The 62,162-nt window shown below is 41.2% G+C and overlaps 4 protein-coding genes and 5 non-coding genes across 9 annotated transcripts; 2 read left to right on the top strand and 7 right to left on the bottom strand.

The window, feature by feature from the left end:
* Positions 1 to 3,998: 3,998 nt before the first annotated feature.
* Trnat-ugu (transfer RNA threonine (anticodon UGU)) lies at positions 3,999 to 4,071 on the bottom strand. Its single transcript has one exon. It is a non-coding gene; the product is annotated as a tRNA-Thr (tRNA).
* Positions 4,072 to 4,459: 388 nt separating this feature from the next.
* On the bottom strand, positions 4,460 to 4,532 carry Trnat-ugu (transfer RNA threonine (anticodon UGU)). The gene has a single exon. It is a non-coding gene; the product is annotated as a tRNA-Thr (tRNA).
* A 3,835-nt stretch (positions 4,533 to 8,367) lies between these two features.
* Positions 8,368 to 8,440, bottom strand: Trnat-ugu (transfer RNA threonine (anticodon UGU)). The gene has a single exon. It is a non-coding gene; the product is annotated as a tRNA-Thr (tRNA).
* Positions 8,441 to 21,029: 12,589 nt separating this feature from the next.
* Positions 21,030 to 21,102, bottom strand: Trnat-ugu (transfer RNA threonine (anticodon UGU)). Its single transcript has one exon. It is a non-coding gene; the product is annotated as a tRNA-Thr (tRNA).
* A 533-nt stretch (positions 21,103 to 21,635) lies between these two features.
* On the bottom strand, positions 21,636 to 21,708 carry Trnat-ugu (transfer RNA threonine (anticodon UGU)). The gene has a single exon. It is a non-coding gene; the product is annotated as a tRNA-Thr (tRNA).
* A 9,896-nt stretch (positions 21,709 to 31,604) lies between these two features.
* Positions 31,605 to 47,800, top strand: LOC140929291 (ATP-dependent translocase ABCB1-like). The gene is made up of 9 exons (XM_073379096.1): positions 31,605 to 31,676; positions 32,427 to 32,615; positions 32,717 to 32,817; positions 33,420 to 33,560; positions 33,667 to 33,811; positions 34,461 to 34,658; positions 45,541 to 45,753; positions 46,269 to 46,400; positions 47,593 to 47,800. The coding sequence occupies exons 1-9, from the start codon at positions 31,635 to 31,637 to the stop codon at positions 47,794 to 47,796; spliced, it is 1,365 nt and encodes a 454-aa protein (XP_073235197.1). The 5' UTR covers positions 31,605 to 31,634; the 3' UTR covers positions 47,797 to 47,800.
* On the bottom strand, positions 37,357 to 38,580 carry LOC140929902 (melanocortin receptor 4-like). The gene has a single exon (XM_073379596.1). It carries the CDS (start codon positions 38,578 to 38,580, stop codon positions 37,645 to 37,647), a length of 936 nt encoding a protein of 311 aa, XP_073235697.1. The 3' UTR covers positions 37,357 to 37,644.
* Positions 47,801 to 47,948: 148 nt separating the features above from the next.
* Positions 47,949 to 51,886, bottom strand: LOC140929290 (protein canopy 4-like). The gene is made up of 6 exons (XM_073379094.1): positions 51,542 to 51,886; positions 50,622 to 50,721; positions 49,920 to 50,014; positions 48,846 to 48,973; positions 48,382 to 48,499; positions 47,949 to 48,082 (listed from the first exon to the last, which is right to left on the bottom strand). Exons 1-6 carry the CDS (start codon positions 51,840 to 51,842, stop codon positions 47,982 to 47,984), a joined length of 843 nt encoding a protein of 280 aa, XP_073235195.1. The 5' UTR covers positions 51,843 to 51,886; the 3' UTR covers positions 47,949 to 47,981.
* A 1,261-nt stretch (positions 51,887 to 53,147) lies between these two features.
* On the top strand, positions 53,148 to 57,475 carry LOC140929289 (protein canopy 4-like). The gene is made up of 6 exons (XM_073379093.1): positions 53,148 to 53,354; positions 53,793 to 53,919; positions 54,438 to 54,532; positions 54,960 to 55,084; positions 56,588 to 56,705; positions 57,118 to 57,475. Exons 1-6 carry the CDS (start codon positions 53,180 to 53,182, stop codon positions 57,237 to 57,239), a joined length of 762 nt encoding a protein of 253 aa, XP_073235194.1. The 5' UTR covers positions 53,148 to 53,179; the 3' UTR covers positions 57,240 to 57,475.
* Positions 57,476 to 62,162: the final 4,687 nt, after the last annotated feature.

Genomic DNA, 62,162 nt, shown 5'->3' with positions numbered 1-62,162 from the left:
AGCTGAATCTTCTTTTATAACAAAAAAAAAAACTTTTTAGATGAGATTCTATTCTTCCCCGTTAAAATGCTCCGGTGAACGATTAGCTTGTCAAGTGCCTTATGAAAGAAAAAAGAAAGACATTTCCAGTCGTTTGGTGAAAGTCACCACCGGTAAAAAATTCTGGTATGGGATGGAAAACTATAGCAGGGGGTAAAAGAAAAAATAATTATCCGCTTTTGTAAGGCAATGTGATTTAAATTTTATTACCTTTAAATTGAATATTATCTATAAAAATGTTATTTTCGACACACCTTTTTTTCAAGTGGCCGTAAGAAGGGAAAGACTCAAAGTTGTGGCTATGACGGTCTTGCGTTGTTGTGGTTAGAGGTCATAATATTTCGGTCTTTTTTAAAAATTCTTTTTGGTAATTGCTTGTTTCTTCTATTGTCTGAGATGAATAGTGATACGAACGGAGAGTTAGAGTCACTTGCGCGGGTAAGTTAAAATGCCCGCTTTTATTACGTTAAAATAAGTATGATATTTCGTTTTGATCTTGTTATTTTTCAGCTATCCAATCAATGAATAATAAGGTGTGGATAAAAGAAATATTTTCTTTCGGTAATGTATTTGTTTTTAAGTTCGAGGCGAGAAAAACCTGTCAAATGATTGACTTACAACTAGTAAACATTTAAACAATTATTTCGGTTACCGAAAAGTACATTTGTGTTAATTTCGTGTGGAAATTGACAAATTCAAAAAGGTCACGCACAGCATGTGTCGGTTTTTGATTGAACTAGAAGGTTTCGGGGATCCTTTGGACGAGAGAAAAATGCCGTGGATATTTTTACGTTGGGCGATGGTTTAACGAAACTTTGTTTAGATTATGACGCTTGAAGAGAACAAAAATGGAAGGGAAACGGTAAGCAAAGCGATTTTATATTTTAAGTTTTGACTGTTATAAGATTCAAAATCAGTTTGGCCTTCATCTGTTGTAAGTTTTAAATATTCTAAAAATACCAGTACTCGTTACCGATGTTTGTTTGGCGCTGCGGATATGAACAAAACTAGCAAGGCAAAACTTCTCCAGAGTACAGTTGAAAAGGAAACGCGTTCCAGGCTTGGCGTAGCCTGCGAAGCGCAGACGTATTTCCGGTCGTCGCTTCTCTCCCTCCGAAAATTAACGTCTGCAACCCGAGCAGCAACGATTTCCGTGACGTAGGAGCTTTTTAGCCAATCACTATTTTCGGAGAGAGAGAAGCGGCGACCGAAAATGCGTCTGTGCCTCGAAGGCTAGGCTTGGCTGTAAATAAGAAAATTGTGATGTCACGTGCCCCTACCTGGTGCCAAAAAGGAAAAAAGCATTCCGCAAGGTGCCACATCGTGATCACCTGGAAACATATTTTCAAACCAAAAGAATTACTGACTTACTCCTGGCGACCTCGTGTCAAGTTACCACTACGAGTCGTATAGAAACCAGTGGTTACGACGCATGTCAAGTACGAACCAAGAAAAATTGCCCGACACTGTGTCTCTCCGCGGATTAGTTAAGATCTTCTCATCGTTCCCGGGAAATTTATTGTGATTGATACGAATCTAACGACTGATTTATGTGGATTCTGAATCCTTTGTTCTTGACTTCCTGAAAGATGCACGTACGTATCTGAATCCGATTCAGGCTACTATATCTTTTAACGCTTATTCAACACTTACTAGCTGTCGTTATTAAATCATAAATTTAAAGAGGTGCACAACGGAATCTGAATTTTAAATCCTTTGGTCTTGACTTCCTGAAATAAACTTTAAATTTAACACTTACGAGCTGTCGATTATGAAATCATAAGTTTCATGAGGTGCAAAACGGAATTCGAATTTGTCACGTTCTTTTCAGTCGATTAAGATGTGACGATATAGTGCTGTTAACTGTGGAATAATAGTGTATGAGAATCCATAACAGGGCGTGTGGTTCGTAAAGAAGGAAATATGAAAGTAGATTAGGGTGTGTGACAATAGGCAACAATTAACGCATCATTCTTAACTAGAGAAAGGGGAACATCATGTTAGTAATTGCCTTGTGCGTAATGTTGCCTATGAAGTCGATAAACAAAATTAGCTCAGTCGGTAGAGCGATTGACTGCAGAGCAGGAGGTCGCGGATTCGATTCCCAAGGCCGGACCAATACTCAGGGTCGTAAAAAAAACCTGAGAAATAAAGATAGTGCCTTTGCCGTGCAAACGGTTAGACCTTCGCGTGGATCGGATGACCACGTAAAATGGCAGCCCCGTCTCCAGTAGGACACGTAAAAATAGTGTCTCCACTTAGAGCACTTTCGTGCTAACTACACTGGCACTCAAAGCGAATTTTTTAGTCGTGAGATGGTTAAGTGATTGCAACTTCATTTCCTTTTTTTCTATACTCAGTTTGTTTCAGACGTGATCTCCCGTGTTCTTATGATATGTGGCTCATTAATGGCAGTGGTAAATGGACTAATCCCCTCACTGGGAGCCATGATATACGGAAACCTGACTGACGAGCTTGTTATCCGGAAAAACTGTAACTGCACTTTGAACGAGAGTGTTGCGACAATCATGTTAACACACCTGATTAATCTGGAAATGATTGAACCCAAGGTAGGAGAAATTGATGTCATGAATGCCAAATCGATTGAAGTCTTACTGAACGAAACAATGAACCGAGTGGTAGTTGTGGGGCTGAATGGAAAACAGCTGGTTTACAAGACGTTCGAGAAAGTAGCATCAGTTAGAATGACAGGTACTGTTTTGATAGGTGGAGTAAGTGCGGGAATTGATGTCAGAGGAACTCATGTTGAGATAGGGCGTTTAACGGAGAAACGTTTGGTCGAGGCGGAAACTGACATTAGCGAAAATAAGCCAGTTAGAAATGGAACTGGCAGTCAAGGTCAAGTTAGTGTCCAAGTGAGTAGAAGGGAAGAGAGGAAGTCCAACAGAAGTCGAAAAGACATTGGAACTTATGACGGGCTTAGTCCGATTAGAAAAAGATCTGGTTCAAAAGCGGCTGACGCTGGCATCGCGATCGGTAAAGCGCAGAGTATTTCAAGTGAGATTCCCCCAACGCCAAAAGCAGTAATTCTTCCTCCAACGTGTAATATAAGCTACACGTTGCGCAATATCACGGAGAATTGCCGTTTGTTTGAAACCAAAGTCGAAGAAAACATGCGTAAATACGCGCTTTATTATGTGTACGCGGCAATTGCGACCTTGCTTTTCGCTTACGGTCAGACGGTCCTGTGGAATATTGCTTCCGAGAGAGGGGTGAAGGCATTGAGCGAGAACTTTACAGACTCGGTTTTGGATAAAGACCCCGGATATTATGATACCAAGATACACGAGGGCGTGGTCAATCTGGAGGACATCACGTGAGTATTGCGTTTGCACTTACAAGACCTCACTCGTTCATTCATTCATTCTCCTTTTCTTTTATTCATTCATTCGCATTCAGGTATTCATTCATTCAGTTATTCAGACATGTAGTCATTCGTTCACATGATCAGGCTATGTCTAAGTCCGTTTAGGTTGGTTACACATACACCTCATGCCTGGCTATAGTGTGTTTTTACATAACGTCACTACGGCCATATTGGTGTTCCAAAACAATGAAACGGTGGCCATGTTGGGCCTTTAAACCAATCCTGTGGGAGTTGAACTCTTTTGGCATGTAAACGCTTTCTTTTGTCCCAATAAATTTGCAGTGAGTGAAAACGCTCTGTAGCCTTTTCGGCTGTTCGGGTTCTGAGTAAAACTGGGTCGCTGTTGTGTCGTTTTGTACCACGAAACTGCCTTGGGTGACGAATTTACTCCAGAAAGGGCGATGTATGAGTGGCAATGGCCAGAAAAACCGACGTCTTTGTGTGGGGAGGGGGGAGGGGGGAGGGGGGAGGGGAAGCTATTTTAGAAAAGAGAGAAAGAAGATCCTTTCTTTTTTCTCTTTCTGGACAAAAAAAATCAGAATACAGCTATAAAGTTGACAAATAGCAAAATAGCCTTCTGGGAGATTTGAACTCTCGACCCCTGGTTTACAAGACCAGTGCTCTAACCACTGAGCTAACAAGACTCACGCAGTTTCTATGGTTTCCAGTGTAAACTTAAAAACATCTGTTGTAAGTGAGGACTTCAAGATGAATCTCCAGTTGCTAAGCAAAAGTTGTTACAGCAACTCAATATATGGGATCCGACCCACAAATAGAAATCTAATTTTACTTAAGCAAGCCATTTGTATTTTCTTCAAATTACGTTTCTTTAGAATAAATTTCTCTCGCCGCAACTTGAACTTCGTACTTGAACGCGTCATTTTTAACTTGATATTTGGGATCTGATCAAATCTAAGTAAAAGTATGCGGGAAAGTCTATTTTTAGCAGGAATCGGAAAAACATTACCTCTGTAAGTTAAGGGAGCAAGAAAAAACAAAAGCTAAATTGGCGGGTATATAAAATTCATTATGAGCCCCGTGAGAGATTTGAACTCTCGACCCCTGGTTTACAAGACCAGTGCTCTAACCACTGAGCTAACGAGGCAGGCATGATCTTAAAGGTAACTCATGGCAATTTGAAGCATTCATGTGAAGGGACCATTTGCTCAAAGAGATTGTATTTCCTCAGCAACCCAAATGGGACAGAAACATGGAGAAAAACTGAGTAAAAAACAAACAACGAACCAATCTTGGACAAAAGTCCTAAGGACAGCAATGTAGTATTCATAATTTTCTGTAATATCTGTGTTCCCTCACAAAACAGTGCATCCTTTTCGAATTTTTCCCCAGTTCTCCCTCCCCCCACCCTATACAAAGTCGAAACTCGGAAAAAATTCTGGATACACGCGTCCAACATTGCTTGTGGCGTGAGGCTAGGGGCTGGGCATGTGTGAATTGGAAAACGCCCCAGAAGTGCAAAAGTGTGCCAAGACTTTTGTCCATGATTGAACAGTGCAATAGCTGCTTATTGCTTCTGGCAACTGAGATGTTCGGTTGAAATTGATAGTTGTTATTCATAGGCCACTTTCAATCTCTTGCTCAGAGGAACGTGCTGACCATTTTACCGCAATAACATTACTTGCTGTTTAGTGATCCTAGAGACGTTATCAGTCAGAAAGACTTGGACGCGCTGAGTGGAGGACTGGGCGGGGAGATCGCGTACATGATTCAGAGCGTGTCCAATGTCATGTCGGGATTTCTGGTGAGCTTCATTGAAAATTGGAAAATCACCTTAGTGATGATGGCTTCGGCCCCGGTCCTAGGAATTGTTCAAGGAGTCGCGGACAAGGTAAAATTGTCACCATTCACTTACAAAAAAAGATTTTTTCACTCCACTTTCATGGTGAAATACCATCGAGGTCAAGGTTTTGTGCGAGCACATCAACGTGTAGCCTTATGCTCTGTCCTGACCTTTCCTTTTGCATTTAACAAGGCCTGCAGAAAGTTTGAGGTCAAAAATCACATTTCACGGTATTGTTAGTGTCTAAAACATTTATTCATGTATCTTGATGGCTAGAGTTGCCTGCGATACAGTGTAGGGAATGAACTGTTGTTTCCAGTTTCGCCATTATCATCTTCGTCATTGTCTACGACGACGACCACAACTACGACTTCAAAAAAACAATAGGTTTAATGATCAAAACAACAGCTCTGCACGTGCGTCACGCTTTTTAGTACATTTCTTTGACGTGCACTGCACGACTACGACGTGAAACCCCCTTGTTTGACGTTTTATGGAGGACATGGACATATGGCGACGAATTTTCCTTCCTCTTCTTGAACGTGAATAAAAATCCTTCAGAATTCAACTCCAGGAAAAGTCGCCTGCATTTGACATATTGAGCGGGTCCAAATAGACGCGACTGGGTTGGAAAGAACGCAAAATCATTTTTTTTTTCCGACGCTTTCACTGCCGTCGTCGTCGTCCTTGCTTAAGGTCCCTAATTATCGTCGTCGTCATGGTCATGGTCATTGTAGTCATCAACACTCGTCATGTCTCTGAGTCATATAAGGTCTTAAATTTGTCTTTGGGTAATTCTGATTTCCGTAATATAATTGGTTTGTGGAAGTGGGTAATCAGCCACAGCCTAACCCCCAAACCTCTAGTGGACCATTCAGGGTTTTGCTTCCCTTAGCTTGTTTCCCTCCGATCCAGGGCTTATGACTGTTCCGTCCACCCGGGTATGGGATCAGAGCCTCCAGGGTTCTGAGCTTCGAGCCCTATCTATACGGAGCAAATTGGTATTAGGGCGCAAATGTTAAAAGAGTTAAATAGTAGAATTGCTGCTTGTTTGATGTGAGAGCTAAATGACCAATGGAACTCAAGAATCATGTACCAGAGCGTTTAGGTTCAGCATTAGTAGGGATATGCCTCGCACTTACGTGAACGAGGCTTTTCAGTAACTTCATGCTAATCGCACATCTCTTGCATACCGGCCCTTATTCTTGTATCTGTTTAAAAGATCATAAAGGGTATAATTTCCTTACGACAGGTTCAAAAGTTTGTCATGAAGCAAAAGGATGAGTTGATGCATCGCGCCAAGGGAATGGCAAAAAAGAGCCTGGGTTCGATCAAAACTGTGGCGTCGTACGCGGGAGAGAAAATGGAAAAAACACGGTAAGGAAGACACAATCTCTGTCCAGCTTTGAATCAATCATTGAGCGTAACCGCTAGCCTGTATTTCAGTGAGAATGAAATGTAGCTCTCGACTATGTTTAAATAAAATTAAATTTACGTGCAAACAGATTCATTCCCTGCTAAAATCTTTGTCTTTGCTGTGTGTAAATTTACACAACTTGAACTCCTTTCATTCAGTTTGAAGTCGTTGTAATTTACTCATTCCTGTAATGGCATCATGAGGTCACCAAAAGGACGGCCGTTCATATCGTTAGTTTTTATTTGTTTATATATCATTCAAAATTAAGAGGCTTTCGTTTAACAATAAAGCCAGATAAAACAAAGGTATCTTTCCTACAAAACGTTTCCCTAGCAGAGCCACTTTTGGCGATAGTTACTATTGATTTGTAACTTATGAGTCTGTGGACAAAGTTCTGTCATATGACCATTCTAATGAAGCCTCTTCAGCTGTTCTTTTGAACGGTACCGGTGGTTTCGTAGTATTTTACAAAATGAGATTAGGGATTTTTCTTAACTTTGCCAACAAGATTCAAACTCTCTGTTTGGCCCCACAAGTTTAAGAGTACGGCGGGGTCTCGCCTCCACGTTACTTGGGTATCGGCTCCAATTTTTACGGGCTCATTAGTTTAGCTTAAGCCTTTTTTTGTCCGCTTCAGGTTGTCGAAGGATCGGATACTAATGAGGTTTTTATTATCCTCAGGTACTCTGGGAAGCTGGAAGCCACTGCACAGTTAAATAAACTAAAGAGCCTCGTGTTGGCAATACAAAAAGGACTTAGTACTGTGCTGGCCTTTGGATTTCTTGGATTAGGTTTCTGGTAAGTGTGGTCCATTCTATTTTATGCGAGGGTGCTTACCATTACACAAACCCGGGTGGAAATCTTGTGCATAGATATAAAATTTGACGAGGTGGGAGAACGAACCGCTGAAAAGAATATCCAAATCAGCTGAAAAGACTGAAAAGATTAGAAAAATTGCGTTGCCACAAATCACAGGCCATGTTTTCTGAAGTTTCCCAAGCCAAATGGCGCCAACCAAACGCAAATCCCGGTTTTCCCATGGAAATGGTAAGTACCCTTGTACCCAGATCTCTTGTCGACGAAGCCGATAAGAGATCTGTGTAAGAGATAACCGCGCTTCACCTCGAGCTCGCCTTGCCTTCGCTCGCCTGAAAAACGCCTGCTCAAATAGCTGAAAGAAAAGGACCTCAGATCTGTGTCAACTTTTTAGACTATTTCAACGCTTCAGATCAAGAAATTTTTTAATACAAGGGTTAGTCTGAGATATGAACCGAAGCATACCGTGACACGCTATTTTCCCGTTAAAACAAGTGTCATTTATCGTCCAATCAAACTTGAGATAAACTTAGAGCCATTTTTTCACCAAATTCTTAGAATAAATAGAAATTTTTCCACGTGATGTTCGAATTACGTTCAACGCAGACATGTAGTTCCTAAACGTGTCCCAGACCCGTTCCAGACTATCTCACATTTTATGGATACCAGACTTTTTACGAGGATAAACTCGGCGAGGAAGAAATGTCAAGAACAGTAGAACTTAAATTTGAAGAAAAAGAGTCGGAAAATTTCAAATTTGCTCGATGCTAAGTAAAAGAAAAACATAAACAACAACAAGAAAACAACCATCCGATTTCTTTCAGACTTAAAAATATAAACGTGTAGTTGGTATTCTTGTGGGAGAAAAACGAAGTCACATTGATTCGTAAAATTGTAGTTATGAAGAGCCCCGTGAGAGATTTGAACTCTCGGCCCCTGGTTTACAAGACCAGTGCTCTAACCACTGAGCTAACGAGGCCTGTTCGGGAAGCAAGGCAAATTTTACTTATCTTATATTTGTTAAAAATGCATTCAGGTACAGTTCCACGCTTTTGCCTGGTGGAAGTGTAACTCCAGGAGCCTTAATGACGGTAGGCATCGTAATTTTTTTATAGGTTAGCTGTCTTAAAAAAGCCCGCAAACAAAACATTCTTTTTTTTAAGTAATCACGCTAGAAGTCAGGCTCGATACCAGTGGTGGTCGAGTACTAGGTCAAGACCTTGTATTCGGGCACTGATGAGCACCGGGTTATTATGTTCACACGCTTTGTTTTAGTTCCGAGACGATCCACTGCTTGCTACTCCCTGCTTCTTGTTCACGTAAAAAAATGGTCATCCGACTGGACGAAATGGAGCAAACATCAACATACTTTCTTGCTCCCCTGTTCCCCTGTTCCCCCCGTTCCCCTTAGTCCTCTGTTCTCCTTGTTACCCCTTGTTACACTTGTTACCCTTGTTACCCTTGTTACCCTTGTCACCCCTTGTAACCCTTGTTACCCCTTGTTACCCTTGTTACCCTTGTTACCCCTTGTTACCCTTGTTACCCCTTGTTACCCCTTGTTACCCCTTGTTACCCCTTGTTACCCTTGTTACCCCCTGTTACCCCTTGTTGCCCTTGTTACCCCTTGTTACCCTTGTTACCCCTTGTTACCCTTGTTAACCCTTGTTACCCTTGTTACTCCTTGTTACCCTTGTTACCCCTTGTTACCCCTTGTTACCCCTTGTTACCCTTGTTACCCCTTGTTACCCTTGTTACCCCTTGTTACCCCTTGTTACCCTTGTTACCCCTTGTTACCCTTGTTACCCCTTGTTACCCCTTTTTACCCTTGTTACCCTTGTTACCCTTGTTACCCCTTGTTACTCTTGCTACCCCTTGTTACCCTTGTTACCCTTGTTACCCCTTGTTACCCCTTGTTACCCCTTGTTACCCTTGTTTCCCTTGTTACCCTTGTTACCCTTGTTACCCCTTGTTACCCTTGTTACTCTTGTTACCCCTTGTTACACCTTGTTACTCTTGTTACCCCTTGTTACCCCTTGTTACCCCTTGTTACCCTTGTTACCCTTGTTACCCCTTGTTACCCCTTGTTACCCCTTGTTACCCTTGTTACCATTGTTACCCCTTGTTACCCCTTGTTACCCTTGTTACCCCTTGTTACCCCTTGTTACCCCTTGTTACCCTTGTTACCCCTTGTTACCCCTTGTTACCCTTCTTACCCCTTGTTACCCCTTGTTACCCTTGTTACCCCTTGTTACCCTTGTTACCCCTTGTTACCCTTGTTACCCTTGTTACTCCTTGTTACCCTTGTTACCCCTTGTTGCCCTTGTTACCCCTTGTTACCCCTTGTTACCCCTTGTTACCCTTGTTACCCCTTGTTACCCGTTGTTACCCCTTGTTACCCGTTGTTACCCCTTGTTACCCTTGTTACCCCTTGTTACCCTTGTTACCCCTTGTTACCCCTTGTTACCCCTTGTTACCCTTGTTTCCCTTGTTACCCTTGTTACCCTTGTTACCCCTTGTTACCCTTGTTACTCTTGTTACCCCTTGTTACACCTTGTTACTCTTGTTACCCCTTGTTACCCCTTGTTACCCCTTGTTACCCTTGTTACCCTTGTTACCCCTTGTTACCCCTTGTTACCCCTTGTTACCCTTGTTACCATTGTTACCCCTTGTTACCCCTTGTTACCCTTGTTACCCCTTGTTACCCCTTGTTACCCCTTGTTACCCTTGTTACCCCTTGTTACCCCTTGTTACCCATTGTTACCCTTCTTACCCCTTGTTACCCCTTGTTACCCTTGTTACCCCTTGTTACCCTTGTTACCCCTTGTTACCCTTGTTACCCTTGTTACTCCTTGTTACCCTTGTTACCCCTTGTTGCCCTTGTTACCCCTTGTTACCCCTTGTTACCCCTTGTTACCCTTGTTACCCCTTGTTACCCGTTATTACCCCTTGTTACCCGTTGTTACCCCTTGTTACCCTTGTTACCCCTTGTTACCCTTGTTACCCCTTGTTACCCCTTGTTACCCCTTGTTACTCTTGTTACCCCTTGATACCCTTGTTACCCCTTGTTACCCCTTGTTACCCTTGTTACCCCTTGTTACCCCTTGTTACCCCTTGTTACCCTTGTTCCCCCTTGTTACCCCTTGTTACCCCTTGTTACCCTTATTACCCCTTGTTACCCTTGTTACCCCTTGTTACCCCTTGTTACCCCTTTGTTACCCTTGTTACCCCTTGTTACCCCTTGTTACCCATTGTTACCCTTGTTACCCCTTGTTACCCCTTGTTACCCCTTGTTACCCCTTGTTACCCCTTGTTACCCTTGTTTCCCTTGTTACCCTTGTTACCCTTGTTACCCCTTATTACCCCTTGTTACCCTTGTTACCCTTGTTACCCTTGTTACCCCTTGTTACCCCTTGTTACCGTTGTAAACCACTTGTTACACCTTGTTACCCTTGTTACCCTTGTTACCCCTTGTTACCCCTTGTTACCCCTTGTTACCCCTTGTTACCCCTTGTTACCTCTCGTTACCCTTGTTACCCCTTGTTACCCTTCTTACCCCTTGTTACCCCTTGTTACCCCTTGTTACCCTTGTTACCCCTTGTTACCCCTTTTTACCCCTTGTTACCCATTGTTACCCTTGTTACCCCTTGTTACCCCTTGTTACCCCTTGTTACCCCTTGTTACCCTTGTTTCCCTTGTTACCCTTGTTACCCTTGTTACCCCTTATTACCCCTTGTTACCCTTGTTACCCTTGTTACCCTTGTTACCCCTTGTTACCCCTTGTTACCGTTGTAAACCACTTGTTACACCTTGTTACCCTTGTTACCCTTGTTACCCCTTGTTACCCCTTGTTACCCCTTGTTACCCCTTGTTACCCCTTGTTACCTCTCGTTACCCTTGTTACCCCTTGTTACCCTTCTTACCCCTTGTTACCCCTTGTTACCCCTTGTTACCCTTGTTACCCCTTGTTACCCCTTTTTACCCCTTGTTACCCTTGTTACCCCTTGTTACCCCTTGTTACCCCTTGTTACCCATGTTACCCCTTTTACCCCTTGTTACCCTTGTGACCCCTTGTTTCCCTTGTTACCCTTGTTACCCCTTGTTACCCCTTGTTACCCCTTTTTACCCTTGTTACCCTTGTTACCCTTGTTACCCATTGTTACTCTTGCTACCCCTTGTTACCCTTGTTACCCTTGTTACCCCTTGTTACCCCTTGTTACCCTTGTTTCCCTTGTTACCCTTGTTACCCTTGGTACCCCTTGTTACCCTTGTTACTCTTGTTTCCCCTTGTTACCCCTTGTTACCCTTGTTACCCCTTGTTACCCCTTGTTACCCCTTCTTACCCTTGTTACCCTTGTTACCCCTTGTTACCCCTTGTTAGCCCTTGTTACCCTTGTTACTCCTTGTTACCCTTGTTACCCCTTGTTGCCCTTGTTACCCCTTGTTGCCCTTGTTACCCCTTGTTACCCCTTGTTACCCCTTTTTACCCTCGTTACCATTGTTACCCCTTGTTACCCTCGTTACCATTGTTACCCCTTGTTACCCCTTGTTACCCCTTGTTACCCTTGTTACCTCTTGTTACCCCTTGTTACCCTTGTTACCCCTTGTTACCCTTGTTACCCCTTGTTACCCTTGTTACTCCTTGTTACCCTTGTTACCCCTTGTTACCCTTGTTACCCCTTGTTACCCCTTGTTACCCTTGTTACCCCTTGTTACCCTTGTTACCCCTTGTTACCCCTTGTTACCCCTTGTTACCCTTGTTACCCCTTGTTACCCCTTGTTACCCTTGTTACCCCTTGTTACCCTTGTTACCCCTTGTTACCCCTTGTTACCCCTTGTTACCCCTCGTTACCCTTGTTACCCCTTGTTACCCTTGTTACCCCTTGTTACCCCTTGTTACCCCTTGTTACCCTTGTTACCCCTTGTTACCCCTTTTTACCCCTTGTTACCCCTTGTTACCCTTGTTACCCCTTTTTACCCCTTGTTACCCCTTGTTACCCTTGTTACCCCATGTTACCCCTTTTTACCCCTTGTTACCCCTTGTTACCCCTTTTTACCCCTTGTTACCCTTGTTACCCCTTGTTACCCCTTTTTACCCCTTGTTACCCCTTGTTACCCTTGTTACCCCTTTTTACCCCTTGTTACCCCTTGTTACCCTTGTTACCCCATGTTACCCCTTTTTACCCCTTGTTACCCTTGTTACCCCTTGTTACCCCTTGTTACCCCTCGTTACCCTTGTTACCCCTTGTTACCCTTGTTACCCCTTGTTACCCCTTGTTACCCCTTGTTACCCTTGTTACCCCTTGTTACCCCTTTTTACCCCTTGTTACCCCTTGTTACCCTTGTTACCCCTTTTTACCCCTTGTTACCCCTTGTTACCCTTGTTACCCCATGTTACCCCTTTTTACCCCTTGTTACCCCTTGTTACCCCTTGTTACCCCTTGTTACCCTTGTTACCCCTTGTTACCCCTTTTTACCCCTTGTTACCCCTTGTTACCCTTGTTACCCCTTTTTACCCCTTGTTACCCCTTGTTACCCTTGTTACCCCATGTTACCCCTTTTTACCCCTTGTTACCCTTGTTACCCCTTGTTACCCCTTGTTACCCCTTGTTACCCTTGTTACCCCATGTTACCCCTTTTTACCCCTTGTTACCCCTTGTTACCCCTTGTTACCCTTGTTACCCCATGTTACCCCTTTTTACCCCTTGTTAACCTTGTGACCCCTTGTTTCCCTTGTTACCCTTGTTACCCTTGTTACCCATTGTTACTCTTGCTACCCCTTGTTACCCTTGTTACCCTTGTTACCCCTTGTTACCCCTTGTTACCCTTGTTTCCCTTGTTACCCTTGTTACCCTTGTTACCCCTTGTTACCCTTGTTACTCTTGTTACCCCTTGTTACCCCTTGTTACCCTTGTTACCCCTTGTTACCCCTTGTTACCCCTTTGTTACCCTTGTTACCCCTTGTTACCCCTTGTTACCCATTGTTACCCTTGTTACCCCTTGTTACCCTTGTTACTCCTTGTTACCCTTGTTACCCCTTGTTGCCCTTGTTACCCCTTGTTGCCCTTGTTACCCCTTGTTACCCCTTGTTACCCTTTTTTACCCTCGTTACCATTGTTACCCCTTGTTACCCCTTGTTACCCTTGTTACCCCTTGTTACCCCTTGTTACCCTTGTTACCCCTTGTTACCCCTTGTTACCCCTTTTTACCCTTGTTACCCCTTGTTACCCTTTGTTACCCTTGTTACCCTTGTTACCCCTTGTTACCCTTGTTACCCCTTGTTACCCTTGTTACTCCTTGGTACCCTTGTTACCCCTTGTTGCCCTTGTTACCCCTTGTTGCCCTTGTTACCCTTTGTTACCCCTTGTTACCCCTTGTTACCCTTGTTACCCCTCGTTACCCTTGTTACCCCTTGTTACCCCTTGTTACCCGTTGTTACCCCTTGTTACCCTTGTTTCCCCTTGTTACCCTTGTTACCCCTTGTTACTCTTGTTACCCCTTGTTACCCTTGTTACCTCTTGTTACCCCTTGTTACCCCTTGTTACCCCTTGTTACTCTTGTTACCCCTTGTTACCCTTGTTACCTCTTGTTACCCCTTGTTACCCCTTGTTACCCTTGTTACCCTTGATTACCCTTGTTACCGTTGTTACCCCTCGTACCCTTTTTTCCCTTGTTACCCCTTGTTACCCCTTTTTACCCTTTTTACCCCTTCTTATGACTTATTAGCCTTGTTACCCCTTGTTACCCCTTTTTTCCCTTTTTACCCTTGTTAACCCTTGTTACCCTTGTTACGCCTTGTTACCCCTTGTTAGCACTTGTTACCCTTGTTACTCTTGTTACCCCTTGTTACCCCTTGTTCCCCCTGTTACCCCTTGTTACCCTTACTACCCCTTGTTACCCTTGTTACCCCTTGTTACCCCTTGTTACCCCTAGTTACCCTTGTTACCCTTTTTAGCCTTTGTTACCCTTTGTGACCCTTGTTACCATTGTAACCCTTGTTACCCTTGTTACCCCTTGTTACCCCTTGTTATCTTTGTTACCCCGTGTTACTCCTTGTTACCCTTGTTACCCCTTCTTATCCTTGTTACCCCATGTTTCCCTTGTTATCCTTGTTACCCCTTGTTACCCTTGTTACCCTTATTACCCCTTGTTACCCTTGTTACCCCTTGTTACCCCTTTTTACCCTTGTTACCCTTGTTACCCTTTGTTACCCCTTGTTACCCCTTGTTACCCTTGTTACCCCTTGTTACCCTTGTTACCCCTTGTTACCCCTTGTTACCCCTTGTTATCCCTTGTTACCCTTGTTACCCCTTGTTACCCTTGTTACCCCTTGTTACCCCTTGTTACCCTTGTTACCCCTTGTTACCCTTGTTACCCCTTGTTACCCCTTGTTACCCTTGTAAACCCCTTGTTACCCTTGTTACCCTTGTTACCCCTTGTTACCCCTTGTTACCGTTGTTACCCCTTGTTACCCCTTGTTACCCCTTGTTACCCCTTGTTACCCTTGTTACCCCTTGTTACCCCTTGTTATCCCTTGTTACCCTTGTTACCCCTTGTTACCCTTGTTACCCCTTGTTACCCCTTGTTACCCTTGTTACCCCTTGTTACCCTTGTTACCCCTTGTTACCCCTTGTTACCCTTGTAAACCCCTTGTTACACCTTGTTACCCTTGTTACCCTTGTTACCCCTTGTTACCCCTTGTTACCGTTGTTACCCCTTGTTACCCCTTGTTACCCCTTGTTACCCCTTGTTACCCTTGTTACCCCTTGTTACCCCTTGTTACCCTTGTTACCCCTTGTTACCCTTGTTACCCCTTGTTACCCCTTTTTACCCTTTTTACCCCTTCTTATGACTTATTACCCTTGTTACCCCTTGTTACCCCTTTTTTCCCTTTTTACCCTTGTTACCCCTTGTTACCCTTTTTACCCCTTGTTACCCATGTTACCCCTCTTACCCCTTGTTACCCTTGTGACCCCTTGTTACCCCTTGTTACCCTTGTTTCCCCTTGTTACCCTTGTTACCCCTTGTTACCCCTTGTTACCCCTTGTTACTCTTGTTACCCTTGTTACCCTTGTTACCTCTTGTTACCCCTTGTTACCCCTTGTTACCCCTTGTTACTCTTGTTATCCCTTGTTACCCCTTGTTACCCGTTGTTACCCCTTGTTACCCTTGTTTCCCCTTGTTACCCTTGTTACCCCTTGTTACCCCTTGTTACCCCTTGTTCCCCCTGTTACCCCTTGTTACCCTTACTACCCCTTGTTATCCTTGTTACCCCTTGTTACCCCTTGTTACCCCTTGTTACCCCTTGTTACCCCTAGTTACCCTTGTTACCCTTTTTACCCTTTGTTACCCCTTGTGACCCTTGTTACCATTGTAACCCTTGTTACCCTTGTTACCCCTTGTTACCCCTTGTTATCTTTTTTACCCCGTGTTACTCCTTGTTACCGTTGTTACCCCTTGTTATCCTTGTTACCCCATGTTTCCCTTGTTACCCTTGTTACCCCTTGTTACCCTTGTTACCGTTATTACCCCTTGTTACCCTTGTTACCCCTTGTTACCCCTTTTTACCCTTGTTACCCTTGTTACCCTTTGTTACCCCTTGTTACCCCTTGTTACCCTTGTTACCCCTTGTTACCCTTGTTACCCCTTGTTACCCCTTGTTACCCCTTGTTATCCCTTGTTACCCTTGTTACCCCTTGTTACCCTTGTTACCCCTTGTTACCCCTTGTTACCCCTTTTACCCTTGGTACCTCTTGTTACCCCTTGTTACCCTTGTAAACCCCTTGTTACACCTTGTTACCCTTGTTACCCTTGTTACCCCTTTTTACCCCTTGTTACCCTTGTTACCCCTTGTTACCCTTGTTACCCCTTGTTACCCCTTGTTACCCTTGTTACCCCTTGTTACCCCTTTTTACCCTTGTTACCCCTTGTTACCCTTGTTACCCCTTGTTACCCCTTGTTACCCCTTTGTTACCCTTGTTACCGCTTGTTACCCCTTGTTACCCATTGTTACCCTTGTTACCCCTTGTTACCCCTTGTTACCCCTTGTTACCCTTGTTACCCCTTGTTACCCCTTGTTACCCCTTGTTACCCTTGTTTCCCTTGTTACCCTTGTTACCCTTGTTACCCCTTATTACCCCTTGTTACCCCTTGTTACCCCTTGTTACCCCTTGTTACCCCTTGTTACCCCTTGTTACCCCTTGTTACCCTTGTTACCCCTTGTTACCCCTTGTTACCCTTGTTTCCCTTGTTACCCTTGTTACCCTTGTTACCCCTTGTTACCCCTTGTTACCCTTGTAAACCCCTTGTTACACCTTGTTACTCTTGTTACCCCTTGTTACCCTTGTTACCTCTTGTTACCCCTTGTTACCCCTTGTTACCCCTTGTTACTCTTGTTACCCCTTGTTACCCTTGTTACCTCTTGTTACCCGTTGTTACCCCTTGTTACCCTTGTTACCCTTGATTACCCTTGTTACCGTTGTTACCCCTCGTACCCTTTTTTCCCTTGTTACCCCTTGTTACCCCTATTTACCCTTTTTACCCCTTCTTATGACTTATTACCCTTGTTACCCCTTGTTACCCCTTTTTTCCCTTTTTACCCCTTGTTACCTTTTTTTACCCTTGTTACCCCTTGTTAGCACTTGTTACCCTTGTTACTCTTGTTACCCCTTGTTACCCCTTGTTCTGCCTGTTACCCCTTGTTACCCTTACTACCCCTTGTTACCCTTGTTACCCCTTGTTACCCCTTGTTACCCCTTGTTACCCCTTGTTACCCCTAGTTACCCTTGTTACCCTTTTTACCCTTTGTTACCCCTGGTTATCCCTTGTTACCCTTGCTACCCCTTGTTACCCTTGTTACCCCTTGTTACCCCTTGTTACCCCTTGTTACCCTTGTTACCTCTTGTTACCCCTTGTTACCCTTGTAAACCCCTTGTTACACCTTGTTACCCTTGTTACCCTTGTTACCCCTTGTTACCCCTTGTTACCCTTGTTACCCCTTGTTACCCTTGTTACCCCTTGTTACCCCTTGTTACCCTTGTTACCCCTTGTTTCCCCTTTTTACCCTTGTTACCCCTTGTTACCCTTGTTACCCCTTGTTACCCCTTGTTACCCCTTTGTTACCCTTGTTACCGCTTGTTACCCCTTGTTACCCATTGTTACCCTTGTTACCCCTTGTTACCCCTTGTTACCCCTTGTTACCCTTGTTACCCCTTGTTACCCCTTGTTACCCCTTGTTACCCTTGTTTCCCTTGTTACCCTTGTTACCCTTGTTACCCTTGTTACCCCTTATTACCCCTTGTTACCCCTTGTTACCCCTTGTTACCCCTTGTTACCCCTTGTTACCCCTTGTTACCCCTTGTTACCCTTGTTACCCCTTGTTACCCCTTGTTACCCTTGTTTCCCTTGTTACCCTTGTTACCCTTGTTACCCCTTGTTACCCCTTGTTACCCTTGTAAACCCCTTGTTACACCTTGTTACTCTTGTTACCCCTTGTTACCCTTGTTACCTCTTGTTACCCCTTGTTACCCCTTGTTACCCCTTGTTACTCTTGTTACCCCTTGTTACCCTTGTTACCTCTTGTTACCCCTTGTTACCCCTTGTTACCCTTGTTACCCTTGATTACCCTTGTTACCGTTGTTACCCCTCGTACCCTTTTTTCCCTTGTTACCCCTTGTTACCCCTATTTACCCTTTTTACCCCTTCTTATGACTTATTACCCTTGTTACCCCTTGTTACCCCTTTTTTCCCTTTTTACCCCTTGTTACCTGTTGTTACCCTTGTTACCCCTTGTTAGCACTTGTTACCCTTGTTACTCTTGTTACCCCTTGTTACCCCTTGTTCTGCCTGTTACCCCTTGTTACCCTTACTACCCCTTGTTACCCTTGTTACCCCTTGTTACCCCTTGTTACCCCTTGTTACCCCTTGTTACCCCTAGTTACCCTTGTTACCCATTTTACCCTTTGTTACCCCTTGTGACCCTTGTTACCATTGTAACCCTTGTTACCCTTGTTACCCCTTGTTACCTTTGTTACCCCGTGTTACTCCTTGTTACCCTTGTTACCCCTTGTTATCCTTGTTACCCCATGTTTCCCTTGTTACCCTTGTTACCCCTTGTTACCCTTGTTACCCTTATTACCCCTTGTTACCCTTGTTACCCCTTGTTACCCCTTTTTACCCTTGTTACCCTTGTTACCCTTTGTTACCCCTTGTTACCCTTGTTACCTCTTGTTACTCCTTGTTACCCTTGTTACCCCTTGTTACGCTTGTTACCCTTCTTACCACTTGTTACCCTTGTTACCCTTGTTACCCCTTTTCGCCCGTGTTTCGTGTTTTTCACCCAGCTCTTTTTTTTCCCCCTTGTTACCTCTGTTTCCTTTTTTTTCCTGTTCCCCTGTTCCTCCTTTTTCCCGTGTTCCCATGTTCTGCTTGTTATCATTTTCCCTCTTTTTTCCCTGTCCTTCGTTTTCCCTTTTTTTTTATCGTTTTTGCCCTTTTACCTCAGATCCTTTTGTTCCCCTTTTTTTCCTTATTCCTAAATCCTATCTATCGGATACCTCGTATCAACTTGATAAAATAAAACTTTTGTAATGGCGAAAGTTTGAAAACGACCCCAAATAAAATTTCGCAATAATAGAACCCTGTTAGGAGAATTCTTTGTTGATAGATAGAAAATTTTCCACTCACTCACTCCACTCACTCGTTTCTCCTTCCCTGATTTTGTATCTTTGTAACTTCCTCTTTCTCCAGCAGCGAAGGCGCGAAAATTGAATTAATACAGAGGTCTGCGCCGACAGGGTCCTCACCACTAGACTCGACAGTTTCACCAGTTGTAGGTGCTAAGTGTACTTCGAAATAATCCGGAAACCTCAACAGAGTTATAAATACAGAGTTCATATTACCCTGTTCCTAGGCGTTAAAATGAAAGACAAGTGTCATTCTTAACGTCCTTCCTTTCGTAACGTTTCACAGCAACTTAACATCGAATGCAGTTGGGTTATTTATAGTTTTATTCATTTCATTGTTCAACGCGTTGCTCAAGTTCTCAGCACATTCACCACCCTTGTCTAAAATCCATTCCATTCCTATAATTTTCACGGGATCACTTGCGGTCGCCAATGGGGATCATTTGCGGTACTGTACAGTACTCTTGATGTAAACACAACACCATTTCGTGAGTCAGTGCTCGGGTACCAAGTGTGAACGGCCCCTTCGTGGTCATTACAATAGGTCATCTCCGAGTTTCTCCGGGCCTCTGTATCAAAACGAGGTTATGTGTTCAGCCTTTAATATGGAAATGATTTTTCATTTTCATGCAAATAAAAGTCATTTTCACAAGAAAGATTGCGCACTTGGACTTCATTTTGAAAGTGAGTGTTTTTGGAGCTCGGAAGTGGCCTATTTCTCATAATGCAGTCAACTCCCCCCAAGACAGACTCCTTTGGGACCAGGTGTCCGTCTGAGAGAAATATCCTTCTTAAAAAAAGTCAACTAAAAGGAGTAAAGAAAGGCAGGGACCAACTCTAGAAACTTCGCAAGGTGTCAGTCTTATAGAGGTGTCCGTTAAGAGAGATTCGACTGTATTCTTATATTAGAGAGTTTAAGCTTCACGTACACGGCAAACGTCAGATTCAAGTTGAGAGTTTCTCAAAATAGAAAACGAGCAGATAAAAACAGCTCAAAAGAATTGCGTGAAACCGTTAATTTAGCTGTAGAAATAATAAACATTAAACGATAAGTAATGGGAAAACTTGGTCACCTGGTAACGTGAGAACGTATGAACGTTTAGGGGCCGCTGGTAGCATTGAGTCTGTTCTTAAGAAAAGAGATACAACTTTAATTGCAGAATACTAGAGGAAATGATTCTGCTCACACTGTGGTGCTGTACTTTGATTAACATCATCATATGTGTTTGTTTAAGATTTTTATGGCCATCATTTCTGGCGTTATGCAAATGGCAGGAACTGGGGAGCAGTTGGAAGACATTAGTGACGCACGATCAGCTATTTCGTCTCTGTTAGGAATACCTACTTCGGTAAGTCTGTATACAAAAAGATCTCCTGTATAATTTGATAAATCATAATGAACAGGATCACAGGAAATTTGTGCTCATTGGCTTTCGTTTGATTGGTCACGCAGACTCAGAAGATAGAACTGTCTTGTACATCTTGTTAAAACAGTACCAGAGAAAAGTATTGCTCAGTAGCTTTCATTTTAATGCTCACGCTTAAAAAAATCATCCACAGACACAAAAGTTAAAACCACCTTTAACAGCATAATAAGGCTTACCACAGGAAAGTACTGCTCAGTAGCTTTCATTTGAATGGTTACACTTAACGATTTCATCCGCACACTCAAAAGTAAGAACCACCTTGTCAAAACAAAACCGGACATACCAGGGGTCAAAAGTACTACGTTATAAGTACGAGTAGGAAACAGGAGGCCAGTTTATCCCTTTGCTCATTACTTCCCGCGTTGAATATGAAAGAAAATTATTTTTTTAATTTTATAAGCCATCTGTGACAAAAAATAAAAGCCAAATTTATGCGGATCATGAAATGAAAATTATGGCTAGCCTCGTGAGAGATTTGAACTCTCGACCCCTGGTTTACAAGACCAGTGCTCTAACCACTGAGCTAACGAGGCTGACTCAGTTTTTTTGTTAAATCTTTACAATTTTTGAACCTAAATTTATAGTGCTTCAGACAATGCAATAGCTCCCATTTGAATGGTCACACTTTCAGATTTCATCCATCGACTTAAAAGTTAAAAACACCCTGTACAGCATAATAAACAGTAGCACAGGAAAGTACTGCTCAGTGGCTTTCATCTGAATGGTCACACTAGGATTCACCCACAGACTCAAAAGGTAGAACCACCTTGTACAGCATAATAAACAGTACCACAGGAAAGTACTGTTCAGTAGCTTTCATTTGAGAGGTAAAACTGGGTTTTCGTCTATTCAGGGAGTAAAAAGAACAAAGCACCGTGCGCAGAATAACATCGAAATTACGCAGTTGTAAGTTGCAGTAAAAATAGAAAATAAAAAATAGAAGGGAGAGAGAATAAATTTGCTACTAGCCAACTCTTTAAAAAAAGCTTAACAGCTAAAGTGGACTGTCATTTAGTGGGATGAGAAAATCCAAGCCACATTGATGCTTAAAAAGAGAAATATGAATAGCCCCGTGACAGATTTGAACTCTCGACCCCTGGTTTACAAGACCAGTGCTCTAACCACTGAGCTAACGAGGCTGACACAAATTTTTTCGCGATGGTCACACTTCAAGACTTCATTCACAGATCCAAAAGCCGTGGTAAAAAGTACTCTGTCAAAGACAGAAAGTGCTGCTAAGTAGTTTTCTTCTTAATGGTCACGCCTAGGGATTCCATCTATAGCCTCAATAGTTAAAAAAAACCTTATACAGTGTAATAAACAGTATCACATGAAAGTACTGCTCAATAGCTTTCACTTGAATGCTCACACTTTAGGATTTCAGCCACAGACTAAAACGTTAGAACCACCATGTATGTACAGCGTAATAAACAGTACCACAGGAAAGTGCTGCTCACTAGCTTTCATTTGAATGGTCACACTTTAGGATTTCATCCACAGACTCAGAAGTTAGAACCACTTTGTACAGCATAATAAACAGTACCACAGGAAAGTGCTGCTCAGTAGCTTTCATTTGAATGGTCGCACTTTAGGATTTCATCCACAGACTCAGAAGTTAAAACCACTTTGCACAGCGTAATAAACAGTACCACAGGAAAGTACTGCTCAGTAGCTTTCATTTGAATTATCGTACTTTAGGATTTCATCCACAGCCTCAGAAGTTAGAACCACTTTGTACAGCGTAATAAACAGTAACACAGGAAAGTACTGCTCAGTAGATTTCATTTGAATGGTCGCACTTTAGGATTTCATCCACAGACTCAGAAGTTAGAACCACTTTGCACAGCGTAATAAACAGTACCACAGGAAAGTATTGCTTAGTAGCTTTCATTTGAATGCTCACACGTGAGGATTTCATCTACAGACTCAAAAGGTAGAGCCACCTTGTATGAAGTGATGAACGGTTAGGATAGCCTGTTTTGGGCCCTTTCACAGACCCAAATGACAGATTTCCCTACCCTTTCATATACCTCAACTAGTGAGATCCCCACCCTTTCATATATCTGAAGCCTAGAAAAGGTACTCCTCTTCGGCGGAGCCTCCCCGTATAGGCCATTATTGGGAGTACCTCCTCCCCCCCGTTGAGAAACAGTCCCACAGGAAATCAATGCACCCCATTATCATTTAGTTGCTGAACGTTGTTCTTCAGGCTGATGACGATCCATTTGACCAGGCTGTGAGTCAGCTAGACACAGTGTTGGGGAAATTAGATGTGTTTAATGTGTACTTCCATTATCCGTCCCGCCCAGAGTATCAGGTAAGTTGGTTTCCTATAGAGCGTTTACACATGACATCACAGCGGGTGTCTCAAAATGAAATGGCGGCCATGTTAGCGTACTAAGCCAATCTTGTTGCATGTTGAACTTGTTTCTGTTTAACGTTTTGTTTCAGTAAATAGCCTAGTGTTTGGAATCAAACACACCAGACACAAGACCAGAACGAAGTTTACTACGTAGAATTTGTGGTAAAATATTTTGAATTGTGTCATGTTGACTTGTTTGTTCTCTGTAGCTGTTAAAGTCGATTAACTTTACAGTGGAAGAAGGTCAAACAGTTGCTTTGTTGGGAGATAAGGGCTGTGGGAAGAGCGCTTTAATGAAACTGCTTCAGAGAATTTATGATCCACAAAATGGAAGGGTAAGCCACTGTGCTGTGTAGTGATTAGTGCTAATTACGTAAGGAAGGATCAACGACGAAATCTGAAAGCAATGGTCATTCGACGCATCTCCGTGGCACGGCCTGCATTTAGGCATGCGCACAGCTATCTCGTGGATGTGCGTCATTTGACGATCTCTGTTAGATGAAAGCGAGCCATGATGCACGTGTGACGTCACATGCGTCTTGTTCCAACTAGTGTTAGATCTTTATGTGTTTCCGAGCCAATTTTTGAATTGAGTAACGGCGGCAAAACAAACCTGAACTTAACGTTCAAAATAAGTGATCTTCCCACTGGAATTTTGACTTGAAATTTGGCGAGGTAAGTATTTATTACTTCTACTTTCGAAAGCTGAAAAGAAAAGGGCAATCAAAATTTGATCATAGTCGCACTTTAATATTTCCCATTTCCATGTCTCCCATCGTTTCTATAAAGGTGAAGTTGGATGGGCAGGATATTCGCTTTCTCGATCGTCGCTGGCTTCGTCGTCAAATTGGAATAGTGCACAAGAAACCAGAGTTCTTCAACACCTCAATAGCGGATAACATTGCCTACGGGAAGGCTGATTCTACTTTGAAAGAAATCGTTCGAGCAGCAAAGGATGCTGGGGCGCACGAGTTTATAATGGATTTACCAAAGGTTGGTGGTCCATTTTTATAACAAACGGTGAAGGAATTTTTTTGGTCTTGCTATGAATAACCTATTTTACCCCTCTTCAGGGATATGCTACCATACTTAATGACGATGGATCACCGCTGACCTCTTTCCAGAAACATCTGTTATCGCTAGCACGGGCAATTATCCGAAAACCCCGGATATTGCTGTGGGAGGAGGATTTGTCAGTTATGGACAGCTCAGCATTGAATGTTCTCACTAACTACTTAGATCAGGTGCGTATTCATTGCTCTGCAAAAAAGGAGGCACAAATGTTTAAATGCCAGAAAACAGTACTGATCAGAAAAAAATATCGACGCGACTTTTTGCTGCCTTTTGAATTCGATTATGTGAATATTGAGTGATTACATGTTCGTACGTTTGTTAATTTTTACCACTTTTGTGTGGTAACGCTGTAGTAACACTTTCGTGTTATTTAAAAAAGAAACGAAACACAGTGTTTTATCTTATATCAAACACCGAGAAGATTCATAATGCGACGCAGAGAGCAGTTCTTTTTGACGAACTTCGACCTGTTTTACATTGTGATGAAACACTGCTTCGAGTCTCACATAACGACTTCAGGCCACGTGACGTTCTTTATCGTTTCCTACAGCGAAGTTGCTTTAAAGAGCTAAGTTTGCAGATAAAATGGGACCATAAAGGACACCATAAAGTGTGATCATACATTCAACATGAGTTACTCTTCTCTGCGACAATTTTAATTATACAGACTGGTTTAATGATTTCACATGTGGTTGAAAATGTCATGTGGTATTGTTTTCGGGAATAAAACCATTTCAAAGTTCGTTTTTTCATGTAACATTTCAGGCTCGTCATGGTCGCACAACAGTTGTTTCAACAAGTCACGTGTCCGTAGCGCATATTGCTGACGTCATTATTGTTCTTCATAATGGTGAAATCATTGAACAGGGGACTCCTAAGGAGTTGTTGATGTCAGGAGGAGCCTTCAGATATCTTGCTACATTGCAGGTGACTGACACTTCAGCATAGGCACGAAACGGTCACATGGAACAAAAATACTTTACTGGTTGGCAAACGACGCAGTGGGGCTAGCTTGGGTAGCATGGCGGTTTTGGTTGGGTGAGCAAACAAGACAAGGTGGGGGCAGGGATTCGCGCGCGCTTTTGCGGCTTGGCTGCTCATGAGGAGTGCGCCCGACAAAACCGCCATGCTACTCAGGCTTCAGTGGGGCAAGAAAAACGGAGATTACGTCACCTTTCTTTTCAAGGTCCCACTGCATTGTTTGCCAGCCAGCAAGGTGGTTTTTGTACCATGGGACCGTTTCATGCAAGGGCCCGTCAGCCTGCGGTACAGGTGTATTGGCCAGCTTCCGCGTGAGACTGGGTCAGTGTTGTGTCGCATTGCACTATGAGATTGTTTAGGGTCGCTATCTCTGCTATTACCAAGTTGCAGATGAAGGTGGGGCAAAACTGTGACTAAGTCCCATGGTGCAATTTGGCAAAACATGGACCCGGTCCCAAGTAAAACTTCAAAACGGACAATTTTTCGGGCCAACGATTGCTCAGTAGGACGCCTAGGGAGAAGCTGCGATCAAGAGTGGGCATGAGAGGTAGTAGAGGAAGGAAGCTGGACGTTTCCTCGCTCGACCCCCCCCCCCCCCCCCCGAAAAAAAAACCGGCTCGCAAAGAGACTTATAAGACAATAATCTATACATCTTTTTCAGCATTTTGAGTCGCAAAGTTTACACTTAGAGAAGCTCCAGAAGTCAGGTGAGGAAAACAGCAATCTCATCAAATATAAAAAACCTCGTTGTTTTCGATGGATTCGATGATCAGTTTGTGGATTTTTTTTAGCTTTATCTTCATGTCTTGTCAGAACAAGTCTCAGAGACCAAGTCCCCAGTTCAAAATGGGAAAGAAATACCGGAGTCAAGCTCAAAGGAGCAGTGGGAGGAGACTAGCCACCAAGTTAAAGGCTTCACATCGAAGCTTCGTCAGATGATCCAAGATGGGGTAAATAGTATTTCTGTCGAAAACATATCGATGACATAATGCCATAGCTAGGGGTCGATTACTTTGTAAGGTATTACTCACAAAGCGTCTGTGTTTTAATAGTTGTTAAAAACAGTGTTTTTAAAATCACTAACTGAACAGGTTTTAAATCAACATTTCTTTTCTAAGGCTTTGGTCAGCGCTAACAAAAGAAATTAATGATATGCACTGCGTTGGAAAACGCCAAAGGGAGCCTCGCGTTTTTCCCGACGATTCAACTGTCAATTACAAAACACTGGCCGTTATCTTGCCAGGGCGGATAACTCCGACGTTCACAAACTTAATATAACTTCAGATGACTCATAGTTTTGCCTTAAAGTATTTAGTAAAGGGTTTTTTACCTTCCGTCTACACCCAGAGGAGGGCAATAAATGATTTTCACCTGTACTAAGAACTTGTGGCCATTGCAGCTAAATGAAGGACAAGCGGCTTACAAAATGATCTGGATGCAACTCAAAGACCTGCCACTGTTGTTAGCGGGTGCATTGGGAGCTGCTATCACAGGAATGGTTGCCCCAGGCCTTTCATTCTTATTTGGCGAAATACAGAAGGTAAAAACAGAACCGATTAAAACAAATCAGTTCCCGGGGATATCTCCTATAATGCCCTATACTGACAGGTTTCTTCCGAAGCAAGTAACTTTACCGGGCTACAGGTATATAGAAGAACAAGTGTTAAAAAGGGGAGAGAAATCTGTCCTCTAGTTATATTTTAGGTCCTCTAATCGAAATCTGGTGGCTGTGAAAATGACAAGAAAACTCACGGTTTATTCATATTAAAAAGATGTTCTAGTAACAGCAACTAAAAGAGACGCGGTGTGTGAAAGGGATACCAGTTTTCAATGAAAGGCATACGAAAGGGATACCGGGTAAGTGGTTAGACCTCGGGCGGAGCCTTTTCGTATGAAACTTTGCAGAATACCTTGCGGATCAATTTATCACGGTATTTTAAAGGTTGTGTAAGTGAAAGACTAAACTTTTATTTTCGATAGCAAACTTTGAGACAACATAGAATAGCCTTAATACTGAATGTCAACGATCACCTATTTGGGGTCAAACATCGTAATTTCTTGTATTAATATACTAAAGCAATTTAGAACCGTTTTGCGTAGTCTAATGAAATGCACTTTGAGTAAATACTTATAAATATATTTCATTTTTACTGAAGGATTTACTCGTTTTTTTCTCAGTTCATGAATGATCCACTCAGAGTAGCGAAAGAAGGGCCATTCTGGGCTAGCATGTTTGTAGTTTTCGGGCTGTTTATAGGTTTTGGTGGCACAATAGAGGTGAGAGCACCAACATAATATTTCATCTAAGGCATTAAAAGCAACTTTTTAATATAAATCAGTTGCATCTAACGATATTCCGTTGTCTTTAATAACCATTATCTCATCGCTTATATGATCCTTTCAGAAATTTATGCTCACTTATGCCACAGAGAAGTTAAGATCAAGACTGCAGAAAATGGCTTTTGATACCACAATAAACAAGGTAGGTAAAAAGACTCACTCAAGTCCAGTGAAATGTAGCATAGCACCAGCTACAAGGATCCTTGAATACAACTAATATCCCTTCATAATCGTCCAACAGAACTCAGTCCCCCAAATTCCGGGAGTAGCAGATATTTCGTATTCGCTTAGTGCCGCGGAACAACAGTTTCCTAGCGTATCTCAGACTCCAGGAATGGGTTTGCCGGGACGCTTGGGTATGCCTTCAGCCGATGGGGTTTTTTCTCAAGTGCCATCGTCCGAGATGACTGGATCTCCATCCTTAGGAGCGTTCCAAGGATTGACAGACATGCCAACTGGGATCTCATCTGTTCAAGGTCTTACAGGACTTTCATCAGGAATTCTACCTTCCCAAGGACTGGCAAGTGCAACAGGGACGCCAAATGGAATTTTCTCTAGTCAAGGCTTTGTAGGGTTATCGGGACTACCGACAGAAACTACACTTATCCAAGGACTTGCAGGAATATCAGGGATACCGCAAGCAATTCCCTCCGTCCAAAACCTGCAAAGGATTCCAGGATTCCCAGCAGGAATACTACCTGGTGCGTTTGGCAATGAACTTGGAGAGGTAGTACCTGCAGTAGTAGGTGGAGAAGTTGGGGCAATATTGTCTGATTCTTCTGTAGATGGAGGACTTGGAGCCGTAGTGGTTGGGACAGTAGGTGAAGGTTTAGGAGTGAAGGTCCCCGGCGCTGTAGGTGGAGGTATTGGGGCTATGCTACCGGGCGCAGTGAATGCAAAAATTGACACTTTGGCACCTGGGGCAGTGAGCGGTGAAATTGGGGCAATGGTGTCTGGCTCTGTAGAAGGAGGCCTTCATGCAATATTGCCCAATGCGGTTGGCACAGGTATTGAAGGGATGATACCTGGAGCCGTTAACAAAGGATTGGAGGCGGTTGAGCCTGGTGCTGTAAGCGGAGGTCTTGAGCCAAGTCTGTCTGGTGACGCAGAACGTAGTCGTGGAGTATTGATACCTGGTACAGTAGGCGGAAGTGTTGCAGCGATTATTCCTGGCGTGGTAAGTGGAGGTATTGGTGATATGTTTTCTGGCGCAGTGAGTGGAGGTGCTGAAGCTGTGATCACTGGGGCAGCTAGTGGAGGTTTAGGGGCGATGGTGCCTGCCAGCGTTGCCACAGGTCTTGGGGCAATTATGCCTGGAAAAGAAGAAAGTGGTCTTGGAGCAATAATTCCTGGTGCAGGGGGCGGAGGTACTGGAGCTGTGTTGACTGAGGCAGTTGGTAGAGGTCTTGGGGCGATGGTGTCTGGTAAGGTAGGAAGCGATCTTAAGGCAATGGAACCTGGCAGAATAAGTGGGATTACCGGAGCTGTACTGTCTGAGGCAGTTGGTGGAGGTTTAAAGGCGGTGGTGCCTGCTAGCGTTACCACAGGTCTTGGGGCAATGGGTTCTGTCAAAGCAGAAAGTGATCTCGGGGCAATTTTGCCTGCCAGAGAAAGCGGGGTTACCGGAGCTGAATTGTCTGGAGCGGTTGTGGGAGGTTTAGGGACGATGGTACCTGGTGCTGTTACGGAAGGTCTTGGGGTAATAGTGTCTGGTGAAGCAGAAAGTGGTCTTGGAGCAATGGTACCTGGCGCAGTGAGCGGAATTACCGGAGCTGTGTTGAATGAGGCAGTTGGGGGAGGTCTTGGAGCAATGGTGACTGGTAAGGCAGGAAGCGGTCTTGAAGCAATCGTACCTACCGCGGTGGGCGGGGTAACCGGAGCTGCATTGTCTGGAGCGGTTGTGGGAGGTTTAGGGGCGATAGTACCTGGTGCTGTTACGGAAGGTCTTGGGGCAATAGTGTCTGGTGAAGCAGAAAGTGGTCTTGGAGCAATGGTACCTGGCGCAGTGAGCGGAATTACCGGAGCTGTGTTGAATGAGGCAGTTGGGGGAGGTTTAGGGGCGGTGGTACCTGGTGCTGTTACCGAAGGTATTAGCGCAGTGGTGTCTGGTAAAGCAGAAAGTCGTCTTGTAGCAATGGTACCTGGCGCAGTGAGCGGAGTTACTGAATCTGCATTGTCTGAAGCGGTTGCGGGAGGTTTAGGGGCGATGGTGCCTGGACGCGTTACTGGAAGTCTTGGTGCAATGGTGTCTGGTAAAGCAGAAAGTGGTCTTGGAGCAATGGTACCTGGCACGGTGAGCGGAGTTACGGGAGCTGTGTTGACTGAGGCAGTTGCTGGAGGTTTAGGGGCGATGGTGCCTGGAAGTGTTACTGGAGGTCTTGGGGCAATGATACCTGGCGCAGTGAACGGAGTTACTGGAGCTGTATTGTCTGAAACGGTTGTGGGAGGTTTAAGGGCGATGGTGCCTGGTGCTGGTACGCAAGGTCTTGGGGCAATGGTGTCTAATAAGACAGAAAGTGGTCTTGGAGCAAAGATACCAGGCGCATTAAGCGGAGTTACTGGACCTGTGTTGAGTGCGGCAGTTGGGCCTGGAAGCGTTACTGGAAGTCTTGGGGCAGCGGTGTCTGGTAAGGCAATTAGTGGACTTGGAGCAACGATTCCAGGTGCAGTAAGCGGTGTGACTGGAGCTTTCTTGCCTGAGGTAGTTGGAGGAAGTTTAGGGGCGATTGTTCCTGGTTCTGTGACGGGAATTCATGGGGGAATGGTGTCTGGTAAGACAGAAAGTGGTCTTGGAGCAGTAATTCCTGCCGTAGTGAGCGGCGGTACTGGAGCTGTGTTGACTGAAGCAGTAGGTGCAGGGCTTGGGGCGATGGTGTCTGGTATGGCAGAAAGTGGTCTTGGAGCATTGGCCCCTGGCGTAGTCGGTGGTGTTACCGGAGCTGTTTTTTCTGAAATAGCTGGGGGAGGTTTAGGAGCAATGGTGCCCGATGCTGTTACCTCAGGTCTTGGGGCAGCGGTGTCTGGTAAGACAGATAGTGGATTCGGAGCAATGATTGCAGGTGTAGAAAGCGGTGTGACTGGAGCTTTATTACCTGAGGTTGCTGGAGGAGGTTTGGGGACCAAGCTGCCTGTTATGGCAGAAAGTGGCCTTGGAGCAATGATGCCAGATGTGATAAGCGGAGGTACAGGAATTCTGTCGCCTGAGGCAGTTCGTGGGGGATTAGGGGCGATGGTGCCTGGTAGCGTTACCGGGGTTGTTGGGGCATTGGTATGTGGTAAGGCAGAAAGTAGTCTTGGAGGAATGATTCCAGGCGCAGTAAGCGGAGTTACTGGAGCAGTGTCGACTGAAGCAGTTGGTGGGGGTTTGGGGGCGATGATGCCTGGTATCGGTACCAGAGGTGTTGGGTCAATGGTGCCTGGTAAATTGGAAAATGAGCTTGGGGCAATGGTTCCTGGCGCAGTAGGCGGAGTTACAGAAGCTGTATTCTCTGAAGTAGTTGAGGCAAGTTTAGGGACAATGATACCTGGTGCTGATACCGGAGGCTTAGGGGCAATAGTGTCTGGTAAGGCAGAAGGCCTTGTTGGAGCAGTGCTACATGGCACAGAAGGCCGAGGTGTTGGATCTGTGATTCCTGTTGCAGTGAGTGTAGGTATTGGTGCCATTGCTCCTGGCGCAATGAGCAGAGGTACCGGAGCTTTGTTGTCTCAAACAGTTGGTGGAGGTTTAGGGGCTATTATGCCTGGTGTGGTGAATGTAGTCCCTGGATCAATGGTTTCTGGCAATGTTGGAGAAGGTCATAGAGCTGTGTTACCTGGACTGATAGGCACAGGTGATGGGAGGATGGTTCCAGGTCCAGTGAGTGGAGGGCTTGGAATGGTGGTACCTGGTGCAGGGGGCAATGGTGGCGCTGGACGGATAGTTCCAGGTATGGTAACTGGAGGTATAGGATCAATGGTAGCTGGTTCTGTTGGTGGCTCAGGAAACATTCCAAATGCAAATCTTCTGGTAAGAGCCCATGTTAGGGCCATTGAAATAGTCTTGATGTACCGAACACTCAGCGGAAAAAAATGTGTTATTACAAAGAACGGTTCTCTTTTATTTATTTTTGCACAGACAGAAACTTTTTTCTAAAAGACTAATCTAGGACAAGGGATTTAGTGTCCTCTTTTCTTCTGATTCATTAATTGGTTGCCTGAGAAAACGTCGGTAGTTTCAAGAAAACAGCATGAAATCATACTAACATGTATTCCCCAAAAATCTTTTTAACTTAGTTGTTAGCAGATCCGCAGAAGCAAGCTGATCACCTCATGGAGCAAGTAGAAAAAGACGTGGAAGCAGCTCTTCAAAATGTAAGCTCTCTCTTAAATGTTCATTCGCATTTTTTCTTATATAACAGCAGCGTCCTATCTGTTGTACCAGACGATTCGAGTTTATATTTATATTTACTTATGTTCGCCAATTCTTGGCAGTGTCACCGCAACAGCGCGTGTCACTAATTACTGCGAGACGCAACAATCTCATCCATGAAAGATACGCTTTGCGATCAGTGCGTGGGTCCCACAGAATTTATGTTGGCAGAGGTTGTGAGACGGGGCCGGGCCTACGGTTTATCGTTCTTATCCGAGAGGACTAGAAAGTCTAACCATTTGCAAGTCTAACTTAGAAAGTCTAACCATTTATAAAGGCAGCACTTTCTCCTCAGTTATTTAAAGACCCTGAGTGTTGGCTGGCCGGGGTAAGAACCAGCGGCTTCCCGCTCGGCAGACCGTTCTTATGCAATTGAACGTGGTTTCAATCGTCGTGCTACCGCTGTGCCGAACTTAATTCATAAATTATAAATACATTTTAAAGTTTGCTAAACCATTTCTTTAGTTTTGTGTTCTGTTTTCGGCAACAGCCGTTCTATTCGACTGAATTAAATTCGACGTCTGAAACCAAGTCGTGCTAGTGTCGTGCTGCAGTAGAGCTACAGTCGAGCGAGCTTAGCACGGCAGTAGCACGACGTTTGAAACAGGCCTGAGTTAACTGGGCGGCGGTTTAAATTTAGATTCCTACTGTTATTACTTATTGGTTAACTAATATTTTCTGTGCGCTTCTAGTCCATTGGCAAATACCTGGGTACCAAAGTACAGGAAACCATATCCAGCGTGTCCACCCTAGGCATGGCACTTTACAATGGATGGAAGATGACTCTAGTTGTGCTTGCTGGCTTGCCAATCATTGGTGTTGCGAATCGCATCCAACATAATGAAATCGATGCTACAGTGGAACCAGAAGGAGTGGAAGCAGTATGTACCTTAGACTAACAGATCAAGAGCTATGCCTAAGACATATTTGCTATAAATATATTTTTCTTAGTTTTTGTGCATTTTTTTTCGTCACATTTCAGCTTATGAAAACCAGCTTTAAAAAGCTGGAGACTATTTCAGCTCTTGGAGTGGAAAATAAGTTTGCCAAGAAGTACAAAGACGCGATCTTTGAACAGTACAAGTAAGATGGTTATTTCATTGATGATTATTTTATTGCTGATTTTTTGAATCTTTCTTGCGTTCAAAAAGTTACAGCCCGTTCTAGACAACGTCTCAAATTGGCATACCGCGTAGTAGAACTAGAGGCGGAAGATTAGACTTTCTTAAAGACCTTTTTTTTCCTGGTTGGTTAGACTTCATCGCTCGCTCGATCGCTGCACGACCTCATGCATTGAAGCTCGCTTCGCTCACTTTTAAGAACTTCTGTAAGGTTGACTTGTTGCAAGTCTAGCGAAAGGTGAGAACCCTATTTATGTGGAGCATACCCAAACAGAATCTTGAAGTTGGATCGTACCCTTGTGAAGTGAAAGCCATTACCCTGACTAAAAGACCTACACTTTAACGTAAGTATGTGAGATTGGCCATCGGCATGGGCTTCAGATAAAGAAAAGACCAAAAAGGTATCAGATTTATGGGTATTAGAAGAAAGAATTAAAGTGAGGAGAAAATAAAACACTTTTGCAGTCCATTTTCCTACCGAGAGAATAAGCTTTTTTATCGCTACACTTTCAGACTACTTACTTAACTCTGCCTAAAACTTATCATTTAATCCTTCTCCAACAGGCGCACGCTTAAGAAAATCATTGCGAGTGGTTTTGCCTTTGCGCTTGGACAAGCGATGGTTTTCTTTATTTACGCAGGCGCACTGAGATTCGGCTGCTATCTTATTACCATAGGGGATATGACACCTATTCAAGTTCTCGGGTAAGTTATGTATTTAATTCTATCAAAACTGACCTTCCACCATTAAGGGTCGTTAAACCCTATGTTATGGTATATTTTACATTCCATACATACTTTTTTGTTGCAGGGTTTTGATGACTGTGCTGTTCGGTTCTTATGCCACGGCGAGTTCACGAGCGCCTACGCATGCTTCTGAAAACAATGAAGATTCACTCAACAGACTCCTTGATGACCAGGCAACGGAAGTAAAAAATCTGGTGGGGGACAAGCTGGTGAGCATGGAGCATTTTGTCTTTCAGGAAAAAAGGAAAGAACTGTATTATAGTGTCGAGGTCGCTAGCACACAAAGTACACTAATTGGGGACACCTAACTACAATTACTTATCTAATAGTGAATAAAATAATCTAATAATCAATAAAATATGAAATGTATGTCCACACGTAAAATCAGTTATTAGTTGTTACATAAAAAACAATCTTTACAAGTGCTGTCCAGCAGGCTTGTGAATTTAACAAGTTTAAAACACTTTTTGAAAATGTCTAATGATTCAGACGATCGATAGATATATCGAGTTCGGACCAACTAACAAGGCCTAGGTAGGTGAGGCTATGTTTGCCAAAAGCAACAGTCCGAAATCTAGGTATGATTAAATCATGATTTCTAAGATGATTCTGAGAATTTGTAACAACGAATAAGTCCGCAATGTAGGGAGGCGCCAGGCCATTTTTGACTTTGTATATTAAGATTGCAATGGCTTGAAGTCGCCGACTATGAAGCGTTGGTAGAAAAAAAAGGAAATTACAAAACAAGTCTCATGTTAAGAGATGAAAGTGGGTATCTTTTTGGTGTTGTGGGCGGATGCAATCACCAAAATTTGAAATGAATTTTTGTTCTCTAAACGTGATTTTTTATTTTCACAGAATGATGTTAAAGGTAGTTTGGACTTCAAAAACGTGGAGTTCCCGGACCCTCTTGTCCAGGGCAAGCCATTGTTAAGCCAACTAAACGCGAAAATGAGTGAGGGACAAACATTGGCACTTGTGCCGCTGGATAACGAAACGTTAAATCCTCTGGAATTGTTGGTAGAACGTTTCTTTGAACCCACTCGAGGTGCACTGGTAAGTAACGGTCTTTCAGTTGTAAATGTACAACAGTCTGTTACCAGAGATTTTAATCCGAGATTATAATTATCATCATCATCATCATCATCATCATCATCATCATCATCATCATCATCATCATCATCACTATTACCATTTTGTTTACTTCTTCATCGCCTTGCGTAAGGATCAGTTTGCCGTTTCATATTTTTCTACAAGTTGTTATTGTACTGATCCAGGTTTACAACTGGGAGATCCTGCACCACTCATTGGTTTGTCGCCGTGGACTTGCTGATCAATCAATAATCAATCAATCAATAATTTATTTAACCACGTAATCGTCTAAGAGCACAAGTGCTCGTTCTAAATACGAACGTGCATTAAGAGCGGCCGTCCGTAAATATCGCCTGGGAGTATGCAAAATGAAAAAACGAAAATCTCCAAACTTTGTCAGAATATAGGTCTAGGCAAACTATTTCTAGAAAAACAACTTTTAGTTCCATTGGATTTTTATTTTACGCGTACAGCGACCGAGTCGGTTCGGAGGCTCTCAGATCAGTTTTCACAGGCTCAAGACCATATGTTACTTAAAAATCGTCTAAAAATTAAAGAAGTAACAAACTCTGCCTCTGAAAATCTTAATAGAAAGAACACAACTTAACCAATAGTTTCGATGTGAAATTTTCCTATTCGACAGGAAATCTAATTTTTTTTCGGATTTTTAATAATTGCACTTATTTTACTGATTTTTGACAGACATAAAATTGGCAAATTTCAGACACAAAAATCACTACTTGGTATACGGCTTTGAGCCATAACTTACATACCAATGAAAAGAGCAAGGTGTCTTCCTCAAATAAATGCAATAAAATTTTTTGGCAATCTTGCAGAGAAAATTTTTGAACGCCAAACAAAAGCGACCCTTGAGTTCAAAACACGCCATTTTGTCACGACATTCGAAGATGGTTAAATCAATAAAAATGTTCTATTGGCCAGATTTCTCCAAAGCTCTTTGCTATTGAGTAATAGTGATTAGACTCGACTTATTTGCATTTCTTTTGCCTAATTATTTCACTTACAATGCGCCCGTTGGCAGTCGAAAGCCTAATTTTAACCAGCGGTAAATGTTTGACATCATTCGGATCACATGTTTCAAAGCTTACTACCAATTGCATTCATGCACATAAAAGAACAAACTTACCGACGTTAGCTTACATAGCGATGTATAAAGACTAAATTTAATAGTTATCTCTTAGGAAATGAAGACGTTTTGGAAATATACAACCGGCTATTGCGGTCTCCTCACATCACCGTACTTGCTCGGAACGGGAAGGAGAATGCGTTACTCACTTTTGTGCTAGGGTTAGTCAGTTAATTATGCGAGTTCGCAAGCCCAAAGTTGAATACAAATTAACTCTACAGAAAAAACCCAAGGGAGCACCTGGACGAATTATTATATAAACAATTGTAAATAACTTAACAAGGATCAATTAAAACACGCGAGTAATAATTGCTAGCAATAAAACCACAAGAGAGATACCGTTTTAAAAACTTTATTAAAAACAATGACAAAAAGAGTCAAATACACAGCGATTTGTAACGAATGGAAATTAATTAATCCTCTTCTTCGTTCTCCTCTTTAGAAGTGGAATAGAAATTGGTTTCCAACGTCTTCGCGTTTTTGTGTGTAACTGCTCCACAATCGTGACACCGACGAAAGCCCTCTTTCATGTAATTTCTCCCCTCGGGAATGTGGTGGTGGTAGTGGTGGTGGTGGAGGAAAAACAATAGAAATGTGGTGGCGGTGGTGGTGGTGGTGGTGGTGGTGGTTAACCCTTGGGCGAAATAAGGAAAAAAAGGGTAGAGGAAGAGGAGAAAAAAAGTGTCATCTCCCTTTGCCTTTGCCTCGCCCCAGTTCTCCTCTTTTTTGCAATTCAACATCTTGACGTTGGCTGGTAGCGTAGAGGCCTTCATTAACGCGCGGATAACTAAAAGATTTGCTAGAGTCGTCACGAGAGAAAATACAAAGTTTAAAACACAGAAGGCGAACAATGAGAGAATTGGTAACAAAAAATCCAGTATTCGAATGCAGTACTGTTCAGCCATGGTTTAACTTGCTAGATTATATAGATGAAGTTTTCCTTTTCGATGAAATATCTATATTGATTACATCTCCGTTTATTAGCTACCTTTCATATAAGCCATCCGCTGTGACACGTCATATAGCCGGTTCATTAACTAAAACCTTAGACTCAATGTTTATAGGTAGAGTGCAAACAGAAATTCAGTCTGATCGTTGATATAAATTTTAAGGGTTGAAATACTGAGCAACATTGTAGAAAACAGGGCCAATTCAGAAAATAAGGGGAAAGTTTTGCGACGTTAGTATTGAAAACAAAACAATTAAACACCGCAATATATAGTCCGTTTTCATCAAGTTCCAATTACCTCGCTGTCCTTAATTGACATGTGAGCTGTTCCTTACTAAGTAGAACTTCTTCTTTAGTTGACAACGCACGGTGTAAGCTTGAAAGGGCGAGTTATTGTCTCTTTAATAATTCATCCAACCAGCAAATGATGTACACATAACACTGATAATGATGGATTTTATTTAATTCTATGCTTTTATTTATAGTTATAAGGAATCTTATAAGTTTTTATTTAGCATTATTTTGGCAGTTCAAGGTGTCGCCGACGAGGCGTTTGAGTCTTCAAAGTCGAAAAGGTTTCTAAAAAAAGGACTGCAACCTAATATTTCGGGCTCTTCTCGTCCTTCTCCTTCTTTCTTTAAACTCAGCTGGCGACTCACGACAATGTTTCCAGCTAAATTTCATTTCGTTGAAGTTACAGAAGGAATTAAGATCAAAGGTGTCTTTTTGTTTCTCCTTTCAGAGAGCCCAATTCCGATGTTCCAAAGTCCATTATATTTTCTGAGGTAATTTCGTTTCGTAAAAGTTCGCATTACATTTTTTACTTAAAACTGTCTTGAGATTAAGGTCTTTCCCTACGTCATATTCTCGTTCATGCGAAGAATTTTCTTTACTGTATTTTTTACAATTTGTCGAATCTCTCGGTACCGCCAGCAATAAACAATAGGATTTAATGATGAATTTAGAAAAATCAAGAATCCCGACGCGTAATAAGCTACGAGAAACGAAATTTCAGAAGTATTTGTCATGTGCAATATTATACAAGGAAAAGAAGGAAAATAACAAGCTAAAAAAACTACTGCGACAAATAAACTATTATAGGCGGACTTCCTTTGTCGGTGTGCCTCTCTTGTTTGGGCATTTTGAAGCTGATTTTGACCGTAAATTTTATTCTGGTGATATTTGACAACTTTGTAAACACGAACATATACCACGGTAGTTAGAACATATCCTGTAAGGGAAATAACCGCGACTACCATTTCATTGCTTTGCGGAAGGAAAATGAATACCAGGGCAGTAATACAAGTTGTTGACCATAAAGACATCAATACTATAGTGACACGTTTGGACGTGACAAGTGCTTGATATCGCAGATGGAGCGAAACAGCGAGAAGTCTGTCGACTGCAATGGTCGTGAGAGTTAGGAAAGATGCAGCGCAGAGAAAAAACATGAAAAAACCGTTCAAATTTATAACTGATGGACAGAATGACGTTAAGTTGTAGTCTTCTTTTGATGCTGTCTTCAGTATCACGGCATAAGTAATCCCGACCATTAGCTGCGACACCAATCCCACCGCAAGATCAGAGAAAGCCAGACTAAGGAACAGCTTCTTCTCGTTGGCTGGTATTGATGAAGCTTTGAATAAGGCGCGAATTAGTAAAAGATTTCCAAGACTTGTCACGAGAGAAAACGCCAAGTTTGAAACACAAAGAGAAAAGAAGAAAGTTCTCCTATAACGGACAAGATGTAGAAGACCTTCCAACTTTCGATTGCAGTACTGTTCAGCCATTTTTTATCTTGCCGGTTGTTTTTCAAGCATTTTTTTCTTCATTAGCAACCCTTCCTTGTTCCGTTTTCAAAATAGCCGACTTACTTTGACGCTCGATGTTAATGTAGACGGTTTGATTAAACGCAGTGTGTATTGTTTGTAGGGTACAGGGTAATAAGGTCGTTTATTAACATAAGTAATGAAAACAAAACGTTTAAAATGTGCAACACATGGTTGGCTTTCATCAGGTTCCAATTACCTCTGTTTATAACTGAGATGCGACTACTTTCAAGCTGGGAGAGATGTGCTTGTTTAATCTAGATTTGCTCGTTTAACAATAGAAGGTTAAATCATTCTAAAAAGTTGAAACAGATGTTAAATTTTTCAAACTGAAAGCTTGCGTCAGATGGTTTTAAAGTTTAAAAAATAATAGAATTGAAAAAATCCGTCATTACTTTATTATGTTTCAAAAATTTAGCTATTCGGTTAAATGAAGACAAAAAACTCAGAAGGCACTGAAAAAAGAAAAAAAAAACCCTTTCAGTTGAAACTTTTATTTATTTACTTATTTGGCTTCGCCTAACTAGAATACAATCTTTATACATGAATACCTAAAAATTATTAGGCAGGGAGACCACTACAGCCTAACCAATTACAGTGGATCCCTCGTTGATTAAAAAACAAAACAAAACAATCGCTGAAAAAAAAAAGAATAACTAAAGCTACTGATATATAAACAAGAAAATCAAAAGGAAACAAAACTAGAAGTAGCACGTCGACGGGCACAGGAGAGTCCTCGCTATGTTGCACCTGGGACTCATTGTTCTCCAGGTTCTGATGTCGTCAACGTCGTACAGGTCCAGCACCTTAATGTAATATTGAAGTAGTAAACGCTTAAATGAGGCTAGAGGGATGTGACTTGTGCGTAACTCAGCGGGCAGAACATTCCATGTGCGGCACGCGCGTATGAAAAATGAGCGTTGATAAGTAACAGTTCTACTTATAGCATTGCTGCTCGATGACCTGGTAGATCTCGTTGATTGTCTAGTTGCAGACAGAGCTTCACTATCTATGAAAACTAAGTTATTAACAGCTTTATAGAAAAAGACTTTATCCAAAAAATTCATGCCAGTATGAGATAGGTAACAGATTTGTTAGTTGGAGACGGGTCTTATAGGTTACATCGCAACGGAAGGGAAGCTTCAAAATTAGTTTTGTTGCACGGCGCTGCACGTTTTCAACTCGTTTTAGCAAGCCGATGGACTGTGGCGACCATTGGGTTGCATAGCCGAGATGGCACCGAACGATAGAAAGATAAAGTGTACCACGCGTTTGGGTGCTTTGGATGTACCTAGAAGCTCGGCGCGCAAAGTCAAGGAGTTTCTTGGCTTTCGCACACTGTTCAGTCACTTTTTTGTCCGAGGTAAGACTGCTTGACACCCACACACCAAGGTCTTTCTCCGTATCGCAAGATTCCAAAGGCGTTTCGTTGATATTATAGGTGGGCTGTATAGGTGATTTTTTGCGGGTGATACACTGGTATTTACTCTTGGACTGATTAAATATGAGCCCAGATAATTCGGACCAACTGACAAGATCGTTAAGATCTGATTGCAAGGCATTACAGTCCGTGATGGAATCGATGCTCTTGAAAATCTTGGTACCCAGAGCCTTAGATCGTTTCTCATGTCATATTCTCGTCCATGCGAAATATTTTCAGGCAAATCAAGAATAGCGAGGTAAATTGACCTACGAGGACTGAAATTTCAGAAGTGTTTGTCAAATACAATATTGTACTAGGCAAAAAAGGAGGATTACAAACTAGAAAAACAACATATACAAATAAAGTATTATAAGGCGACTTTCTTTGTCGAAGTGCCTCCCTTGTTTGCGCAATTTGAAGACGATTCAGAGTATATATCTGGTTCTGATGATATTTGACGACTTTGTAAATACGAGCATATGCCACGGTTGTCAGAACACAGCCTACGAGGGCAATTCCCACAGCTACCATTTCAATGCCTTTTGGAAGAGAAATGTATATAAAGGCGAGGATGCAACTTATTATCCATACAGACACTAACACTATCATAACACGTTTGGAAGTGTCAAGCTCCTGGTACCGCAGATGGAGCGAAACAGCGAGAAGTCTATCAAATGCAATGACACTGACATTCACAAAAGATGCATTGGCGAGAAGATACGTGAAGTAAGAAAGCACGTTTAAAACTGTTGGGTAGAAGGTGGCTAAATTGCCTCCACTCGATGCCTTCTTAAATATCAAGGCACTGATAATAGCCTTCATTAGCTGCGAACACAGTCCCACTGCAAGATCAGAGAAAGCCAGACTTAGGAACAGCCGTTCTTGACGGTGGCTGGTATCGTAGAAGCCTTCGTTAACTCGCGGATAACTAAAAGATTTTCAAAAGTAGCCACGAGAGAAATTACAAAGTTTAAAACACAGAAAGCAAAGAAGAAACTTCTCCTTTGGCTAACAAGTTGTACCAAAAAATCCAGCATTCGAGCGCAGTACTGTTCAGCTATGTTTTAAATTGTAATATTATATCGATAGCTACCTTTTATAACAGCCATCTGCTGTGACACGTTATATAGCCGGTTTGTTGCCGAACCTTAACCCCAAGGTTAATAAGGAGAGTGCAAACAGAAATTCTTATTGTTGGTATAAATTTTAATAGGGCTCAAACACCAATTCGATTGTAGACAAAGCCACCCAGGAAAGATCGGAAAGGTTTTGCGAGCTAAGTTTTGAAAGCAAAGCAATTTTTTGTCTTTACACTAGGCTGTTAAGTAAGACGTAAGAGCTGCTAAGTTTTACTTAACCAAAAATGCCTGTGTGAAGGCTTAAGTAAAATCTCAAGTAACTTTACTTTGTATCTCATTAAAGTCGGAAAGTTGAAACGATTCTTTGCTTTGAGAAAGGCGAAGCATGTCAATCAATCTTAATTATGTTGCGTGGGAAAATAGCCTTAAGTAAAACCGAAGTAAAAAAGAAATGTTGTGTTTGAAGCTTTCTTTTACTTGAAGAATTTAAAATTTACTTGTCTCGAAATATTTCTTAGCTTATTTAGGCTCTAGTGTAAAGACCACTCTAAATAGAGAGGAGAAGTGTGACGTCGTGTTGCCATAGTAGCAAAATTTTTGGATCACAACAGTAGGGAGCTTAAGCGACGACGATGGCGACGGCGAAAAAGCAAATAAGTTTAGATGGCAAAACAACAACTTTGCACGTGCATCACGCTTGTTTGTACATTTCTTAGCCGTCGTAGTACGACTACGACGTGAAACTTCCTACTTTCACGCGTCCGCTTTATAAACTAGGTGAAAACAGCACAATTTTTTTTATTTTTCTAAACTTAAATACGGTCTTTTCGGATTAAACCGCAGAAAATTTTAGCCGACATTTGACAAATTAATTGAAACTGAACGAGATCGATGAAGTCTGAAACAGTTTTAAGTGACGTTTTTGGGTTTGTTGTCATCCATAAAAGAGGAAAATCCTCACCCTGGGGCAGGCTTGTCTCTTTTAGAAGTTAGTTTACGATAAAAGCGGTAGCTGAGTTTCAGGCATGGTTTCACTGGTAAAGACTATAAACATGAATTTTTCCTTTCGATGAAATATCTACATTAATTCCGTTCTCGGTTAATTAGTTACCTTTCGTAACAGTCATCTGCTGTTACACGTTATATAGATGGTTCTGATTAACTAAAGACTAAGACTGTATGTTTATAGGTAGAGTGCAAACAAAAATTCAGTCTTATTGTTGGAATGAATTTTAAGGGTTGAAAGATCGAATGGTTGTAGACAAGATCAATCGGGGGAAGGGGAAAACAAGGGGAAGGTTTTGTGACGTAAGTATTGAAAGCAAAACAATTAAACACCGTAATACATTGTATATAGTCCTTTTCCATTAATTTCCAATTATGTCTCTGTCCATAATAGAGATGTGAGGAACCGCTTGTTTAATTGAAAACGATCGGTATAAAGATAGAACTTTGAATTATGTAAAAAGTTGAAAGGGCGAGTTTTTTGTCGTAATTCATCCGACCAGCAAATGATTCACACATTATAAAATAATAATGGATTTTGTTCAATTCTAGTCTTTTATTTAAACTTTTAAGCGATCGGACGCAAGCGTTTAGTTTGAAAAATTTAGCACCTGTTCCTTAGTTGAAGGTGATGTAAGTGAGGCTTTTGAGACTTCAAAGCCGGTGAGGTCAGAGGCCGGCAAGATCAGAGAAAGCCAGACTTAGAAACAGCTTCTTGACGGTGGCTGGTATCGTTGAGTTCTTCATTAAGGCACGGATGACTAAAAGATTTCCTAGAGTCGCCACGAGGGAAAATGCAAAGTTTAAAACACAGAAACAAAGGGAGAAACTTCTCCTGTGGGAAACCAGTTTAACAGAATAATCCAGAAATCGACTGCAGTTCTGTTCAGCCATTGTTGAACTTGTTACATTATATACATGTACTTGACGTGGATAAAACTGATATCTACATTAATTACCGCCTCGGTTTATTAGCTACTTTTCACATCGGCCATCTGCTGTGGCGCGTTATAAAGCCTTAGAATTGATGTTATAGGTCAAGTGTAAACAGAAATTCAGTGTTATCAGAAACTCATATGAGTTTCTGGTGTTATGGTTGGTATAAATCACCGAATCAAATTGTATAAAACAAGGGCAACCCAGAAAACAATGGAAGGGGAAAGGTTTGCGACACAAGTATTGCAAACAAAACAATTAAATGTCATGAAAGATATTAATCATCGTGGATAATGTGTATAAAGAGTTTTTGGTATGATCCTTTCCATGAAGTTCCAATTACCTCTCTGTCCGTAATTGGCATGTGAGCTGTTGCCCGCTGAGAAGAACCGTTTGTTTAATTGCAAATGCGCGGTGTAGAAAATAGAACTTTTATTCATTCTAAAACGTTGAAAAGGCGAGTTTTTCCTCAAAATCAGTTTAACTGTCCAGCGAAATTTTTGAAACACTATAAAATACAGATGGATTTTGTTTAGTTCTATTCTTTTATTTAAACTTTTAAGGAATTTGACGCAAGGTTTCAGTTTTGAAAAGTTTAGCACCCAATTCGTAGTTGACGGATATGTCCGCTCAGCAAGTCTTTTTAGTCTTCCAAGCTGGTGAAAATCTACAAATACAATAATAATATCTAATATAAAAAAATTAAATATATAATCTAAATCTATGTACACATGAATATAAAAAATTATAAAAATTACAAAGAAATATAAAAAATATAAAAATTACAGCTGAATTGATCTTAGCTTAGACTTAAAAATATTAACATTATCGACCAGCTTGACATCTTCTGGAAGTTTATTCCATAGTTGAGCGCGAGTTTATTCTATAGTTGAGCGATATTTTTGCTGCGGAGCGACCGAAGGGAGCGAGCAGCAACATAATCAGGAATTAAAGGAAATATATAAGGGGCGACGAATTCTCAAATTCATCACTTTTTACCACAATGCATTGCATTTAACCACACTTTTTACCACAATACATTGCATTTAACCAGAGTGCATTGCGCCACGAACAACTCAAATAAAAACATGGGGAAGTTCGGTGGGTGAGAGAATGCATCGTTCGCCGGTTCTGACTTAGAGTTTTCTTTCTGGCAAATTTTCTACAGCACGGTTAGAGGTCTTACCAAATTTTAAGACACGCAGGAGTCTTTCAGATGAGTACGATGGTTAACTTGGGGATTGGATTTCAATTAAAGAGCCTTTGACTCGTCCAAGTGTTAAACCTGACGAGAAGATGAGCATTTGCTCATCGACTCCGCAACACGGGGGGATATACAAATTCCAGCTTGCTAGAAGGTGATGTGAAAGTGAGAAAATGTCATGCAGTGCTATTCTTAAGAAACTGTTTGAGCCGAAAGTGGATGTGATTTTGACCATTCGCTTCAAAATAACAGCGGAAATCGAGATAACAAAACATATGTTTTGTGTCCTACTTTGCAGACGAGGACGTGTATCGGCGTTTTGAAAAGCATAATTATGTTTTTTCTTTCATTCATTACCATGGAATGTGCGTTTACATTGTTTTTTCACTGTTAATAGCTCGGTTAATGCGGCTGGCGATCATCTTGCCGGCGGAAGTTTCATGGAAAAGGAATAAATTAAAAGACTTTTCCTGGGGATTACGTAATCAGCCTCTGTGTTGCAGTGGTTAGGTGCATTTGCGTCGAGCCGAAGGTGCAGGGTTCGAGTCCCACCGAATTCTTTATTCCTTCTTTCTTTTTTTTCCGTTTTTTGTGTCGTTGTTTTCTATAAATATGTAGCTAAATAACTGTTACTTAATAAAGTGCAACAAACAGCAAGAAAAGTATTTTGTTTCCAGAGAAAATATCGTGCACCATATATTAAATGTATTGATAAACAATCTGAATTTCTATTATTTCCTACAATTTACTGTGGGAAAACCAGAGTTGTAACTACTTGATCATTTTCTAAACAACGTGCCCACGAGTTCTTTCTATAGACTGACAGTAATTATTCTAGTACTTTCCAACATGTCAATAGGACATTCAATGTCATTTTCGATTCTTTTAAGTCCCACTGCCTAACTGATGCCAGTATCAACAGAATGTGCCGCAGCATTACTATCTCTTAGATACCCTAGTATATGTCTTTGGTTGCTGCTCTTGCAGAGCTAGCCCCGGTTGTTTAAACGTGCTATCCAGAGGATCACTATCTAGCAAGAGAAGTCTTACGAAAACCCATTGCGTTTACCACTGAATAGAGATTAATCAAATGGATAGCGTCATCCACCTTTTCAACAACTGGGGCCTGTTGTTTCGCTCATAAAACCAACCGTTTCTTTGTTTTCTTCTTGGCTGCTTCAGCTCCCTGGGTCACCTCTCCACTATTTCTGTTTGCAACTTTCCTTATGAAACATGAAACGCTGTAAACATCACTTTTTCAATTTCTTTTGCAGTTTCTTGATGGAACAGACATCCGCGGACTGGACCTTTCTTGGTTGCGCGCGCAATATGCTGTAGTATCCCATCGATGTTTCCTGCCACAGTATAGCATTGCTGAGAACATAAGTTATGGTAACGAAAAAAGAGCATGCGCAGTAACCAGGAGGGAAATTGAAGACGCTGCCTATTCAGCCTACGCGCACGAATTTATCATGGAACTACCGAAGGTGAGTCGCGTTTTTCACGTGCGCAGGTTACCACTGAGTCATATGATGCAGTTTGCACGTTTTCGATAAGATCTGCACTTAGTAGTACCGCAGCGATACACGGCGATGCCTTTTATATTTTAGTGATGTGTTTTTTTTGGTATATAAGGTCTGAAACGTGCCCCACAAAATATAGAGCGCAAGTATTAGGGCGGTGCACGCCAGAGAAGAGTAAAAAAACAATTCTCTAGGGCGCGTCTCATTATTTTTGCGCGCCCTCAGAACTACCATCTGCGCAAAACAGAATAAAGAAGACTTTCAAATAATCAATCATTTTACTGCCAGTACAAAACTTAACTTTTTCATCGTTTTTTTTATACAATGCCTTTTTAAGTTCTTTCAAAGCTTTTGCGCCTTTCCCTTATTTCAATTTTAACCGTTATATTTTATGCAAACTCTTTTCAGTGTCTCTAGATATTTCCATCGTATTTCTCTCTATTAGCAAGCAATCATTTACCCCTTGCCTGATGTTGTAGGGTTATGACACTGTCCCCGATGAAGATCAAATCTCTTTAAATGAGAGTCAGAAAATGAGAATAGTCATAGCACGAGCGATAATCAGAGGATCACCGATTATAGTGCTTGATGAGTTAGAAGAAGAAAGTCAGGTAGGATAAATTATAAAGTTATCAATATATTCAAAGAAGACAGACTGCAAATTATCTTAGTTGCTAAAAAAATATATATCTACGTGTTACAACTGTTCATCAGTAGGATGCCTAAAATGCGTGCAATTCCACAATTGGTTTCGGCTCCATTAAATCCTATACCAACTGCAGAACATTTTAGGAGGAGCCACCCACCATGTGAGCACAGTCACGGACAATGTATAAGTTAGGAAAATAACGCAAAGTAAAATTATGACGTCAATAAACGAACTAAATGTACGCGTCAATTAAATAAATAATATCTTTCACTGATCGCAGGACCTTTTTAATGTTCGTCTTAATGTCCATTCCTGCGTTTGTCTATCTGCCTGGCATGTCTGTCTGTTAACCTCTGCCTTTTTTTTACAATAACTGAGCGGTTTATCGCGCGCTGATTGGTCTAAAGCTAGGGTCTATGAGTGTATGCACCATGGAAATGACGTAATGATTGCGCAATGCACGCTCTTGATTTCCCAAGAAACTTCACCGGGGTGGAGGTTTAAAATACTTAGGGCCTGTTTACATGGAGCTGGGGGACTCCAGATAGGTGAGGTAACATGCGGGGGGTCCCCCCACCTGTCATGTAAATGTGATCAAACTAAAATGACAGATTATATGGACAGGCGGGTTACCCCTCCAAATGGGGTTACCTCACACACCTGGGGTCCCCAACTTCCACGTAAACAGGCCCTTAATGTAATTATAAAAATCAAATACACAACAATTTTCCACGGTCCGCACTCCGACAAATTATAGAAATGACACCAAAATGTTCAAGGAAACCCCTCGCTAGTGACTCGTGGTCCTACTTGATTTTTAAACATTTTGACATCATTTCTGTGGCCGGTAGAAGAGTATATATAACATGGAAAATTGTTATCTGTTTGAAAAAAATATACATGACTTTTTTTCTCTTTACATCGCTGTTGATTATGAATTTAAGATCGGAGTCTGGTATGAGTGTTTTTCCAGCAAATAAACAAATAAGCTTTTGTAATATATGATCGTATAACATTTGGACCCACAACAGCCCCTTTCCGAGAAACTGAAGTTAAGAGGTTTGAGTCCCGTTGTAGATGTGATCTCATTTCTTTTATTACGGTGGTTATTTCTTTACATTGTAAAAAGAATATGCCTGACCCTGTCTCTACAGGCTGTAAATGATGCAACGCACATTCTCTGCCGCAACAGAACTTGTCTTATACTCACAAGACATCGACAAACTATTGAAGCTGCAGACCACATTGCTCTTATGTATCGTGGGCGCGTCATTGAACAAGGGACGCTTGAGGAACTTCAAAATCAAGGACGTTTATACCATTTACTAACAAGTTTACAAGATTTAGATGAAGATTAGCCTATTGCGATACTGAACTCTTTTGGATTTTATAACTGACAAACATTTTTGACTACCTGCCTACGAACTGTATGTATCTGTTCTCTTTCTACATTTCCTTGTTTATATATTTTTATGCATGGTTTTTATCACTTTTTTAAAATTATTTTATATATTTCCGTTTATTTTTCTAAGTTGTATCAAAATTACAGCTCCTCATGAGAAACACTTTTTGCTTCAGTCTTTGGCTTCTTTGGTCTCAATGCCCGAACCCTGTTGGATTTTGGCATCTCGACTTGAAGGCAATCTAAATGGGGAAAAAAAGGCATTTCGTTAATCAACTCACTCCATTTTAATTTCAATTGTTTCTGCTCTCACATGCAGCTTCGTATCCTGGCTTTCACTTTCACCACGTTACTATTTTTCATTAGATCTTTGAATGTTTTCTCCGTAAATCAGAAAAAATGTTTCTTGAAAAATGACTTTGATAGCCAAGCTAAAGCACTGGAGGCCTTAACAAACTACAGAAAAAATTTGAAGGCCTAATCCTTTCTGGGCAGTATCGCACGCTCTTCGGGGCATGGATGTGGAATTAGTGTAACTAACCTTGATTGTCGTCACGCAACACTCTTTTAGCACAGAGCCACTTAGTCAGATCACGTGATTGCGCTTTCATAAACCAATGGATGAGCAATTCTTGTGTTTCCACTAACATGTCATGACACTAGTAAGAAATGAGAACATGATTAAAATCCTTTTTGAATTTAGCAGATTAACAGGTCGTACTTCTTACCTAATCTTTTCCTAACCTTGCCTAAGGTAATAGTTCGTTATTCTTACCCGAAGTAAGGTTAATCCTTATCTAATTCGACTAATTCTGACTTATCGTGATCTTAACCCTTGCCTGTATCATGAAAGACAACTCCCCCACCGCGTATATACGTTTACACGTGATGTAGTTGTTATTTAGCAATGCAAAATATTCCTTTACAGACGGACGTCTTAAACTTGCTTTTTACTCCAAGGTATAACTTACATCTCCCACTAACCCCTCGTATAATTCTCTGTACCTGTTTTTTGAGCCGTCTTATTTCGCCAGTGGGATCATCTATATCTTCTTCGGGTGTCGCAAACATCCATTTCTGGATTTTCGATTCCTTGGTTACTTCTTCGATGTGTTCGCGGTAATAGCTTTTTGCTAGCATAACAAAAATACAGCACCCTATTAGCTTTCAACCGAGTACCGCCGTATTTATGCTAGAGAGCATATTAGACGTCTAGCGGGAGAGATAAAACGTCCTTAGCGGTGAGGAGGGAGGAGAGACGGCTCTGTTCGTAGGCTATAGAGGGTTAAGCCGTCCTTGACTGATTTAGAGGATCTAAAATTAATGACCTAATGGTCCTAAAATGAACGAAAATGACCTTCAAGGATCTACAGTCGGATGCAAGGGTCATTTTCAGTCAATGTGCTTCAAATAATCTCTCTCAGCCTGATTTCCCGTCGCTCTGAGGTCTCTCGAGGATGAGAGAATAGAGACCTTTAGATTCTAAGACGAGTACGACGTCGAGTACGAGATTTTCTCAATACTAAGTAGTGCTCGCGTGTGAACCAGCGTCATTTTGGCGGGAAAACGTGGTAGCCGTCGTCACTCTACTACGAATTTTGGCGATAATGTCGAAGTGGGCAAAACGAGTTATCAAATGTAGGAAGTTTTATCATTTTGCGATGGGGAAAGCACACTAAAGGTAACAGTGCTAACTTTTCTAGTGAAAAATGGTAAAGTGAAGCTTTCCGGGGAGTCTATATTTTAAGAATACGCAAAAAAAACTGTAAGTCAAATCTCGTACTCGTAGTCGTTCTCGTCCTTGAATCTAAAGGTCTCTAGTTACTGTCTCGTACCCATGCTTTTTTAAGAATTTTTGGCAACAGTTATGTTTTAGATGGTTTCCGCCGCACATCGAAAATACCCATGAACCCTTGCGCCACGACTGCCTCCGAAGAACCCAAAAAGGGCCTAGGCACGAGACAGGGAGGGAATTCAAACTCTATCTATTTTCGTCCTTTCGGTCAAATTGCTGATGGAAAAAGTTACTTCAAGTAGTACCAGAGACGGTGGAGCGGGAACAAATAAATTTAATCCTACCTCCTCGTTTGTATCTGAATGGATGCTTAGCCCTGATGTTGTATTTTTTCATAGAATCACAGAAGTCTTCAGTTACTTTCAGGATAACTATTTTTCTGCCAAAGACGAATATGATAAAGCAAGAAACGCCGTGTTAGAGTTGGTAAATGGGAGTTTAAACAAAGGGCATTTTTTTCCTAATTTTCTTTAAAAAAATATACGTCAGTCTTAGCTCAACTGAGGAAAAACTAGTTCAACAAACCCACTGAACACGCCCTCTTCCCTTGCATTCTCAACAAACCACGACACTCTGTTTTGCAAAGGAAACAAGCTGTATAACTCTTGACTTTTTCTCTCTGAAACAGCCCTCCTCCCCTCCCTGGGAAAGTTAGTACTTCTTAGAACAATTTAACCTTGCAGGAGACCATCATGAACTGAACAGTGCAGAGCAGTAACAGTAGATAACTGATAAGTTCTGATTTTGTAGGCAAACAACATTTGGCTGCAAGTCATTTGCTCCTTAAAGTCCATTTTTTTTTCTGTCACCTTTCTTGCTGACTATGACAAAACGTCGTGGTAGGGAGAGGTCTCTGACCAGATGAATTCTTCACTATAGCCAGCAAACCACAGGCATTGTTTTGGGCTTTCGTGAACTAGGGTAATGTTAGAGAGTAAGGTAGACAGAGTGGAATAATAACATTTCAACAATCAAGCATCACCTACTCTTTGTAATAAATTGGGCGTCCGTCGTTTTCTTGAGTTTTTCTGACCTTACCAATTGTTGTGAGCTTATTTTCGACTTCCACCGCCAAAAGCCTGCAAACTATGAAATATGCCGGATGTTATATCGTATTATGTGCAGAAGAGTTTATCATATGTATTAGTCATAGAGCAACGATATCAACCGGTTTCTTCAGTTTATGTTTTCCCTTCGGCTGATGGATGAGCAACCACCCGGGGAACTAGGCCGCTTTTCTACGGGGCCCCTTATAGATAACAATTTATTAAACAAGGTGGAATCAGTGGCTATAGCAATTGTCAATAGCCGCTGTAATAAAGTTGTACTCGGATTGAATCCCATATTAAAACAACAACAACAGCAGCAACTTTATTAAAGCCAGCAGAGGTGGAGGACTACACAACACCATAAACGCGGTAGACAATGCGGTAGGGAAAGGAAAGGAGGTTACCGGGGGTGGGATGAGAATAATTTTTCTTCACAGAGGCGACTGGAAGCTTTTGCCAAGTCACGTGAATCATGATATTCCGAAGCAGGTAATGCTAATTGACCAAGTAATATACACCAACCAAACTCTGTTACACTAACAGACTGGCAAAGAACACCATGTAAAACAAAAAAATCCTAATTGTAAGAATTGAATGGTTCGGGAAGTAGTCCATGCATTCATTCATTCAAAGTCATATTATAATTTTGATATGATCAGGAATTCCATTTACAACATTTATATAACTGATTGAATTATGCAAAGTATTGGAATATGCCACTGATTTTCTTTTATTTCTCTAAATGCTGTAATAAGTGTACTTAGAAAATTATTGCTTCACGTAAGTCGAACTGAAACTAGAATTAAATTTATTAATTAAACTGACGTAAAAGAAACATTTCAAGGGCATTTTCTTACCGTGACATTTTGTCGGAAGATGTTTCGTGGATTCTAAATCTTCCTCCTGACTGATGTCGATTTCTTCCTCATCGTCGTCCTCATCATCATCATCTTCGTCTTCACTTTCAGTTTGGTCTGCTTTTTTATCCCTTTTGCCATACTTTCTATTTCCATCACTAGTTTCGTTTCTTATTGAGTCTTTCTTCACCCTTATGCCATCAATTACCACAAATTCATCATCGACCATCAGTTCTGAGCAAATTACATCATTTACAAGTAAAACTATGAAGAAAGCGATGCCATATATCAACCTGTGCATTGCTGGTTCAGTGAGTCTCTTTAAATCCTCGATCCGTGAACTTGCTCTGTATGTCTCGGGTATTTTAAAGTTGAAACATGTATACCGCAGGAGATAACTGGTCCACAGTTATCAGTGATATAAAGTTTGCGCGTCAAACCATCAATCCACTTTTAAAAATAATAATGAAGATGTGATCAGTCAGGTCTTTCGTGGCAGAGTATCATTGTGTTACATAGCATAGTTAATCATGATAATTAATTTGTAATTTATGCAGTATCTGTTCATGGTAAACAGGGGCAATTACAAACTTCTGATTACAGTATATTACCCTGTATATTAAAAGCAAATTTTAGGCCCTGGACTCTTACTCATTATGGACATAATTTACAAAATAATTTGCCGATAATTTGAAAATATCAACCGCAGAATTATTAAAAAAAAACATATGTTTCTCTTAACTATCGCACAGAAGGAATTGTTTCAACTCCGCGGTTTGAATCGAAGCTGAATAAACAAAAAATTCTGACTCGACTCTCACAGGAAATATCTGAACGTCAAAGACCTAGAAATATCGGACAAAGTTAAGTCGAGTTCGATGAGTATAACGTGCTGCGGTTAATTTTTCTTGTTTAAAAATTTCTTAACAGGTTCATTGTTTCTTAGATATGGTTCAAAACTAAAGGAAAAGAAGAATAAAATGCTGCATACTTCGCTGAAAATTCCACGCTTTAACCACTGCCTTTTTCAACTTCAATGTATACCTAGGGGATCTCACACTGGAATACTGACCACACAAAATAAAAAAGCTTTCGCGGTAATCGTTTCTGCCAATCTCAAGTTTTGCGGGTGTCTGAAAACAGATGAATCCTTCAATAGGGATGTTTTTGAAGGTGTATAATGTAAGGTGTATGCGAGTTTAAACAAGCTAAGCCCAAGGAATCGATTTCACAGGTGCCTTTTCTAAATATTTACTGACTTAAAGGTCAACTGTGAAAGTTTCCTTAAAATTGGCCAAACTCTTTTTTCATTCCAAACGTCAAATTGATCGAAGAAAAGGCAGTTATTATAATTTTTATTTTTTCTTTTACATCATATGCTTTTTTGATGCGAATTTTTATTATCTCCAGTTTAATTAATACTTTAACAAATGTATTCAGAAGATCATAGTCTATTATTTGTTTAGCTGTTGTTTTATTCTTAGAACCTCAACTAAAACAGCCAATTGAGGAGTAACAAATGTTATCATCGCTGGGGAAAAATACGCTTGGAATAACTTAAAGTTATAACTCTGGAGAAAAATTGCCTTAACACTATTCATATTTTAACTTACCTCCTTCGACATTCCGCGTATTACTATGAAGTCAATGTGGATGTTATTAACTTTTCTCAGTCTGTACCAGTTAGTTATTTTACCTATCGTAACTTGTGTGGAAACAATAACTGTCGGTACTGACCCGAAAACGAAGAAAACGAATCCATACATAATGAAGTTTCACGAGGGAGCCGGGTCTAGGCCGACGAAATGCCAAGGTAAGCATACTTGTTTCCAATTTATTCGTATTAAATAAAACGGACAAGTTTGAAACAAAATTATTTGCCCAGAATTAGTACGCTTTACGAGTCAGCACTTTTCACAGAACGCTAGGGTTGAGAAAAAAAGTTTCAGTTTGAACTTTGAATAATGTATCTTTTATAGCAACATTTTCTTGCTGCCGCTATTTTAAGCAGTTTTAAGGATGCTTTACACAACAGCTGAGTTGTACAGTCTGCAAATAGCCTCTGGAGTGTGCAATTAAATACCGATCAATGTGCTTTTTCTCCACACTGTTCTAAACTTTAATTTTCTATCGCTTTTGTCATACTAGTAATATGTTTCAATACTTCGCCAATCTGTAAACGTATAAAAAAACTTTTAGCGTGGCTACAACTGAAAAAAGAAATGGTTCCTATATGATTGTTCCTTTACAGTTTGTCGCCTTATGGTGACAGAATTTCTTGAACGTATGAAGAAAACAGACCACCGTGAAGACATACCTCGAGGGTACATACTTGAAGACCTAGAGGACCACGAGAAGAATATTCATTACGAAAAATCGTAAGTTACACTGAAGTTATGACTTCTTTAATTTACAGTGTAGTTAAAAAAATTGTTTCATATACTGCAATCTGCACTTGAAACACCGTGGCTGCATTAAAGAGCGCTTTTATATCAAAAGCCTATATTTTCGTCTAAAGACAAGACACAAAAGCTGTGATTCTTAAAATTACCGTTCATTATGGCCTCAAAATATGACCACAGAAAAATGTGTTAACCGTACTAAAAAATTTTAAATAGCCTTTCCTTAGTCCTACAGCAAATAAATAAGGGAAAGGAATGATTTAAATAATACACAGCAATGCTCCCCATCTTCCAGACTCGCTGAATCTAGTAGCAATTAGTTGGCTATGTTACAAGCTTGGGCCAGAACAAATCCAGCCAGCGGTCAGGGCGGGACATGAACTTGGGAGCTCCGGATTGTAATTCCAGTGCTCCGACTGCTGCCTATCCTACCTTTCCAAGTCGATACAGCTGTCTAATGATGTTTCGTTGATGTTCCCCGATTATTTTTTTAGGGAACTGCGACTGATGGATGTACTTGACGATTTGTGCGACAGAATGAAACTTTACAGCGCAAGGGCTGGGCCAGAATTTCCTTATATTAAAGGAGGTATGACCTGAAGTCAGCAGTAAATAACTGAAAATTTTACGTTGTGACAGAATTTTGACTGCTGTGAGATCGGTGTTTTGTCCAATTCATTTGCATGCTTCCTTAGCAGCCTGGTACTGAACATTCCCATATTGCATCGGGATCTCAGTAACTGTTATAAGTGGTAAAAAAGGAGACTGTATATAACGAGCCCACCAGTTAAGAACACACCACGGTATAACGAATAATTTTCTTTCCCAGAGTTGCAGTAAATTTTATTGATCTCGAGATAACGTACTCCCATCTTGAAGAACACATTTTATCAATATTATCAATGGGTATCCTTGTATAAATAGCAAGAAATAGGCTGTTTTTTCCGCGCTGAATCGAGTGAGAGATTACTCGAAGGCGAGTGATATTTTTTACTAATATTTTATTATGATTTCAGCTAAGAGTCAGCTTCGCGAAGTAATGGATGATTTAACAAAGAGATCCAAAGTAAAACTTAATTATGAATTGCCAGATGACGTCATCGAGGACTACACTTATGAGATTGGAAGACTCAAATTTAAGGTGAGCAGCAAGCTAGACCTGGGGACGAGGTTGGGTGAACAGATTTCAAAATCTACTCTATCTTAACGGACACCTCTCTAAGACGAACATCTTGCTGAGGCAGTAGTCAGCAAGAATAAGTCTTATTTTCGTTGTTTTTTAAATCCCTCAAGTGACTCTTGACTCATGTTGCCTCCTATTCGTCATTTGCACATCTCCCGATCCCAAAATCCAAGTTGTTTGCAACTCCCCCCCCCCCCCCCCCCCAACAATGTGATTTCTCCTGGGTATAACATTCGTCGTAAGCGAAATTGAAAGCAGTGCTTATGCAAAATGTTGAAGGGGGAGCAAACGAGGTGTATTATTCGAGATCTGTGAAAACTGGAGCATTCGACGCATGGCAGTCGCTGACAAAGAAAAATTTGACGATGAGTTTTGTTCCGAGTTTAAATACGACATTTTCTAGTACCCAATGTTTACTGTATTATATACCACTCAACTCAGAGTATATGAGACACTTCGCTTAGTGAAAACAAAGCACTGTTTGAATTGGCTCGAATTGTAACAGACCTTCTTGTAAGTGTGTCATGTGATGGAACTTTGTATGCCGCTTAGTGAAAACAAAACACTGTTTGAACTGGCTCGAATTGTAACAGACCTTCTTGTAAGTGCGTCATGTGATGGAACTTTGTATGCACTGAACACCCCCCCCCCTCCTGCCTGTGATCAAGTTTTCTTGTATGGTATAGCACAAAGATAGCAGATAGCTATAAAAGACAAGAACACAATGAAGAGAAAGGAAAAGAGGGACTCCACCTTACCACTCTCTTCTTCAATACCTGTTGGCAGGCTACAACGAGATGATCGATTTTGCCATAAACGCATCGTTGAAAGAGACATGAAAACTTTCTGGTTTAGTAATTTATTATGATTTAAGAAAACAGAGCATTTAACGTGTTTACAGCAGTTTAAATGTAAAAGGATGGAGTGTTCTAAACTAGTTTTATGAAAGGGGCCCCATTTGTCAGTAGAAGCAGGGGCGGATCCAGGATTTATTTTAGGAGGGGGTGCACTCGTCTCTTGCTCTACTTCAACACCAATAAACCACATAGTTTTTTTTTGCAGAATACCAGTTGTATTAGAAAACCAGGTCATCTCAGGGTGGGGGGGGGGGGGGGGGTGCGCACCCCCTGCACCCTCTCCTAGGTCCGCCCCTGAGAAGGTATACGGAAGGGGTGTCTTTTCTGTCAAAACTGGTATATACAAGGGTATGGGGTTGGACCTCGGGGCGGAGCCTCTTCGTATAAAACTTCGGTCAGTACCCCTCGGGAGTTCCGAAGGACAAAATTCTCACTAAGTCACTAAAACAGAACCTCAAGAAGAGAATGACAACGGCTTTTGATCTTGCCGCTTTTTAGGCTTTCCATTATCAACCCCAGGGATTTCTATCAAGAGGCCACTTCTTCCCTTTCCGAGGGTAGTGGTTCGCCTGTATTCATCTGCATAATGTTTTTTTTAATTTAGTGTGTTCACATGCTTGAGATACATGAAGAGGACATAACACAGTGGTATTTTGGCGATCAAAAGGAGAATCTCCTGGACTGGCTATGCGTTGAACGAGTTTTGGACGAAAATGAACAAGGTAATTATAAAAAAGGGGGGAAATTCTTGGATGGCTGCAAGCCATCACTCAGTCATTCCCATCATCAGAGCTGCGATTCTTTTGGCCAGCGCCACAGGGGCAGGGGAAGCTAGGGGAAGAGGATGTCCTTCAGGATGGTCGATCCGTCAAGTAAGTGAGGACGCGGACGAAAATAACATGGCTAGCCAAGAGAAAACTAGGTTAGAGGTGGAAATAGCCTGCGAAAACAGCCTTCTTTCCTTGCTTCTTGTGAGGGGAGACGGCTGTACGGAAATAGCCTCTTTCTGGTTCCCTCTTTGGTTAGTCGGTCGCTCTCTCCAGATCTATCCAGACTGCTTCAAGTCTAACTCCCAATTTTCCCGCACACATATTAATCTCATCCAAATTGGCGTATATCTTGATTATTTTCTAGACTGCCTGAGTGCCTCGACGGAAATGCCAGCAGACTATTACTCGTTCATGCAAGATAACAATTCGTCTGAACCAGTCAAGCCAACAATTCCAGCGAGAGAAGAAAAACATTGGGATTTATAACTGTAGATCCAATAGAGGGGGCGTTGTCTTCATATCCAAACGATTGATTTTTGTTGCAAGCCGGACATGAAGATAGAAGATTCGACTGTGGCTGCCCAAGGTTTTAGAATGCAGGAAAGACAAAAAGAAGTAAAAAAAGACCAAAAGTGAAGGACAGCCGACGGGACTCTGGCAGTCCCCTTTCAATTAAATTTCTTTCTGAAGCATTGGTTAAAATTATTTTGAAATTAAATTTATTATAGAGGGACGTGTAGATCTCTCTGTAGCCCTCGTGTAGACGAGCCTTATCTCCCTCCACACCCTCCCTCAACCCCAGAACAAAAATTGGCGTGAGGAAAAGTCTTTTCCGTCTTCGGCCGTAAACTAGGTCACGTAATGGTTTTGTTGATAGGTTTCGAAAGATATATAAAGGAAACCGAAACCTCAAAATTGTTCAAACTATTATAGCTTCTACCAAATCAAGAATGTTGGCAGCTAGAATTCCTTCAGAAAAAAGAGCGTTAATTTTTGTAATTAATTAATTAACTAATTAATTTTTGATTTTCCGTATATCCTTATATACATGTACGCCACGATTAGCTATAGCTAGTTAACAGTACATAAATCACGCTTTAATAAATAAAGATGTAGTTAGTGATAGCGCGCCTACGTCTCCAACGTGGATACTATTTTTATTAGCTCAAGTGTACAGAATGCAACTATTTCGACTTTTTAAATTCACGTTTACATAGTCAAAACATGTTACTTTTCTTGTAGAACGAGACAAAATACTTTGTTTCGACCTATTTTGCTTCAAAACAAAGAAGAGTAAATTTCCTATTTTTGACCAACAACCATGGACTAACCCCTTTAGAAAAATGCAAAATTTCCGACTTTTTTAAATCCACGTTTTTATAGTCTAAGATGGCTAGTTTTCTACCTGCAAGGTCAAAAAACACTTTCTTTTGGCCTATTTTGCTGAAAAATAAAAAAGAATAAAATAAGTAATTTTTGACCAAAAACCATAGACTAACCCCTTTGAAAGAATGAAAAATTTTCGACTTCTTTAAATGGATGTTTTTAAAGTCTAAAGTAGCTAATTTTCTTTCTACAAGGTCACAAAACAAGTTGTTATGTTTTGCTAAAAAAGAATAAAGGACAAAATTTCCAATTTTTGACCAAAAACCATGGTATAACCACCTTGAAAAAATGCAAAATTTTGGACTTGTTTTAAATCGATGTTTTCATAGTATAAAATGACTAGTTTTCTATCTACAAGGTCAGAAGAAACTTTCTTTCGGCCTATTGTGCTAAAAAAGAAAAAAGGCAAGGTTTCCAATGTTTTAGCAAAAAAAACCATAGACTAACCCCTGTGAAAAAATGCAAAATTTTCCACTTTTTTAAATCGATGTTTTTGTATTGTAAAATGGCTAGCCTGTTTTCTGGAAGGCAAAAAACATTTTGTTTTGGCCTATTTTGCAGGAAAACAAGCAGGGACAAAACTTCCAAATTTTGACCAAGAACCATTCACTAACCCCCTAAAAAGATGCAAAATTTTCCACTTTTTCAAATCGATGTTTTTGTAATCTAAAATAGCTTCTCTTCTATCTACAAGGCTACAAAACACAAAGTTTTTACCCTTTTTTGCAGAAAAAGAAAAAAGCATAAAATTTCCAATTTTTGACCAAGAACCAAGGACTAACCCCTTTGGAAAAATACAAAATTTTCGACTTTTTTACGTCGATATTTTTATAGTTTAAAATAGCTAGTTTTCTACCTACAAGACCTCAAAAAACTTTTTTTTGGCCTATTCTGCTGAAAAACAAGAAGGGACAAAATGTCCAGTTTTTGACCAAAAACCATAGACTAGCCCCTTTGGAAAATTGCAAAATTTTTTACTTTTTCAAATCGATGTTTTTGTAGTCTAAAATAGCTAGTTTTCTATCTACAAGGTCAGAAAACACTTTCTTTTGGCCTATTTTGCTGAAAAAAAAGGACAAAATTTCCAATTTTCGACCAAAAACCATAGACTAACGCTTTTGGAAAAATAAAAATTTTCGACTTTTTTAAATCGATGTTGACATAGTCTAATATAGCTTGTTTTCTATCTACAAGGTCAGAAAACGCTTTCTTTTGGCCTATTTTGCTGAAAAAGAAAAAAGGACAAAATTTCCAATTTTTCGACCAAAAACCATGGACTAACCCTTTTGGAAAAATGCAAAATCTTCGGCTTTTTTAAATCGATGTTGATATAGTCTAACATAGCTTGTTTTCTATCTACAAGGCCACAAAACACTTTCTTTTGGCCTCTTTTGCTAAAAAACAAGAGAGAAAGAAAATTTTAATTTTTGACCAAAATTTTTCTATCTACAAGGCTTCAAAACACTTTCTTATGGCCTGTTTTTCTGAAAAACAGAAAAGGAGAAAACTTCCAATTTTTGGCCAAAAAGCATGGACTAACCCCTTTAGAAAACTGCAAAATTTTCGATTTTCTTAAATCGATGTTTTTATAGTCTAAAAGAACCAGTTTTTTTTATCTAGAAGGCCACAAAACACTTTCTTTTACGATGAGAGTAAAAGGAGGCATGAGTTTGCGGAATGGCACGTGGCACGGTTTGCGGAATGACATTATTATGCGGAATGTAAAATATGGAAAATGGCGCAAAGAAATAAATTACACTGAAAAACACGTGCGCGTCTTTGCCGCGCCTTTTTGTTGGCGCCAATTTGAGCAACGTTGTTGCTGGTCCATTTATTACTGCTGGCTTAAAACAACAAGGCAGAGCAGAAAGTAGCGACAAGCTTTACTGCATTCGCGTCTATGTATTACTTTTAAGTAATACTCTTTCTGCCCACCATTAATTTATAATAAAGTCAAATGTCAAAAGGCTAGAGGGAAAAGAACGCTTGTTGATCGTGAAGTTGGGCTAGCTACATTCTAGGGATTATTAATTAATACAGGGGACTGATCAGATCATATTTGAGACTAAATGAACGTCCCAAGTCAAACATTAATCTGTAATCCAGAAATCGAGTGAGGCGAACTGCTCTCTGTCTCCTTTCGCCTTTCGCCTTTCCGCGTGTCTTCGCACCTTCCTTGTTTGTGTGAGTGTGTGCGTTTGATCGTGAAAAAATGCTAAAACGGTAGGAGGGGAAAAAAAAGACACACACTCAATTGCCAGGATTCGAACTCGCCCTTCTCCGCCAGCTGTAAACTTGGCGTGCCGGAAACTTGGCCAAGCAAACAAAATACAAGATCTGTTTTCATCTCTGAATATTATGTCACGATCACGTAACCTACCGTCTGAAAAAGAAACACTTCTAACGCGGTTGCAAATACAAACTGGGTCAAATATACGTAAAAGGAAACTGTAAAATTAATCGTGCAAACATCTTTTGCAGAAAAAATTAATTTATGACCTTCCAAAACATCTTTTCTTCAATGGTCGACTTTCGTGCTGTAGAATCGGTGCTGCCATGCAGCCCTACTAATAAAGGACCAGGCAAGAAGAATCTTTGTAGCTGTGCGGAAAAAGCTAATCGACAATGAGCCTCCGTGGCTTTTTGATTGTCATCTAGTATGTCAACATTAAAACAGCGGCTCCGTTTGCCAATTGATTGGCGCCAAAAAAGGACGCACTTTACAGTTTAATTTATTTCTTTGAGTCATTCTTCATATATTACATTCCGCATAATTATGTCATTCTGCAAGCCATGCCACACTCATTCTGCCTTGTACCACAGAATTTTAAATACGCTAAACCATCCCGTTTCTTGCGGGCGCGAACAATAGAAAGCCCCTCATTACCCATCAATTCCTCGCGGCCCCTGTTCAAGCAAATCGACATTTTTTCTGACATACCGACTGTATATTTCAACTGTAAGTACTTTCCTTTATATACGCACGAGTTACTAGAGACTGCTTCCTCGAAATTTCGCCTTCTGGGAAAGATATCTCACTGTCTATCATAACTTCAAGAATTTTCGCTAGTGCACACGGACCAGTGATATCATTCGTAAGAAATTGATTAAGAAGAACTCTAAAATACTTCACATCTGGACATGATGCAGTTTGCGGTGATGTAATTATTTCTTCGCTGCATTACAAATCACATTTAGTCTTGCTTGCGTAAGCATCGAGACTCATAAATTGTCTCCCGGTCCTTTTCAGGACCTTTAACGAAAAAATTGCGCACAACTTTGCGTTACTCCAATTTGGCCCACAAATTTTGCCCAATTATGTGGCTAGTTCCAGTCCCCGGTCGGTTATTAGCGTAACGCAACGATTTTTTTGAAAAATGAGAAAGGCGGCAAGGATTTTGCTGTGGATTTTGCCAAGAATGACCATGATAGCTTGTTTCGACGCATTTTGACCAAATACAAGTCAAGCAAATTATTTTGAAGGATTCTGGAGGATAACAAGCAAGATAAAGGCGAAAGTCCAGGTAAGAAAATAGTACTCTTTGATACTGTTCAAACGCGACGAATTGTTCCCGCTTAGCTTTTTGCCTTCAAAGCCTTGCTTACTTTGATGAATTCTGACTGTAAATTCATATGTGCTTGTTTTTAACCCGATATTTCGATGAAAAACTGAAAAATGAAGCGTCTTTCGAAGGTAAACCGAGTAAACGAGTATTGAATCGTTATGCTAGTTAGCTTTAATCTCATTAGAATAATTTATGCAACAGCTTCAGAAAATAAATTTGTAGAAAATTCCTAGTTGCTCTATATTTTTGAACGATTTTCGGGCTGTTTTGTTTAGATATTATATGTTACACAAAATAGACAACTTTCCTGGCAAAATTACATTGTTAATTAATGGCTCAGTCACTTCCAAGCATGCCAATCCCCCCCCCCCCCCCACCCCCGCCTGGGCATTTGTCAGTTTGTTTTGGAAAAGCTGCAATGCCCCACAGTGGGGCTTAAAAATGGGGTATAAATTCC

Source organism: Porites lutea, chromosome 3 (assembly GCF_958299795.1).
Source record: "Porites lutea chromosome 3, jaPorLute2.1, whole genome shotgun sequence".
Lineage (NCBI taxonomy): Eukaryota > Metazoa > Cnidaria > Anthozoa > Scleractinia > Poritidae > Porites > Porites lutea.
The sequence above is the reverse complement of the archived record's forward strand: the minus strand, read 5'-3'. Positions and strand labels throughout refer to the sequence as shown.

Bases quoted from the DNA above. Each gene is read 5' to 3' on its own strand.
- LOC140929291 (XM_073379096.1), top strand. From the start codon at position 31,635: ATGGAGCAAGTAGAAAAAGACGTGGAAGCAGCTCTTCAAAAT. The intron at 34,659-45,540 runs GTAAGTAACGGT...TTTCTTTTGCAG, and splicing joins AACCCACTCGAGGTGCACTG to TTTCTTGATGGAACAGACAT. The intron at 45,754-46,268 runs GTGAGTCGCGTT...CTGATGTTGTAG, and splicing joins TTATCATGGAACTACCGAAG to GGTTATGACACTGTCCCCGA.
- LOC140929902 (XM_073379596.1), bottom strand. From the start codon at position 38,580: ATGGCTGAACAGTACTGCAATCGAAAGTTGGAAGGTCTTCTACATCTT.
- LOC140929290 (XM_073379094.1), bottom strand. From the start codon at position 51,842: ATGCACAGGTTGATATATGGCATCGCTTTCTTCATAGTTTTACTTGTA. The intron at 50,722-51,541 runs GTAAGAAAATGC...CATATTTCATAG, and splicing joins TCTTCCGACAAAATGTCACG to TTTGCAGGCTTTTGGCGGTG. The intron at 50,015-50,621 runs GTAGGTGATGCT...CGTCTTTGGCAG, and splicing joins CGCCCAATTTATTACAAAGA to AAAAATAGTTATCCTGAAAG.
- LOC140929289 (XM_073379093.1), top strand. From the start codon at position 53,180: ATGAAGTCAATGTGGATGTTATTAACTTTTCTCAGTCTGTACCAGTTA. The intron at 53,920-54,437 runs GTAAGTTACACT...TTATTTTTTTAG, and splicing joins AATATTCATTACGAAAAATC to GGAACTGCGACTGATGGATG. The intron at 56,706-57,117 runs GTAATTATAAAA...ATTATTTTCTAG, and splicing joins TTTGGACGAAAATGAACAAG to ACTGCCTGAGTGCCTCGACG.